Genomic DNA, 72,089 nt, shown 5'->3' on the forward strand with positions numbered 1-72,089 from the left:
ATCTTTCCTCCTTTAAATGTCTTCTTCACTGCCCCAAAGGATAAAAAAGCTACTGTTTCCTGTCACAAACACACTCCAAACTGGATCTCCTCATGCCTTCTGAGCATTTATTGTAAAGTAAGGTTTATGTAGTCTGTAATCTAGACTACATTTCCAGAATCCCATAAACCTAAGCCCTGTACACGGTTGGCATCCGTGTGACAGTATAGGTTTCGAAGACAAGCAGAGTTAGAACTCTCACAATCTAGATGTTCTTGGACAAGGTGTTCAATGTGAGATTCTTTCCTTATTGCAAAATAATTCCTACTCAGTAGAGTTAGGAGGATTAAGTGAAGCAATTAGAGCAAGACACTTATTATTGTGCTTGACAAATAGCAGAGACTCAGTAAATACTCCTTACTTTCCATGATCATAAGTATCTCTGTAACTCATACATACCCCTGACCTTTAGTACCCAGCAACATCCTTTGATTTAACATATTTTCTTTCAATATTGATTTGTGTTCCTATCCTGCCGTATTTTCTTGATCACTGACACTTGTGACACCTCCCAGTGTTGCTCAAACCTCTTAAATTCTTACTTACAACCTGTTCCTGATTTCTCCTAACTGCAAATTTCTCAATTTCCATACAGCTGACCTAGAATGTAGATTAGTGTTCAAACCTCAACTTGAGGAGTTTTTCATCCTGCTAGTCTGGCTCCAAACTAAGAATTCAGAATGAGTTTGAAAGAAATGTTTTTCCCTGGAGTTAGAACTGAGTTTAAATTAAACAATTCTTGATGAAAGTTAAGGATTAGTGAATGAGTAACCAAATTCTACCTTGTAGGGAGTGGCTATAGGGTTAAGCCTTGGACTGACCTGTGGCAGGGCCACAAACAAGTCCCAGCTTGGAGGGCAGAGCCCTCTTGGCAAAATGAAGTTTAACCTTATAGCCCTCCCTAGTTCCTTCCTAGGTAGCTAATGGCCTGTGGGAGGTGCAGCAAGTGCTGCTAAAACAAGGTGAAACTAACAAGAACATTGCAAACATGTTGACCACTACCTTTGTTTTGATCTCACTATAAAATAAAGCCTTGGCTTGCAGGTTGGATCTTTCTGTGTCCTCATCCAGGCATGGGAGATCCGCCAAGCCCCAACTATGTTCTCTTGTCTGTCTTTTCTTTAATCCTTTACCAGGCCCCTCCTCAGGCTCACCGAACCCTTGGCTGTGCTGGCATGGCACACTACCTGGATTTATTTGTGCAATTTCTTCAAAATCTATTTCTATGGGGGTTTGCTTTTTAAAAGAATTGTTCTTTCATGAATACTTCTTTAAATGTGCCTTTTAAAAATGTACTGTTCTTAAAAAATAGCTATGTTTAATATATTCAAATTATTACTGATTCAATTTCTTAGTTTGCTTAAGGAGTCAAATGTAAATAACATTAAAAAATTCACCAATGGACCAATGGGGGAGGATCCAAGATGGCAGCCAATGGGACAGCAGACTGTAAGATAGTGTGTGAGTGAGAGAGTGAAGGGAGAGTGTGTGGACATGTGGGGCGTGTCTGTATTTGTGAGTGAGAGACAGCTATATTCCACAGGACTGTTGGTGACTGGTGGACCAGGCTCCCCTGGCCAGGCAGCCTCTACTACTGCTGAAATCTCTCCCAGAGTGGCCAGCTCTGCTGCAGACACCGTGCCATCTTGAAGGGGAGAGTGGCTATGATCAGAAGCCCAGCCTTACCTTCAACCTGGGAGACCTCAGATAAATCCCCAGGGACCTCAGATACATCCCCAGGGACCAGCTGCCTCAGCTGCGAACCCATGAACACCGAGACTGCAGCCTTCCTGGCCATGGGCACCTATAAAGTTTGTCCAGGGGGAGACAAAGTGGCACCGAATATGTGGATGGGCCCTGTGCCTTCTCACAGAGCAGATAGAAGGAACAGCTAAATCAAACAACATCCACCCATAATTAGTGAATTAAACACAGCTAGTGAGGCAGTCTGTGGATAGGAAGGTCAAAGATCACCAACAACAGTGGTTCTCAACCTTGGCTGCCACATTAGAATCACCTGGGAATCTTTTTAAAATCCTGATTTCTGGGCCTCATCCTCCAGAAATTCTGTTTCTTTGTTATGGGGTGGGGCCACAACATTAGTAACAAAGAAACAGAATATCTGGAGGATGAGGCCCAGAAATCAGAATTGTAAAAAGATTCCCAGGTGATTCTAATGTGCAGCCAAGGTTGAGAACCACTGATCTAGATGGAGCTCTGCCTCCTCAGATTCATCTGGGTGTTTGTTGTTTGGGTGTTTGTTGTTGGCATTTTTTGGATTAGCTGTTGGTTTTTTGGAGTTTTCTCCCATATACATATTTTTCCCCTCTCCTTTTTTCTTCTCTTTCTTAGATTTTTCCCTTTTCTCAATGTCATTTTTCACTCTTTTCTCTCCCTTAATTCTCTTTTCTCTGGTGGTAACCTTTATTTGGGGTTATTGGTATCATGAATACATTTATGTTTGGTGCCCTGTGCATTGTGTCTTGTGTTGTATTTTGTGCCTTTAAGTCAATGCAGGAGAGAGAAAACTACATAACCAGACACCCTGAGAGGACTGAACATAGAGAGACAAAGAAACAGCTCCCATATGAAAAAAAAAAAGGAGGAATCACCAGAAAAGGAAGTAAAGAAAATGGAAGCAAGCAATATGTGAGAGGAAGATTTCAGAGCAATGGTCATAAGGACACTGAAAAGGATGGAAGACAAATTCAACAATATGTGTAAGAACCAAGAGGAAATGAAGACCCAAGAAGAGATGAAAAATGACATCACTGCAATAAAGAACACAATAGAAAGCATCAACAGTAGACTAGAAGAAGCAGAGGATTGCATCAGTAGCTAGAAGACAAGGTAGGAAAAAATACCCAAGTAGATCAGCAACTGGAAAAAAAAAAACTCTTAAAAAACAGGAGGAGAACCCTACCTGGTTTGGCTCAGTGGATAGAGCATCGGGCTGAGGACTGAAGGGTCCTGGGTTTGATTCTGGTCAAGGGCATGTACCTTGGTTGCGGGCACACCCCCAGTAGGGGGTGTGCAGGAGGCAGCTGATCGGTGTTTCTCTCTCATTGATGTTTCTAACTCTCTATACTTCTCCCTTCCTCTCTCTAAAAAATCAATAAAATATATTTTTTTAAAAAAACAGGAGGAGAGCCTAAGCTAACTTTGGAACAATACGAAATGAAACAACATCTGCATAATAGGGGTCCCAGAAGGAGAGAAAACTGAGCAAGGAATAGAAAACCTGTCTGAAGAAATAATGACAGAAAACTTCCCTGATATTGGGAAGCAGAAAGAACTCACACAAGTCTAAGAAGCTCATAGAGTCCCAAACAAGATGAACCCAAAAAGACTGACATCAAGACACATTATAATTAAATTGGCAAACACCAACGACAAAATAAAAATCTTAAAGGCTGCCAGAGAGAGACAGAAAGTTACCTACAAGGGATCTCCCATCAAACTATCAATTGATTTCTCAACAGAAATACATCAGGCCAGAAGGGAATGGAATGAAATATACGAAGTCATGCAAAGGAATGGTCTGAATCCAATACTGTACACAGCAAGGCTATCAATCAAAGTTGAGGGTGAAATCAGGAGCTTCACAGACAAAAAAGGACTAAGGGAGTTTATTACCACCAAACCAGCAATGCAAGAAATGCTAAAGGGACTGCTGTAAAAAGAAGAAATAGGAAGGAAAGAAGACATAAAGGATGAATAAAAATGGTGACAAACAGGTACCTATCAATAATAACTTTAAATGTAAATGGACTAAATGCCCCAATCAAAAGATATAGGGTAGCTGAGTGGATAAGAAAACATGACCCATATATCTGCTGTCTACAGGAGACCCACCTCAGAACAAAGGACTCACACAGACTGATGGTGAAGGGATGGGAAAAGGTTTTTCAGGCAAATGAAAATGAAACAAAAGTTGGAGTAGCAATACTTATATCTGACAAATTAGACCTCAAAGTGAAGGCCATACTAAGAGATAACGAAGGCCACTTCATAATACTAATGGGAGCAATCCAACAAGAAGATATAACTCTGATAAAAATATATGCACCCAATACAGGAGCACCCAAATACATAAAAACAAGAATAAAATAACCTGAATAGGCTGATAACTACTAATGAAATTGAAACAGTAGTCAAAAATCTTGATATGATATTATACATAGCAAACCCTAAAGACTCCATCAAAAAATTATTAGACTTAATAAATGAATTTGGCAATGTAGCAGGATACAAAATTAATGCCAAGAAATCTATGGCATTTCTATACACCAATAGTGAACTTACAGAAAGGGAGACTAAAAAAGCAATCCCATTTACCATTGCACCAAAAAAATCAAGGGAGATATTGACAGCAATACAGTCATTGTAGGGGACTTTAATAACCCACTAACACCACTAGATAAATCCAATGAACAAAAAATCAGCAAAGAAACATCAATCCTAAATGACTCACTCGATCAGATGGAATTAATTGACATCTTCAGAACATTTCACCCCAAAGCCACAGAATATACATTCTTCTCAAGGGCACATGGGTCATTTTCAAAGACAGACCACATATTGGGACACAGGCAAAGTCTCTTCAAATTCAAGAAGATAGAAATCATATCAAGCATCTTCTCAGATCACAATGTCAGAAAATTAGTAATCAACTACAATAAAAACAATGAAAAAAAATCAAACACCTGGAGGCTAAATAGCATGCTATTAAATAAAGATTAGGTTACCAAAGAGATGAAAGAAGAAATAAAAAGCATCATGGCAACAAACAAAAATGAAAACACAACAATCCAAAATTTATGGGGCACAGGGAAAGCAGTCTTAAGAGGGAAGTACATAGTTCTACAGGCCTGTTTCAAAAAGGAAGAAAAAAATGGTAATAAATTAACTAACCTTACAACTCAAAGAGTTAGAAAGAGAGCAACAAGAAAAGCCCAGCAGAAGCAGAAGGAAGGAAATAATAAAGATCAGTGTGGAAATAAATGACATAGAGACCAAAAAAAAAAAAAGAAATACAGAAGATCAGCAAAACCAACAGCTGGTTCTTTGAAAGGATAAACAAGATTGATGAACCTCTATCCAGGCTCACCAAGAAAAAAGAGAGGACCCAAATAAACAAAATTAGAAATGAAAGAGATGAAGTAACAACTGATCCCACAGAAATACAAATGATTATGAAAAAATACTATGAACAACTCTATTCCAAGGAAAAGGACAACTTAGATGAAATGGACATATTCTTAGAAAAATATAAGCTTCCAAAACTCAATCAAGAATAAAATAACCTGAATAGGCTGATAACTACTAATGAAATTGAAACAGTAATCAAAAATCTTGATATGATATTATACATAGCAAACCCTAAAGACTCCATCAAAAAATTATTAGACTTAATAAATGAATTTGGCAATGTAGCAGGATACAAAATTAATGCCAAGAAATCTATGGCATTTCTATACACCAATAGTGAACTTACAGAAAGGGAGACTAAAAAAGCAATCCCATTTACCATTGCACCAAAAAAATTAAGATACCTAGGAATAAACTTAACTAAGGAGGTAAAAGACCTATATGCAGAAAACTACAGGACACTGAAAAAAGAGATAGAGGAAGACATAAACAGATGGAAGAACATACCATGTTCATGGATTGGTAGAATCAACATCTACCCAAAGCAATCTATAGATTCAATGCACTCCCCATTAAAATACCAACGGCATATTTCACAAACCTAGAACAAACTCTCCAAAAATTCATCTAGAATTAAAAAAAGACCCTGCATAGCTGCAGCAATCCTGAGAAAGAGGAACAAAGTAGGTGGGATCTCAAAACTAGATATCAAGCTGTATTACAAAGCCACTGTTCTCAAAACTGCCTGGTACTGGCACAAGAACAGACATATAGATCAATGGAATAGAATAGATAACCCAGAAATCTACCCAAACCACTATGCTCAATTAATATTCAACAAAGGAGGCATGAACATACAATGGAGTCAAGACAGTCTCTTCAATAAATGGTATTGGAAAATTGGACAGATACATGCAAAAAATGAAACTAGACCACCAACTTACACCATTCACAAAAATAAACTCAAAATAGATAAAGGACTTAAACATAAGACGAGAAACCATAAAAGTATTAGAGGAATCCACAGGCAGCAAAATAGCAGACATATGCCGAAGCAATTTCTTCACTGATACTGCTCCTAGGGCAATGGAAACTAAAGAGAAAATAAACAAATGGGACTACATCAAAATAAAAAGCTTCTGCACAGCAAAAGAAACCATCAACAAAACGACAAGAAAGCCCACTGCATGGGAGAACATATTTGCCAATGTTATCACTGATAAGGGTTTAATCTCCAACATTTACAGGGAACTCATACAACTAAACAAAAGGAAGATAAACAACCCAATAAAAAAATGGGCAATGGACCTAAATAGAAACTTTTCAAAAGAAGACAGAAGGAAGGCCAAGAGACATATGAAAACATGCTCAAAGTCACTAATCATCCAAGAGATGCAAATCAAAACAACAGTGCGGTACCATCTCTCTCCTATCAGAATGGCTATCATCAACAAATCAACAAATGACAAGTGCTGGCTAGGATGTGGAGAAAGAGGGGAACCCTCGTGCACTGCTGGTGGGAATGCAGACTGGTGCAGCCACTGTGGAGAACAGTATGGAGTTTCCTCAGAAAACTAAAAATGGAACTCCCATTTGACACAGTGATCCCACTTCTTGGAATATATCCCAAGAAACTGGAAACACCAATCAGAAAGGATATATGCACCCGTATGTTCATAGCAGCACAATTCACCATAGCTAAGATTTGGAAACAGCCTAAGTGCCCATCAGTAGATGAGTGGATTAAAAAACTGTGGTACATCTACACAATGGAATACTATGCTGCTCTAAAAAAGAAGGAATTCTTATCATTTGCAGCAGCATGGATGGATCTGGAGAGCATTATGCTAAGTGAAATAAGCCAACTGGAGACAAATATCACATGATCTCACTCATTTATGGAATATAATGAACAACATAAACTAAGTAACAAAAACAGATCCAGAGACAGAGAAGCATCAATCAGACTGTCAAACCCAGGGAGGAAGGTAGGGAAAGGTGGGGGTGAGGGGAAAAGATCAACCAAAGGACTTTTATGCATGCATATAAGCCTAACTAATGGACACAGACAACAGGGGCGTGAGGGTATGAGTTGGGGAGGTCAGGGGGGTTATGGTGGGATAAGGACACATATGTAATACTTTAATAAAATAAAATAAATCTATGCCATGGGAAAAAAATAAAAGTAAATTTAAAAATAAATAAATACATAAATAAGTAAATTTTTAAAAAAATGTATAGTTGTTGCCAAGACTTGCTGACCAATATAAGATGTTCAATTTTGCTTTTCTTGTTGCAATACTTGCTCTTCTTTCTTTATCTTCTTTAAGAGCAAATAGTATCCCAAATGTTTATTGCATAAACCAAGAAATAAGCTATCATCAAAGTGACATCACCAAAACATTAGCATCTGTGAAGGAGACATTTTTTGTGTATTTAAATTCATTAGAGCACTAAGTATCAGGCATGTTTCTTTAATGGAATTTCTTATTTCGATAAGACAGATTTGCCTAAAACCTTATAAATAGCTGTACCTTTAATAGGCACATAAAAATGCATTATCTCAACATTTCACCCATTTCATATCTTATTTTAAAGGCGTAGTTCATAACATTATCTAATATTTCTTCCATGTCTAAATCTATGGCCCTTTGATGCTTGAGAATGAATATAACTATATACTTGAGGCAATTTACTAGGGAATAAAATACATCTCTCTTCTTTTTAATAAAAAACAAATGTATGCAATCTGAAGCTTGCTCAAGAAAAAAAATGGTTGTCTTATTTTATTTGTAATTACTCCATTCTTTTTAAAATAACCTATCATATAAATTACAGTCAAAAATCCAACTTGTACTATTACAAAAGAGGGACATATTTATGAATCCAGGAAACAAAGTTTGACACCCTCGTGTAAACACCAGGAAAGTTTGGTCTTCCGCATCCATGTCCCCAGCTAACAATGCCAGTCAAAATCCATTTTCCATCACTTTTTCTTCGACAAGACAAAGGTCCACCCGAATCTCCCTACACAAGAAGATAATGTGAGTATGAAGTACATTTGCCATTAACTTTGTCACTAATATATCTAATGGACTGTATTCCACACTCCCATTCTGACAGGTTTTTGCTGTACTAATTATTATGCAGTTTGGACAAGTGTCAAGAAATAATGTGAAATTCCCAATATCATTTTAGAATTACTTTCCTTATAATCAAAATTCTGTATTCATTACAAGAAATTTAATTCTTCAGGCCAGAAGTAACATTAGAATATTCTTGCAGGGTAAACAGCTCTCATAAACTGCCAAACAAATAATGAACCTCAATAGTAATAATGATACTAATAATAGCTAACATTTAATGTGAGCTGTGTGCTAAGCTCTGTTTTGGGTCATTTAATCTTCACAATAACCTTATGAGGCATTGTTACCTTGGAAGGTTAACCTCTACCTCTAGGCCATGTACCTTCAGTGGTTGGCTCATAGTCCCAAGGAAGAAAGTACAAGAGACCCTGTTTAGTTAGCCAGGTCTAATGAGGTAGCCCTAAGGATCACTGGCTGGCAGCTGGCAGAAACAAATCGCCCTCACTTGAGGGTCCCTTCTGATACCTCAACTCCATAAAGCAAAGACTGAAGTAATACAAAGTTTAAAATAATTCCTACAGTATTCATCATTTAAATTATAATGTCTGGATATTTATTTTCTCATTTTGGAGAATAAGAAAAACTGTAACTTACTCAGAGGCAAAGATAAAAAAAAGTAGTTCAAATTTGCTCCTGTATCCCATCCCCATAATTCTAAATCTGATTTAGGTAAATGCTGACTAGTTGAGTCAGAAAATTTTTGAAATTATTGCCACATCTGTAAACCCTGGTGGTTAGGTGGAACAGGACAATATAATTGACTAGCTGCAGTAAGCACCCAGAATACAATAGTTTTAGCATTAGTGAAATAAGGGTTCAAATCCCAGGCCAGGTATTTACTGACTAGCTATGTGACCTTGGGTAATTTATTTACCCTCTCTGTGCCTCAGTTCCCTCTTCTGTAAAATGAGGATAAAAGCTTTATTTGATTTATTCTATATCAAAGACCTAGCATAGGGCTTGCCACAAAATAGGAGCTCAGAAGATAGAAATCACTATTATGATGAGTCGTTATGGCATGGTGGCTAAGGTTGTGGAAAGATGTGGGAACAAGTCCCATTATCTTCCTCATTCTCTAAATTACCTGTTCACTTTTTGGAAATCATTTAGATAACTGCAGAGATTAGAATCTGAGGCTCAGAGCATTGTCCCCCAAAAGTTACCTCCAACCTTACCACTGTCAAGAAGTGACAGAGGCAAACAAATGAGTGTGCTCTGTCACCTCTCCCACTCCTCTTTCATTTTCCACAACCTGTGTCAAAGGAGTAAGTGAATAAAACCCTTATTTTCAGAAGGTAAATGGTTGCTGCTAAGGAAATCAGTAGCAATTCTAATAGTGTGTGCGTGTGTGTATATTGCTTTGTTTTGTAGTTTTTGGTTTTAAGAAAATCATGGCAGAATGCTAAATGCTGACCTCATTCTCTTAATATTAAAGGAAACTACAGGGGGACTAGAAAACTGAGTTTTATAGACTCAATTATTTAATCATCTTTCTGTGATGTTAGACCATCGGATTATAATTAACATCTGAATTAAGTGAAGCATTAGCTCTAGTTATGTATTTCCCAGTGTTGTGTAGACAAAATGTGAAAGCATTTATGGAAACTATAACATGTTAAGCAGGGAACGGTAAAATGACTTACTCTGCAAGCATCTCTCTTGCCGGACATGACGCCCGCACAGAGCATCCGCGAAGTAATGATCCCATAGGTGGAAACACAGAGGGTTTGGTCAATGAGCTCTACCTCTGCTTGTTGCAAAACAGGGGAGCCTTTATTGTCTGAAAAACATGTTGGAGGCAGAAATCATAGAAATGACTATACTTAATCAGGTTTTTATTAAACAATGTACTCACATTAACTCCTTTCATTCTCAATAACAATTTTTTAGGTACATTCTATTATGATCCCCACGTTCCTAATGAAGACTGGGAGGCTTAGGAGGTAAAAGGACTTGCCCAGTGGAACACAACTAGCAAGTAACAGAGCAGGATTCAAACCCACGGTCTGACTCGCTCACCTGAGCTACTGCCATACTCCTTCACCATGTCCTCCTGCTTTCAGTAGGACTGTGAGTCAGCAACCGTTATTACCAACACTTACTAGCCAAGTGGAGCAGCGTAACATATATGGGAGTTTCCTAGGAACCATAAAACATAACATTTTGGATATAGCCTTTCCACTTCCTTTTTAAACTATCTGGCTAAGAATACTCAGAAAAATACACATATACACTCATGCTTGTGCAGAAAATGTCTCCTGATAAGTTGGTTGAGTAGACTCTTTCCTCTTGTGCTTTAGGATAATGCATTAAAGTCCTGAGAGGTTAGAAGTGTTCAAGCAGTTAGCCGACTTCACCGTTGAGTCTACTGAGACCTTAGCAGGCCCAAACTGGTGGTGAACATCATAACTTCAATAAGTAAATGAAGGCAGTGAGCACTTGAGAAGCTGCCCAGTGAATCTTTAGGGAATGTCCCAGTGGTCGGCAAACTGCGGCTCGTGAGCCACATGCAACTCTTTGGCCCCTTGAGTGTGGCTCTTCCACAAAATACCGACTTCTGCACATGGGCCACGAAGTTTCAATCACACTGTACATGTGCGCCTGCACGTGGTATTTTGTGGAAAAGCCACACTCAAGGGGCCAAAGAGCCGCATGTGGCTCACGAGCCGCAGTCTACCGACCACTGTCCTAAACCCTTGGGAACGCCTGCAAAGGAATCTGAGATGGTTGGGAGCTCAAGGGCAAGTATTAGCACTAATCCTTGGAGAGGTGTTCACCATAAGTTATGGACTTTTCTCTTCACTATATTAGTATATTTAGAACCGACCATGACTCCTAGACCATGACAAACCTTGGCAGGTTAGATGTACGGCTACCCTCATATACTAACACTTTTGTGAGTAATGAAAAAGATGCCCATCCTGGGTAAAGGAAATGTAAAAAGCCATCCCCAGGCCTGAACGTGCAGTCTGGAGAGCTAAGGGCAGGCTGGATTTCAGCCCTGACTCTCAGTACCTCAACTAGATGGTCCCTGTGCAAGACATACTTATATAATCCTCCAAACAGATGTCTAGGAGTTGACACAGTAAGGTGTGTGAGTGTGTGTGTGTGTGTGTGTGTTCTTTCTTTCTCCTTTATGAAGATGAATCACTTCTTTGGATGAAAAGGGAACCTAGAAAGAAGGAGGAATTTATTCCTATTTTTAGTGGAAAACTTTGAAACCCCTCAGAGTCTAAAAGGCTATCTTTTCAATCCTGCCTTGTTTCTTTTGGGGATACATGGAAAGCATCATAAAACAGGAATAATAATACCTTCCTCCATTCTACCTCTCAGAGTTATTAGGAGGCTCAAAGGAGACCATCTACAAGAACCCCCTCTATGAACCCCTAAGCACTAGATCAGCACAAGTTATTCTTATCTGGAGGGAAGAGCATGGCCGTTCACCATACACACACCTGCTTCGTGCCTTCGCCCCCAGCCGGTCACCCAGCACTTTTCCCCACTGCGCACTTTCTGGCCAGCGGGAGGGATGCATATTGGCTGAATGAGCTGTTTCAGGGTCTCAGGCCAGGCGACACTGAGCTGTAGCAAGGCAATATCGTAGTCGAAGGTCTGGCTGTTATAGTACTCGTGGACCACAATTCTTCTTACGGGGGAGACAAACTTGGCATTCCCCTGCACATACATCCCCAGGTGAGCAGTCCATGGTGTTGGGTCTGACAGCCTGGTAGAAAAGGAACCAGGCAGGAAGTCAGTGGCTTAATGAACCAGACATGGTGAAACAAGTATTCCACAGAGAGATGAGCAAAGGGAGGTCTGACTTTCATTCCCTATCACAGTCGCTGGCTCTGTCCACAGACATGGCAAGAAGCACAACTTCTCTGAGGCTCTCTGGTCTCCCTATTAAAACCAGAGATAGAGTAAGGTGTAGTGAGGGTGGTGAATGATAGCTCCTAGTATGCACCAGCAACATCCTAAGGAAATGTTGGAAATTTTCTTGCCACTGGTATTTCATAATCCACACACAGGTAAGAATGTTAGTGACTAGAATGAATGCTATATTCTTCTGAGTGATACTAACAATAGTCTTCGATGGAGGCAGCCAGGGCCAGTAAGACAGTGGTCTGGGAATCCTTTTGCCAAATTCCAATAATATAGATAACCAGATAGATTAGAATTCAAAGTGCTATAAGCAGGGATTTAATGAAATTATTGTTTGCTGGAAGATTTAAGGATCACTGCTCTAACTGCTCAGGCATGACCATTCCCAGGGGCCCTTCCAGAACTCTAATCCTGACCCCCATGGCCTCCCACAAAATCAAGAAGGGTCTTGTCATCTCTATGGGAGGTTTTCATCTCATTTCACCAGTACAGCAGGCTTACTCTGGTGGGGTGAAGAGAATGTGGTAGCTTTGGAAGTAAAATAAGGACAGAACTCAAAGAGTGTGACCCCTAATTTGCTTAGCTGACATCTCATCGGTGGTACTGGCGACCCAGAAACCCAGAAGGGTATGAAGGTTAACATATAACTTGGAGCAGTTTCATAGCATTAAAGACTAATGGTCACATAAAAGCTGTTTTAGTCATTAACAAGAATCCTGTAATTTCTGGGAGAAGCAAACACTCTAATTGTATAACTTTGTTGAAATATCCCATCCACTTAAAAATTTTTGAATAAGAACTTAACGTAATAATACTTTTGTATCTAAGATCCAGTAGATTCCAAATAAGGTTACATTTTAAGTGAAGTTATTTTCTAAGCTTTTCTTTTGTTAGGGGCAAAAATAGAATATTGGGGACTAACTATGTTATAAGAAATATGAATCATGCTCTTTTAACCTTGTGATTGCCTTGCTCTGATTAAAGAAAGGACATTTTAACCTAGCTGGGAATTTTATGCTCCCGCTACTCCAGTCAACCTTGGACCTGGCAGTCAACCTTGGACCTGGCAGTCAACCCTAGAATTTGGTCCATTCTCATTCAAGAACTGCCTATTATCATGGAAAGATTAACAAGTTGCCCAAACAATGGAGTCCTGCCCCAGCATGCATTGCCTCCTTCCCCATGCCTGTAATCCCTACTTCCCCATGTAAACTTTGTCCTGCCCTATATAAGCAGCTGGTTTATGGGGGGGCTGCAGAGCAGATTTTTGTGGATGACTTGCTGCTCTTCCATACTGCCGTTGTTGTTGGAATAAACGCTCATATACCACGCAAACCTGTCTCTGACTTGAAAGTCCTATCCTAGTTCTTCAGTTTAGTAAAAACCTATTCATTCTTGATGTTCTTTTGTGTTGTTCTTTTTTCTAAATGTCAATAATTCCTAGAAGAAATGTTTGGCACACAATTGGTGTCAAAAACACACACAAAAAACCTCCACAAACTACCAATTATGAGTGAACGCAACCAACAGGAAGCTCTTCCCCACAACGTGAAGGCATATGCATCGTCTGTAGCCTGAATGTGCCACTTCACAGTACAGATTGAGGTGCCCTACCTGTTTCCATGGAAACAGTGGGCCGCAGAGAGAAGCCACTCCCTGGAGATGACCGAGGCTCCACAGTAGGCAGATCCAATGAAATGGAGGCTCACTTGCCAGGGCCACCCCCCTTCCAGGGTGTCGGTGCCCCCAATGATGCGGTGGAGGGTGGAGGCACTCCCACTGCAGCCTTTGGGAGAGAAAGGGTCATGTGATTTAAAGGCAGACTTGGAAACAAATTGGAATGAAGTCAGGTTTAGTGCAGAGTTTGTGACTGATTAACCAGGAAAGCAATTGAAATCTGCTTATCTAGATAGGAGGCAATGTGTGGATCTTTCTGAAACCAGCACCAACAAACCACTCCCTCCCTCCTGAGTCTCCTACAATAACGTGAGGGGAGGAGGGGACCTGTTAGTAGCAGCTGCTCTGATAGGAACAGCTGCCATGGGGCTTAGGTTGCTAGTAAAAAGGAAAAGATCTCATTCCAAATGCAACAGAATTGAGACTGTCTTTGAAGTTGTGCTGGTTTGAGAAAAGCATTTGGGAAACAATTTGAAAGTCCAAGACTAATGAAAACCTATTAAGAAACACTGGTTATCAGAGCAATTCTTTTCCCGTGTAAATAGTATTGATAAGGTCAGAGAGTTAACATGTTGCCACATAGCCAATAGAGGCCACACAAGTAACAATACCATATGGCAGGTTAGTTTTCAAACCATAGATAAAGCAAGAACCAGGGCTTAAATTTGATCTAAGGTAAAGCATAATTAGCAAAGTCATTCAGTGTGTGCCAGTATGCATTTTTTTCTCATAGGTTTTTTATTCAAGAACTTGTCCTTTGATCAGAGAGAGTTATTAGCAAGTGAAGTTCTCCTTATAAACATCTGGTACATTAGTGCTTGTTATCAAGAAAAAAGATGGAATCTATTCTAGTGTTTTTATTTTTTTTATTTTATTTTTTTTTAATTAAATCTTTATTGTTCAGATTATTACATTTGTTCCTCTTTTTTCCCCCCATAACTCCCCTCCTCCCAGTTCCCGCCCCACCATCCGCCCTCACTCCCCACCCACTGTCCTCATCCATAGGTGCACGATTTTTGTCCAGTCTCTTCCCGTGTCCAGTCTCTTCCCGCATCTCCCACACCCCTTTCCCCCCCAAGAATAGTCAGTCCATTCCCTTTCTATGTCCCTGATTCTATTATAATCACCAGTTCATTCTGTTCATCGGATTATTTATTCACTTGATTCTTAGATTCACTTGTTGATAGATGCATATTTGTTGTTCATAATTTGTATCTTTACCTTTTTCTTCCTCTTCCTCTTCTTAAAGGATACCTTTCAGCATTTCATATAATCCTGGTTTGGTGGTGATGAACTCCTTTAGCTTTTCCTTATCTGTGAAGCTCTTTATCTGACCTTCAATTCTGAATGATAGCTTTGCTGGATAAAGTAATCTTGGTTGTAGGTTCTTGGTATTCATCACTTTGAATATTTCTTGCCACTCCCTTCTGGCCTGCAAAGTTTCTGTTGAGAAATCAGCTGACAGTCGTATGGGTATTCCCTTGTAGGTAACTGAGTTTCTTTCTCTTGCTGTTTTTAAGATTCTCTCTTTATCTTTTGCTCTTGGCATTTTAATTATGATGTGTCTTGGTGTGGTCCTCTTTGGATTCCTTTTGTTTGGGGTTCTCCGCGCTTCTTGGACCTGTAAGTCCATTTCTTTCACCAGGTGGGGGAAGTTTTCTGTCATTATTTCTTCAAATAGGTTTTCAATATCTTGCTCTCTCTCATCTTCTGGCACCCCTATAATTCTGATGTTGGTACGCTTGAAGCTGTCCCAGAGGCTCCTTACACTATCCTCGCATTTTTGGATTCTTTTTTCATTTTGCTTTTCCGGTTGGGTGTTTTTTGCTTCCTCGCATTTCAAATCATTGACTTGATTCTTGCGCTCCTCTGTTCTGCTGTCGGGAGTCTGTATAATATTCTTTATTTCAGTCAGTGTATGCTTAATTTCTAGTTGGTTCCCCAATATAACATCGAGGGTCTCATTAGTTTTCTTGGAGATCTCATTAAGTTTATCAGTGGCTTCTAAACAGTTCTTGAGAGACCTTAAAAGTGTGGTTCTGAACTCTATATCTTCCATTGACAATTTTGTCCTGTTTCTTTGTCTCCGCATTTTGTTATGCTTCCTTGGTGCACCCCCTAGTGGTCTTTGTTTGTGGTCTTATAGTTAAATCTTGATTGTTGTAGCTAATTCCAGGGAGGGTTTGACCTCCAGGCCAAGTGGCTATGAGAATCAGCTGTGTCAGCAGTGAGAGAACTTCTGTCCTCTAGGGAGGTGCTAATCTGGCGTTTGCCTGAGGCTATCCGGCAAATGCCTCTGTGCAGGGCTTGGGCGGGGCAGGTCGCACAGGATCAACAGGGTGGGCCGAAGAGAGCAGTTATGGCGGCTCTCAGTCCTGTCCCCAGGGGCTCTGCCTCTCTGAGTCCCAGCACCCGCTGCAAAGCTCGGAGAGAAAGCTGCACTCGCTCTGACCGAAGCCAGGCAGTCCCGCTTCTCCCGTTTGAGTCTGGGTCCCTAAAGACTCGCCTGTATCTGGAGCTCAGAGTCTGCGACTCGCTCCCGATTGAAAATGCCAACCGAGCCCTCCACCGCCAGCCCGCTCCGCGCACTCCGCACCTCAGAATTTGACTTCAGCACTGTGCCTCCTCTGAATGTCCGTATGCGTTTCTCTTTCCTCCTAGTTGTAGGACTTCCACTCAGCCAGCGTTCCAGTGGTTTTGGGTGATGTCCGTTCCGTCTTTTAGTTTCACTTTTGAAGTAGTTGTTCAAAGCAGCAAACTCCGGCGTTAACCTATGCCGCCATCTTGGTTCCCAATCTATTCTAGTGTTTTTAAAACTGAGGAATTATTTCATATTCAGTTCACCAGTATTCTTCTCTGGGCCTGAGGCAACCTCTGCCAGGGGAATTACACCAAGAAGGGGATGAAAAGAAAAACTGAAGAGGAAATCTGAACTCTAGCTACTCACTGCAGCCTTCTTCATCGCTTCCATCTGGACAATCCACAGTCCCATCACACTTTGCATTTTGTTTCCGAAAGCAGATATCATTGCCACACTTAAAAGTTCTGTTGTTGCATGGAATGCCTAAAAATGAACAAAAGAAGACAGGAGTTTGGGGTTTTTTTTAGCCAAAAACAGATCTGAATAAATGATACTGAACTCTGCAAACGATGGCTTAAGCACAGGTTGGGTATTTGCTGCTCTGGGAAACACAGCAGAGGGAAATGAAGCAATGCCCCTCATTGACCTGCCCCTTCACCTCAGCAGAGCCATTGGAAGGCAGGCAGGTAGGCAAGCGGGCTGGCACATCTGCTGAGAATCAATCCAAGGGCCTCACCTTTCTTCCACTGCCGAAGAACTGCAAAGCAGTTGGCCATATCATTGACTTTAGGTCATGACCTCTCTGCTATTACCTTGTTCTCCAAGAAAATTTTGGAGCAAAAATCATCACCATACTCAGTCTTTTTACACGATTGGGGCAGTGGGGGTGGGGGAGAGAATGGACAGACTGAATTATAGCACATTTGTTCACAGTGTGTGTGTCTCTGCAGGGGCATGGTTTTTAACAAGTTCCCTCAGTGTCCTTCCGTCTGGAGCGGCATTAAAAGCAAGTAAGCAATGAAAATCTCCCAGTATTCACACACCCACACATAACACTCCACCCCAGTTAGTGAACAACAATCCCATTCTGTCTAAGACGGAGAGGATTCCTGGGATAGGAGATTCTCAGTATGAAAACTGAGAGAGTCATGGGAAAAGAGACAAGTTGATAAGTTGATTATCCTAATCCAACAGAGGTGTTTAGATTCTGATTTAAAAGAATTGTATAGCCCTGGCTGGGTTTCTCAGTGATTAGAGCATTGGCCTGTAGACCGAAGGGTCCCAGGTTTGAATCCTGGTCAAGGGTATGAAGCTCTGTTGCAGCCTGGATCCCCGGCCCTGGTTGGGGTGAATACAGGAGGCAACCAGTCAATATATCTCTCTCCCATTGATTTCTCTCCCTGTTTCTCTCTCTCCCCATCTCTGTTTCACGCTCTAAAAATCAATGGGAAAATATCCCTGGGTGAGGATTAAGTTTATACATGCGTTTTATAGGGAGAACAGCAGAGTGCCAGAGCCCTTACTCTGAGTGCAGTTCTGCTCGTCCTGGCCGTCCTCACAGTCCCTGAAGCCATCGCAGACCAGAGGGCCCGGCTGCCTGAAGGAGCTGGCGTTGCAGGCAGGTTTAAGAGTCACTAGAATGAGAACAGACAGAACAATCCTGAGCCTGAGACATCACCTGGACTCTGATGACGAGCAATGCCCCTCTGCCAGTAGGCTTAAAGGGTTAAGACGACTTAAATGCAATTAAAAGTGTGTTCTCCTCAAAATGGACATATTCAGGGAGAAAAGCAAATGTTTAAACTTCGGTGTAATTCCTAGCACTTTGGGTTTGTCAGATCTGAGTTCTTGCTTTTGTGTAAATGTGTTGAACTCTGGTGGGTTGTTTATTTAATTACAATTAAATGCATTGTAAGATTTTTATTTTAAGGGGAAAAAAGCATCGGGTATTATTTAAATTGAACTTATCTACCTTCCTAAACAAATTGGGAGGGTCCTGAGATTGGGGATTTTGTCTTATTCTTCTCTGTACCTCAAGCCTCTGTCCCAATAGTAGGTGCTCATTAAAGGCTTGTTATGCGCTCTGACCCAGTGGCTCGCTCAGTTGGTTGGAGTGTTGCTCCTACACCTAAAGGTTGTGGGTTTGATTCTTAGTCAGGACACACGCCCAGTTTACAGGTTTGATTCCACTGGGGCACATTTGGGAGGCAACCAATCAATGTTTCTCTCTCATGTCCATGTTTCTCTATTTCTCCCCCTTCTCTCTCTAAAATTAATAGAAACATATCCTCAGTTGAGGAATTAGAAAGGTTTGTTGAATGAATTATGAATGTGAAATCTTAGAGGATAATAGACTTGTGGTCTATATGTAAGGAAAACTCTCTTTAAAATTATTTTTTCTTGAGAGATTCATATTCTGAATTAGAAAATACCAGTGTAAATTGATCACAATTTTTTGGAGTATTTTTAAAAATTGCCTTTTTACAATTGACAGGCACAGTATATTAGCAGGCATTCTTAGAAGGTATGATTTCTTAGACATTTCTGGTTCTGTGAAAGCTATCATTTTTGTTATCTGATTGTATTTTTTTCAGAGGTACCTCTTGTGAGGGGCAGGAAAGGACATTGCTGCTCTAAAATAGTTCCTTAAGTCTCCAAGAATACCTAGTTGACGCCTAGGAAATAGCTCCCAAAATGGCATGAGGAGAAACAATGATTACCAAAATAAAACAACACACACACACACACACACACACACACACAACAAAACAACACAAACAAACAAAAAAAACACACATACACACAAAAAAACCAGTCCTTATTCTAAAATAACAATAATTACTTTGTTTTGAGCAAGGAATAATAATAATTAAAAACAAAAGCAATCTCAATTGTTATAATGATCAGTTTCCTTAGTAAATAGAAGACCCCATAGATTCAAAAGTTCAATGCACTATAAGTTTAAAAAAGTTTTATTCTGGCCCTAACTGGTGTGGCTCAGTGGATAGAGCATCAGCCTGAGGACTGAAGGGTCCCAGGTTCGATTCTGGTCAAGAGCATGTACTTTAGTTAGGGGCACATCCCCAGTGGAGGTTGTGCAGGAGGCAGCTGATCTATGTTTCTAACTATCCCTCTCCCTTCTTCTCTGTAAAAAATCAATAAAATATATTTTTTAAAAATTTTTATTCTGTTTTGTCAATTAAAAAAAGGACTGTAGAGTCTAAGGTTATTTTTATGAAAATAATTTACCACAATTAGTTATATTAACTACAATATTTCTTCAAGAATATAAATAAGATTCAATAGCTTCACCATCGCAATTATTTGAATTAAACTCTGGATCCTCAGGAGAAAGTGTTACCAATAGTGTCATGTGATCCGGTGAACTTTCATCCCCTTATTGCTCCCTGAAACTGAAGATAGATTCAGAAATGACGTGCAAAGAGTAATGGAAAACCAACAGATATTCTCCGCCCAAAATAGGAATATCCAATACCCCACCCCTTAGTCATCACCAATGTGATACTGACGCAAACTATGTAAGTAAAACATAATAACAGTTCTTTCATTCACAACGCCTGTGCTCCGTACTCACTGCAGAGTCTCTCTAGCTGAAAGAACTGTGCTTTAATACAGGATTGTTCCATATTTATTTTTTTGAGGAAACTGCATAACATTTGCCATAATGGCTGCAATATGGAACTACCATTTGGCCCAGTGATCCCACTTCTAGGAATATATCCTAAGAAATCCAAAACACCAATCAGAAAGAATATACCACTATGCACCACTATGTTCATAGCAGCATGGTTTACAATAGCTAAGATCTGGAAACAGCTCAAGTGCCTATCAGTACATGAGTGGATAAAAAAACTGTGGTACATTTACACCATGGAATATTATGCAGGAGTGAAAAAGAAGAATCTCTTACCCTTTGAGACAGCATAGAGGGACCTGGAAAGTATTATGCTAAGCTAAATAAGTCAGTCAGAGAAAGATAAGTATTATATGATCTCACTCACATATGGAATCTAATAAACAAAAAAAACAACAACAACAAAAAACGGATAAACAAAATAGATCCAGGGATATAGAAGCATGGAAGAATCTCAGAGGGAAGGTGGGGGGGGGGGGCAGAGTATGGGGGGGTGAGAAGAGATCAACCAAAGAACTTGTATGCATATATGCATAACCCATAGACACAGACAATAATGTGATGCAGGCCTGGGGTGGGGGGCAGGGGCAGGCTAGAAGGGGTCAATGCAGTGGGAGGATACATCTGTATTACTTTCAACAACAAAGATAATTTTAAATTTTTTAAAAAATAGATTGTTTAAATAAATAAATAAATAAATAAATAAATAAATAAATAAATAAAATGGAATTGTTATATTTAAGATTGTGGTTGACTAAATTATTAGCCACAGATCACCACTTCCTGTGGTATATTATGCACCCCTATCCCTTGCCATGACCCCACACTGTGCAGAATAAATCTCCCTGTCCCTTGACTATGGCCATAGCTACCTGACTTGCTTTAACTGATGGAATATGACACAAGGGATGGTGTGTCAGTTCCAAGCCCACAATTTAAGAGGGACCATGTGATGTTGCTGACTCCTTCTTTGCTCTCGTCACTGCCCTGGCTGGCACCCTAGGTCAATGAGGAAAAGAGCCATGAGGAGTAAACCTGACCCTAACCTGCAAAGAACCAAACTCAAGAGGACCCAGTGCTTGAAGCAGAGCCACCCAATGAGCCCAGCCCAGATCAGTCACATCCCAGACAACCAGAATGAGTGATTGTTGTAAATCCCTGAGTTTGGGGGTTGATTGTTATGAAGCAATAGGTAGCAGCTGCAAAGACCCAGGATATGCACCAGGAGCAACAATGGCCCTGACAAGTTATTTATTCATATGAAAGTCATAATAAAAGTTTGATTACCCACCACAGAAAAGTTCATCACTTTCATCAAAGCAGTCATTAACTCCATCACACCGCTGGGCCTGAGGGACACACAGGCCCGAGGAGCATCTAAAAGATCCAACAGGACAGGCTGCAGAAAATTAAAAAATAGAAAATATTGTGTGGGTCCCTAGAAATCACTGGAGCACATTAATAAAGAAATATGAAGTGATTAGTGATTAAGGAGTTGACAATATAACAGTAGTAATTACATAAGTTCTTCATCAAATCTAAGTTACAAGTGATAATTGAAAAACAAAAAAAGCAGAATTTATGAGAGCAAAGAAATCAAATAAATTCACCAAAACAGAGTCAACATTGCAGCCAGGTCACATGTAAGTCAAACTTCTACTTCCTCCATTCTTGCCTCAGCTCTCTGGCAAGACTCAAAGAAAGTGAAAGCTGGAGAGTACCTGAGAGAGCCCAGCATTCTTAGTGTGCAGTTTTAGACACCCCAGGGGGATATGAATGGACTCTGGGGTCTGAATCCTCTATGATCAGATGCATTCTTCTGAGTAGTCTTTAGTTATATTTTCAATTAATCTCTGTCTCAAAATATATGAGTAAGCATAGAAAGTTGGACCTAGAGTAATTAGTGACTGGCCTTGAAACTCAGGACTCCTACCTCCTCCCCAGTCCATAATTTTTTTCACTTTAATCAGATTGCAAGTTAAAGATTCCATTCCTGGTCTTGATTCATGAATCCGAGCTTATAGCTACATATAATAGAAACTAGAGGCCCAGTGCACGAATTCATACACCAGTGGGGACCCTCAGCCTGGCCTGCAGGATTGGCCTGAAACCCACTCTCTGACATTCCCCAAAGGGTCCCATATTGCAAGAGGGCAGCGGCCAGGCTGAGGGATCCCACCAGTGCACGATCGGGACAGGGGAAGGACTCGGGAGGCTGGCCAGCCAGAGAGGGACTGTGAGAGGGCTCCAGGGCATGTCCAACCCGTCTCACTCAGTCTCAATCAGCCTGACCCCAGCAGCAGGCTAACCTACCAGTCAGAGCATCTGCCCTCCTGGTGGTCAGTGCACGTCATAGCAAGCGGTTGAGCAGCTTTAGCATATAAATAGCATATTATGCTTTGATTGGTTGACCAGACACTTAGCATATTAGGCTTTTATTATATAGGATAATAAATCCTTCCTCCCTTACTATGGTCTGAATATTTGTACGCCCTCCCCAAATTCATATGTTAAAATACTAATGCCTGCCCTTACCGGTTTGGCTCAGTGGACAGAGCGTTGGCCTGCAAACTCCAGGGTCCCAGGTTCGATTCTGGTCAAGGGCATGTACCTTGGTTGCAGGCACATCCCCAGTGGGGGGTGTGCAGGAGGCAGCTGATCAATGTTTCTCTCTCATTGATGTCTCTAACTCTCTATCCCTCTCCCTTCTTCTCTGTAAAAATCAATAAAATATTTTTAAAAAATAAAATGCTAATGCCCAATATGATGGTATTAGGAGGTGGTGCCCTTGGAGGTGATTGGGTCATGAGGGCAAGAATGGGCTTAGTGCTCTTATAAATGAGGCCCCACAGAGTTCTCTAGCCCTTTCCACCATGAGAGGATACAAGGAGAAATCTGTGATGCAGAAAAGAACCCTCACCTAACCACACTAACACCCTCATCTTAGACTTCCAGTCCCAAGAAATGTGAGAAGTAAATTTCTATTCCTTACAAGCTGCCTGGTCTGCAGTATTTTGTTACAGCAGCCTGAATAGACTCGGACACTCTCTGTACAAAGGAGTTGGGGAGAGTACATGGTCAGGACCCCACTATCTCAATGGCGCACAGTGGAGAGGATGAGTTCCTGAAAAAGATGATGGCTTACTATGTACCTGTTTCCTTGCTGGAAATGCTAATATTCCCATATTCAGAAGTGGACTATTCTAAATCCAGAAATAGAGCATTAGCAAAAAAAAAAAAAAAAAGACATGCTCTATAGGAGCTTTCTCTCACATCTCATCTTCATGGAGTCTTAAGTGATTAACCCTGCCTTTCCCTCGCTTAAAACGTCAAGAATTTCCTGAGAAAGTCAGTATCTACTCCCTCCAGCTCTAAGGACTTTCCTCAAACATTGCTTTGTCTATTGACCACTTCCTGGTCACTGTTTCAGTGGTTCTCACTGTGAAGCTTGACATTCTGACCACTGATAGCTGAGCGCTCCTTGACTGACCAGCTCTCCCTGTAGATGAAGCCAAAGAGAGTCACAACTGTTGGTCTCCAATCCACCAAATGTTGGTGTACACATCATATTTACAAAGAATTCTGGCTAGCAAAAGACAAATAAAGAAATGGGCTTGGTCTATACTTTAGGAGTAATGTGAGATGTTATTTTACAAATATGTTTATAAATCAATAATAAATAATTATACTATTTGTTCATAAGTTAAACTATAGCAGTAATAAATATGTAATTTTGTGTATTATCTATTATATATTTAGTTTACATTATATATTTGTTAAATATATATTTATTTATGTAGTATTTATTATAAAAATAAAAATGTAATAGAAAACAGCAGAAATAAAGCAGTTTTCATTCCTTTAAATTCTCCAAGTTTAGAGTTAAGTATTAGCCTCCTTTTCACCAATTTCTTGAGGTTTTCTAAGGACCTGATCCCAGGCTTACGTTGACTGATGTTGTAACTGCCATATTCCACCAGAAGTGGCTTGTCCGAGAGCTTGGAACTACATTGAAGCTGAATGTGAACAAGAGGGCTGGGCACTCGGAAAATGGTCTGGTGATCCATGTAGGAGCCACAGTACCTGAGGAGACAAGAATCGAAGATACAGGGTCTGAGGTCTTTCAACTGCATTCCTATTGGCCATGAATTCATTAATGCTTTGGTCACTTGAGCTTTGTTAGCATTTCTTTTTTTTTTTTATAAGCATTTCTTAGGGTGGAGCTGATAGTTATCCTTTCTAAGCTAAGTGTTTATGATTGAGTAACGTCTGCCCCCTAGATGTTGTCCTCTGCTAAATAAAACAAGAGCAGTACCACTGCCTGTCTGTTACCTCGCCCCTTGCTTTCCTCACCAACACTTATACTCAGAAGAAATATGGGTTTCATTCTCCTGGTCCCCACTCATTTTGTTGTGTAAATCACTGCGCAATATTGCCTGCTTCTGTCTACGAACCTCTCAATAGAGCAGAGTGGAATACATGAGCTCAGATTGAAAATATACAAAGAACCCCAGCAACACTTAAAGCAAAATAGAACAATATTTTTTCAAACTAAACTGAAATCAAATGCACACTTCAGAGCTTGTCCTTGGCAAAATTTCAAAGGAGTAATGTCTACCTACAATATTTCTCTATCTCAATTTTTCTTACTTGTCATCACCTAATAGACAATGTCCCTCCTGTTAGTAATTCTTAATGCATGAGCCCTGTGGTTAGTGAAACATGAAGTCTTATTATACAGGGGCCCACGATAAGTTAGGCCTTTGCCCTGTGTAGGTAAGGCTCTTCCCAGGGTGAAACCTGCAGAGTCTCAAAAGGAAATAGAAGACACAAGGCTTGAGGGGGAATGTCCTCCACCGGAATCTGTGACTGTCAATCACTCCAGGTCCCCAAAGCACTTGGGAAGCACCGTGTGTTCCAGGACCACACACAGGTATTCACTGGGAGGGGCAGAGAGTTAACCTATGATTTCAACATTTGAATGAGGAAAGCATTCATGTGCATTTCAGAAAGAAACTTTTGCAATTGGCTGATGTTCAGGACTTGGTGGACTAACAAACCAGCTCCTGTGATAAGAGGAAGAGATAACAGCTGCCATGGCCACCTGGCCAAGTGGAAGCCAGTGTCTGAGAAGCATCTGAAAGCCAAGTGAAGCTTTTGAGGCCAGAGACTATTCTAGTTGATCATCTTGGGATTAGAATACAAACTTATACGTGGAATCTAAAGAACAAAATAAATGAACAAACAAAATAGAAATAGATCCATAGATACAGACAATAGATTAATGGTTACCAGAGAGGAAGGGTGGGCGTTGGGGGACTAGGTGAAAAAGGTGAAGGGATTAAGAAGTACAAATTGATAGTTACAAAATAATCAAAAGGATGGAAAGTACAGCATAGGGAATACAGTCAATAATATTGTAATAACCATGTGTGCTGCCAGGTGGGTACTTGAAATATCAGGGGGAACACTTGGTAAAATATATGATTGTCTAACCACTATGGTGTACACCTGAAACTAATACAGCATAATGTTAACTGTAATTTAAAAATTAAATTTTTAAAAAAGAATACAAACTGTGTTCTGAAAACATGATGATTGTTATCTGTGTCATAGTGATTTTATATATGTTCTCTATTAACATATACTAGGCTTTTCTTGCAAAGATGAGCCTCACTCAAATATTCAGAAGTCAGGAGGAAAAGTATCTTTGAATACATGCTTGGGGTGAAGTTTAGAGAGGAACAGTCAGTAATGAGTCATGTCAGTGGCTAATGAAACAAATTTTTTTAAAAAAAATAAAAGGTTGGAGCAACTCAGCAAAATTGAGTTTACATGTACAGGCATATAATGGGTAAGAAAACTGAGATGTAAGTGAAAGGGCGAGGGCTATGCCCTCCATCTTACCCTGGATCCTCCATGTTGGGGCAGAGGCCATGTGCTCAGAAGAGTGCCTTCTTCCCCGAGCCCAGGCCCCTGCTGGCCACGCCCGGGATTTCTTTGAACTAACCAATGACAAGCAAGGGATGTGCGCGCCATAGAGATGACCACATCCTGTGTAACAAGACCCGACTTGGCGCCTGGCCAATCGGCAGGGCCTACAGTCAGCTCCCCTCCCCTCACTATTAAAGCCCTGATTTTCTCATGAGTGGCACTCGGTTTCCGGTCGCTGCGTCGACTGGATGCCCGGGTCAGGTTAGCTAACTCAATAAAGGACCTTCTGCTTTTGCATCGGACAGGCTCCCTGGCGTGGTTTCTTGGGGATCTTGAATTCTGGGCATAACATAAGGAGGTGAAGTAATGAGTTAAAGTTTATATGGCAAGAGAGTGGAAGCAGGATTTAGATCAGCCGTAGGCAAACTACAGCCCGCTGGCCGGATCCGGCCCGTTTGAAATGAATAAAACTAAAAAAAAAAAAAAAAAGACCGTACCCTTTTATGTAATGATGTTTACTTTGAATTTATATTAGTTCACACAAACACTCCATCCATGCTTTTGTTCCGGCCCTCCGGTCCAGTTTAAGAACCCATTGTGGCCCTCGAGTCAAAAAGTTTGCACACCCCTGATTTAGACACAACTCTGCCTGATATTATACCCTGGCATTTTCAGCACAGCAACAGCCTTCCCCTCAGGAACTCTGCTTTTTGTAGGAGGGTCTTCCATTTTCTCAGGGTTCATCTACTGCATTCAAGCTGCCCTGAGCATGCACACCCATTTCCATTCTCTCTCAACTCAAGATCTGTAGGCTTTCTGGTGTCAGATTTACCTTTTCCTCCTTCCCATGACAAATCCAGCACCCCTAGGCTACCCTCAGCAAGCCATCAGAAATTAGTTTAATTAGAGCCTTTCCTTTGGAGATGAAAAGGACTGATAATGGGAAGAGCTGGCATTTTGAATCCCAGGGTTCAGCTGCATCAAGATAATGTGATAGGATCTTAGCCAGCCCACAGGACAAAGTGAAGAGCTGGCCCTTCAGGGAAAGTACTTAGGCCAGAAGGCTTTCCTAGTAATGTCTCCCCTCATACTTTAACAGCAACATATTTGGGTTAGGCCAACCTTTCCTCTGGGTAAGGCCTTCCATTGGATTCCACACATATGGAAATTGGGGTGGTAGGAATTGCTACTTGGTTGGGGGGAGTATCTCATTTTCAAAACGGCTCTATTTTAGGAATACAACTTTACAAGAGATATCTATCTACAGATTTGTTTTATAGACATCAATTAGAATACTAAAATGCAGTATCCTTAAAGCCTTGGAACACATTCTATAATATTTGTCCATTCAATGTCATTTCAAACACAATCTTATGAATCATAAAAATAGCTAATTTTTTTTGGTGTGTAATATGCATTATTTCATTGAATGTTTACCCCCCAAAACACCTTATTAACTAGGAATTATTATCTCATTTTATAAACTGAAGGTCAAAGAGGTTAAATAACATGTCCTAGTTAATCACCCTACTAAAAGACAGAGCTGGAATTTGAACCCAGGTCTTCTGCTTGTGCTATAATAGACCCTCAATTCAAAGACACTCCCAAAGGAGTACAAAGCACATCTTAATAATGGAGCCAAGAATGCTTTAAATCAGGTAGAACCTGTTCCAATGATGACAGGACGAATGACTATTTAACAAGAAATCTAAAAGTCTCAAGAAAGTAAAAGTGGTTGTTCAGGAAAATCCTTATGAAAGGAAAGGTTTTGCCCTGGTTGTTGTGGCTCATTGGTTGGATTTCTGGTTCAATTCCTGGTCAGGGCACATGCCTGCTTTGCTAGCTTGGTCCCGAGTAGGGGGTGTGCAGGAGGCAGCCGATCAATGTTCCACTCTCATGTCAATGTTTCTCTTTCTCCCTCTCCCTTCCTCTCTCTCTAAAAGTCAGTAATATATATTATATATATCTATATATATAATATATATATAGATATATATAATATAGATAATATAGATAATATATAGATAGATAGATAGATAGATAGATAGATAGATAGATTCGTTCATGGAATAAAAATGAACAAAGAATTAGCAAGAAAAATCCCATAGGCTACCTTCAAAAGGATAAAAGGATTCTTATCACAAATAAACAGAGAAGCCATTCTGCTGCCAAGACAGGGCATCCTACAGTTTAAAATACAAGACCTATTATAACTTTGGGAGCAAATAAATAATAACAACAAGGAAAGGACAAACTAAGAATGAGAATGAGGACCTACTATGTTGGTTTGGGATGCGCAGGCACCTAGATTTCTCTCAGCCTTTCTCTGATCAACCTCAACCCATGTCCCAGACTCAGGATATAACCAGGCCAATTAGGCCTCTTGTACTGCACAGAATTGGCTAAGGGTTTCTAACTTTTATACCACCAGGACCCCTATTTATTATTTTCCTCCATGACTCCATAGTTTGAAAGACTTTATCTGCCAAACTATTTTTGTAAAGTGCAGTGTGCACATTCACAGCCCAGCAGCATAGAGCAAGGACTGAGGAGCCATAAAGCATGGATTTGAATCCTGTCTTAATCACTTAAGAGCTGAGTGGCCTTGAGCAAGTATTAACTCCTGCATTCCTCAGTTTCCCTATCAGTAAATAGTAAAGTGTACTCTTTGAGGACAAGAAAGCCAAGGCTTTGAACCTCTGAGCAGGGCCCTTCATCGGACTCCTCACACATGGGAACCACTTACATGTGCTCATTAATTTCCCACCATCCGTGGTCACAGCCTTTCACACTCTTCTTGGTTATTGAATAGTTATGGAATTTCAGTGCTATGCCAAGAGTTGATACAGGAGTCTGTGAAAAACAAGCATAGGTAAAAAAATATATATATTATTCAATTAAGGACATATTTCAGGTAGATTGTCTTACTCAGAACCCATTTCCTTGGCTTGCTGTTTTAAGGCCATTTTATTCTTTGTGCCCTGTGGCCTGTGGTGGGGTAGACCACTAACTCTGAGCAAACTCTGATGAGGAGAACACGATGGAGAGGAAAGTGGGCAGCCCAGTGCTCAGGGAGCAGCTAGTAGGTCCCACTCTGAGTGAGCTAAGTGATATTAGATCATATGTAGGTTTCAGTTTCCTCCCACTAAATGAGCATAGCTTTGAAAACACCCACTTATTAATGAGTGTAGACATTGTCCTCTTTCAGTGATAAAAATGACATAGTTTATGTAAAGCACGACTCAGACTCTTTAGATAAAGGAGAAGTGAGTCAGCATCCTCTTCACATGAAACCTGGTTATTCCTAAAGGCAGTTACTGAGTCACCCCTAGACCTTCACAGAAGAGACTACACCAGAGAGGGAGCTGCCTATATAGAACGAGCACATATGAGTGTGTATGCATGTGCGCGCACACACACACACACACATACAACTGACTTTTTATGGCATTGTGTAACATGTATATACATTATGCCTAATATGCCACAATTTTAGTTTTAATTTTCATTTGAACCAAGAATTATTTGCGACTTCTTTCATTTGCAGGGAGTAGAATTTTGGTTTATCCATTTTCAAGTTCTCTAATTCTATCTTAATTACATAAAAGATTATTTATTGCCTATACTTCTTTTAATTTTTTAATTTATTAAGAATTGTTGTGATCATATTTATGAATGCTCCAAGATCATTTTAAAAAGAAGGTAATTTTTCTCTCTCTCTGTTCACGTGTGTTTGTGTGTATAATATCCTCATTATTTCTATGGTTTAATACCTTTCTTAACCTAATTTTTTATTTCCCACTATCTGTTATGAACCAAGAGAAAGAAATTAACATCTCTTATTTAAGCATTGTTTCTTCTTCTTCATATGTCCTATAGATTTTGATCTATAAGTATTCATGCTATATCCTTGGTGTATAAACAATTGTCATAATTATATCTTCACTGTGGACTGCCCTCTTTGTAATTATAGGTTGCCTTCCTTTTTTCACTGAAGGTTGTTGCCCTGATTTCATCATTGGCTAGCACTAAGGTTGTGTTCCATGCTTTCTTTCTGTTTACATTTGCCTAATATGATATTGCTCAACATTTATTTTCAGCTTTATTAAATCACTTTTTATTCACTTTGTCTTTTGAAAACAACATATTGTACAATTAAGTTTGTAGTAATACTTTGTGATTCAATCCTAGTCTATCTTTTTTGTTGTTGTTGTATTGAGATATATTGACATAAACATTATATGAGTTTCAGGTGTACAACAGAATGATTTGATATTTGCGTATATTGCAAATGCTGACCATAGTAAGTCTAGTCAAAAATCCATCACCATATAGTTAAAATTATTTTATTTTAATAAGAACTTTTAAGGTCTATTCTCTTAGCAACTTGCAAATATACAATACAGTATGATTAACTATATTATTTTTACCTATAGTCATGCTGTACATTACATCCCTATGAATTATTTATTTTATAACTGGAAGTTTGTGCATTTTGACCGCCTCCACTCATTTTGCCGAACTCCCACCTCTAGCAACCACCGATCTCTTGTCTATATCTGTGAGTTCAGTTTATTTTTTTAGATTCTGAACATAAGTAAGATCATAATATATTTGTCCTTCTGCCTTTCCCTTTTCCTTTTCCATCCGCTCCTTTCATCTTCTCTTGTCCTCATTCTCTCCCCAACCTTCAGACTTGATAGTCATCTGAGGCTCTAAGATTCTGCAGCCCTGAGGCCTTAAGACTCTGGCAGTGAGCAAGAGTCCAGCATCTTAATGTTTTAATTATTTTGTAAATGTTCGAGATGACAATAAAAATAATTTAAGGATGCATGCCATCAGGAAATTACCACTAAGTACAGATGTAAGTATGATAAAAGTATACATTTTATAAATATTACTAAATTATAAATTTAATAAATATTTAACTGACTTGCACAAATAATATGCAGCCAGCATGCTCCTGCCTCAGGGCCTTTGCCTCAGCTGTTCCCTTTGCCTGCAGCACTCTTTGCCTAGGTATGCACAAGGTTAGTTCCGCATGTCTTTCAGATATTATTTCTGTGCAAATGTTCCCTTGTCAGTGAGGTTTGCCCTGACTATCTTACTTAAGATAGCTAATTCTTTTTTAAAAAATATATTTTATTGATTTTTTACAGAGAGGAAGTGAGAGGGATAGAGAGTTAGAAACATCGATGAGAGAAACATCGATCAGCTGCCTCCTGCACTCCCCCTACTGGGGATGTGCTCGCAACCAAGGTACATGCCCTTGACTGGAATCGAACCTGGGACCCTTGAGTCGGCAGGCCGACGCTCTATCCACTGAGCCAAACCGGTCAGGGCAAGATAGCTAATTCTTGACTTCCTCCCCCAGCTAACCACCACTCTCTCAGCTACAGCCCCCTTCCCTGCTTTAATGTTCTCCATAGCACTGTACATCCATATAACATACTGTATACGTATTTCAAATGCTCATTTGTTGCCTATCTCCCCTACTGTATGGTAAACTCCATGAGAGCAGAGTTTGTGTGTGTGTGTGTGTGTGTGTGTGTACTTTTATGGATCCCAGTGTTTAGCATACTGCCTAACATGTAGTTGGCCTTTAGCAATGACATATTGAATGAATGCAAAATGTATATTGCTTGCTGCTTACATCTAATTGCTATGTCACACTATAATGATTTTATACGTATATACTGAAAGAGCAAAGATGACATCTTGCCCTATCTCCCTCCACATGATATTACAGTTGGAGAAAGAAAAATAGTTTACAGACTAAGATTAAAAAAAAAAAAGCAGGAACACCCTGTCTAACACCAATAGGAGATGTACATCTATACTAATAAAAGGGTAATATGCTAATTAGACCGGATATACCGGACGTCTTCCAGACGTTATTCCAGACATCGTTTCTGACAAAGCCAGGGGCATGGCTGGCCTGAAAACCACCTGCGGCCCCTCACCCAGGCTGGCCCCGCTGCCCATTTGGGATCCCCCAACCCCGATCCAGGGCCCCCTTCAGTGCAGGCCATCTGGCCCCCACCTGTACACCAGGCCTCTATCTTATGTAATAAAAGAGTAATATGCAAATTGACCCTAACAGCAGAACGACCAGAACAACTGCTGGACCAGTCACTATGTCAAGCACCGATCACCCGATGGCGAATGGGGAACTGGGGGTGGGTGGCGGCAGGGGGTGGAGCTGGCTGTGGGCAGCTGGGGAAGATGGCCCTGATCGCAGGCCAGGCCTAGGGACCATAACCACACACAAATTTCGTGCACTGGGCCTCTAGGATTCTATAAATTTACATTATGGTTTGCTTATACAACTGAAATATATATTGCCTAATTCAATTTATTATTTATTTATTATTCCTATTATTATTCCAATGGTGAAGTAATTAAAAATTAACAAATGAGCTCTGTCATAATAAAAGAGTAAATTCTTTGATCCCATAATAATGTCTTTGCATTTTTAATACAAACAGACAAAATAATAAATGGGAAAATAAGCCCCAGCCTGCAAAGGGCAGTTAATTTGTAGGCAGAGGTTTGAAGTTGCAAAAACTTTCATGTTCTAGAATTTCAAAAATATTTATGTGTTATAAAACTAATACTTCTTTGTAATTAAATTTTATATTAGAGGCAATTTAATTCAAAAATAAATTGCTACTAAAAGTACTATAACAATATTTTTTAAGGTAGTGGTAAAACTAGGCTACCTGAAATTTCCAGGTACACTTGCATTTCGGAGGATAGTAGCTTGGGTAATACGGACTTGAAATTTTCCCTTCAAAGCCAGTGATTTCTTTGACCAACACTGTGTTTTCACACTCTGGAAAAAAAAATTCAGTAACACACAATGATTTGCAGTTGTGACATTATGGGACTGACACTACATATACTTCTTTCACTATAAATGCACAGTTTCTTCATCAACAAGCATGTATATATTAATTTAAACTAAGTTTTTACAAAAGAAATAGTACCCTGCCCTAACCAGTTTGGCTGAGTGAATAGAGCATCAGCCTGCAGACTGAAGTGTTCCAGGTTCGATTCCGGTCAAGGGCATGCACCTTGGTTGCGGGGGCACATCCCCAGTAGGGGGTGTGCAGGAGGCAGCTGATCGATGTTTCTCTCTCATTGATGTTTCTAACTCTCTATCCCTCTCCCTTCCTCTCTGTAAAGAAAATCAATAAAATATATTAAAGAAAAGAAATAGTACCCTACATAGGTATAGCTAAACTGTTTGTTCAAATTCTATATTTGTTTTCAAATAATGTATTTTGGTTACACATTTGCAGGATGCTATTACTTCATAAAAAAATACAGTTAAGCCTGGCCAGCATGGTTTAGTGGTTGAGCATAGACCTATGAACCAGGAGGTCACAGTTCGATTCCCCGTCAGGTATGGTCTGGGCACATGCCAGGGTTGCAGGCTTGATCCCCAGTGAGGGGTGTGCAGGATGCATCCAATCAATGATTTTTTCTCATTATTGAATTCTCTCTCTCTCTCCCCCTTTCTCTCTGAAATTAATAAAAATATATATTTTTTAAAAAACTCACAGTTTAAATTTTTAAAAGCTCTGAACTTCTTTTGTTCAACTAAGTGCATCCTTGTTGTTGAAATATACCTAGTTTACGTAACATGTTCTGTTTAAGACAATCTAAATGTCTATTCTTGCTGATATGGTAACCCTTCTCCTAGAATGTAAGCTTCTTGAGAGTATTGATTTACCTCTATTTTGTTTACTGCTATTTCCCTAACACCTATAGCCATTCCTGGCATATAAAGATATAACTAATTGTTGTTATAACTATTTGTTGAGTGAATAGACAAAGTCCATTACAATGTTTCTGAGATAATTACATTCTTAACCTTTGAAGTTAGAGATAATTTTCAACCCAATAATATCTCAAATATCCAGTCCAATAAATCCATTTTACATTTAGTTTTGTAATAATTTGAAGCAGAAAAACTACCAAAATAAGCCAAAGCCTTAAAACGTAGATGAAACTACAGCTATCACTATCTATGTAAGCCAAATCCTCTTCCCTCCTCCCCCTTATCTCCCATTCTGACCCCTTTGGCTTTACTGATGCTCATAATGAAGTTACCAAGGAGAAGAGGGGGAACATCTGTAATACTTTCAACAATAAAGATAAATTACTTTAAAAAGTTACCAAGACATGACCTATAAGATCCGATCAGTTGCAACACATATCACAAAGAGACTAGAGTTTCTTATTGTTTTGCTTTACTTCATTAACCCAAGTCCAAAAGAGAAGAATGAGGGGGGTCATTTTTGCTCACTGTTGCCTAGTAAAACCCACTAAATCTTCAAGGTTTTTGCTTCACGGGCACTTTCTGGGATGGCATTCACAAGTATGACTATAAATGAGACATCACAAGAGACAGACTAGTGTGCTAGTTACTTGCCTACCAGCTCCAAACGGACCCTTCTCTGTTCTGCAGTGCCAGGCTGGGACTCTGCAAACCATGTACTTTCTTTACTACCTGGCTCCCTGATAGGCTCTGCCAATGGGGGTGCCAACTGGAAACTAGAAGGCTGGAGGAGGAAGAATCAGACTTCCCCCTCTTATTCCTGGGAGGGTCACCCGAAGAACACTTCTTCGCCCCCGCAGGTAACACTTCGTTCCTGTACAGAGCTGAATCCTGTTAGCAGTTTCTCCACCGTCCACTTTATTGAATCTCCTGCAAAGATACCAGCCTCCGCTGTCTGGCACCCCCTCCTTAGAGGTCTGGGTTCCAGGTCCATGAATATCTGCCTCTGAACTCAGAAACACCAGCACCAGCTGAGCAGCCACCCTTCCCCAGAGTTTCATTTCACAAATCCCTCCTCCAAGCTCTATTCCCCCAGTTGCTTCTTACATGTGTTGCTTTCTACATGATACAAAGAAAACCCAGTTTTCTTTTTGCCTTTTGAGTTACCTAGTTAACACCTTTCTATTGAGTTACCAGTTCTTTAAGTTAAATTTTCTCTACTAGAATAACTGATACGATATTTATGTTCTAACTGGACCCTGAGTCAGGGTCCCTGACCTACACAACTGGTGTTATAATACAGCCTCAGGAGAGATCAGACAGGAGCATCGTAACAAATATTTCTACAGGTGACTTCGGGGGGCGGGAGACTTACTTTGTTCTGGAATGACTTCAAAATATGCCCGGATTCCTGATAGCCTCCGTATCTGAGGAGATTTAAATGTCACCAACATGAGATTATTTGTAGAAACAAATGACATTAATGTTCTTGTAGGTTCACACATTCTGAAACCAGATAACAAAACAATACGTGAACAGCAGGTTACTGAGGAGTGGGCCTACATCCAACACTAATTCCACACATCGTCTGGGCCAGCCACACAGTTCTTGTGCATCAAACTCCACCAGCCAGGTCCACTACCTCGAATGGAAGGAGTAATAATGGTTTACTCCTCACAGCACTGTGGTGGCTTAAATAAGAAAATAACTAGATATGTCTGGATGAAAAAAACTCAACAGCAATGATCGAGGAGTGAGAGCCAGCGACAATTTTACTGTTCCCTGCATATCTCTATATACTGTATGGACTTTTGACACACACATGCATCCCAGAAATACAAAAAAATAAGTACATACAGAAAACACTGTTGCATAGATAGATTAATACTATTCAAAGTAAAATAATTCATGTACATTTTTAGCACAGTGAAGCACAAATAATAATGCTGACTAAAGGCCAACTGACATTAGGTTAACAAAATACTAAGCACTCATAAAGTAAAAAATATATATGTGTGTAAATGAAAAGATTTATGCAAAAATACAACAGATATTTGTTCTGGGTAATAGGCACTTGTGAAATAGTTGACATTGTTTTCTCTGACCTCACTTTCACAATGAACATTGTATTATTTTAAAATAAGGAACAACATTTGCTTGTTTTATTGATGTTATACAATCATCACAGAATACTTATTCTCACACTTTACTGAAACAGTGTACTTCACTATGATTGCAATCAAAGTAAAAAATTTTTAAAAATCTGGTAGATTTCAGAAATATTGGCGGAAGGTCCTGCTATACTGATTTCGACTCTCTTATGCTACAAAAGAAAAATAAACGTTGTATCTGAGAGGCTAATTCAGTGCATGGGTCAGTCATTGACCTGATATATGCAGAAGTGGCTCACAAAAAAACCAAGGGGAACCCAGGTGCTACGAAAGAGAGAAATTGTACAAAAAGCTTTTCACCCACAACCAGAGTGCTTGCCTGATACCTGTACAGGACGGTGCTCCGGATGGGCAAGAGGGAGTCGTAAATGGTCAGGGAGTCGGTGACGCAGTTGTCGGCTTCGATCTGGACGGACTCTATCGACAGGCGAATCAGGTAGCCCACGATGGCCACCAGCTTGAAGTGGCACATGAGCCTCCCGGAGGTTGCAGAAATCTCCAGAGGGTAGCGAACGGACAGATGATCTGCATACAAGTACTGAGAGCAGCCTTTCTCTGTGGAGACAGCGCTCTTGTGTTTTTAGGAATGACTTTTCTAGAAATCTTGTTAGAAGAGTAAAGAGCAGAAGAGGTCCCATGGAGGCCATCTGCTGCCTTTGCCAGTCTGAAGTCCACTCCCCTCTCTCCTGATCACAGCACCTGGACTTCACTTTGAGAAACTGTCCTTATCATGTCTATATGGTTTGGTTGGGGTTAATCTCACCCCTAGGTGCAGAGGTGGGCACGTGACTCAGACTGACCAATCAGAGTCAGATAAGCTGGGTCAGGAGTGGGCATGTCAGCCAACCAGAGATAATGAGACCCAGTCCCAGCACTTCTGCAGGGACTATCAGGAAATCTATGCGGGTTTATTTCCCACCATGGTTACTAAACTGATAAATTATAAGCCTGGATCTGCAGGTGGCCATTTATGCCACCACATTGGACAAATACATTTGATGGGGCCTCAACAGAGGAGAGCAGAGATTCAGAGTGCCGGAGACCAATTCCAGCATGACAGCAGGGCTGATCTGGGAATGGCTGAAGGCATTTCCCCAAACCTGAATAGGATACATTAAATTGATTTCTTGTCTGCCAGACAGCTAAAAGGCATCTTAATCTACATGTTATTGCCTCCTACTGGCCAAACACCTGAACAGCTGTAGGCTAATTCCCCCATTCTGACAATGGACTCTGTACCAAACCCTGACCCTTTGAAGTGTATATCTCTGCCTTGCCTCAGGACAAGTTGTGTTAATAAAAAGTATGGGGTCCTGGGGATGAGGAGAACCTAAGGCCTTAGACTTAAGACCTTAGAACTTAGCTCCTTTAGCTAAGCTCCTCTGACCCCCAAATGCCTTACAAAATTATATCTCGTCTCCAGACTCTTTATTAGTCTCTGGACTGTTATTTAACATCTACCCACAACCTTCTCCCGATTCCTGAACCCTTCTTGATGCTGGGACAAGAGCACCAACAGCAGAGTCCTGATGATATGTTGTCTTAGAACCTGGTCCAACCGAACCTGAAGCCTCCTCCCACCCCCACCCCCACCCCCACCCCAGGGGAGCCCCATTCATATGAGTCAATCAAATTTCTTTACGCGTAAACCAGTTTGAGTATATTTCTGTCACTTGTAACTGAGAGAGCACTCACAAACACCATCAATTGAAAAGGAAAACTACAGCCCAAAAGATACCGATTTGGAGGCAGTGGGGAGTAGAGGATAGGGTAGAGGGAGGGAAGAAACCACATGACATAACTTACCAGGTCCTATGGTTGAAGAGTAATCTGACCGAAGCCCAGCTGCATTGAAAAACAAACAAACACACATAGAAAAAAAGACCATCAATCTTGTCATTTCATCCTGTTAGAATTTTGCCTAGAAAAAAATATTTTCAGTCCTTTAAAAGCAATCCAACATATCTGGGGTTTGTTTTAAAATAATCCAGTGAGGGGAAGGGAGGTTGTTTAGGTATTTACAGATCAAATCGGACAGATGTGAGCTGATGGTTTTTGGAACTGAGTAAAGGTAAGGGTATACTAGAGTTCATTTTTCTATTCTCTTTCCTTTTGTATGCTTGAAGTCATCCATGGTAACAAGCTTTAAACATTTTTAAAGGTAAAAAAGGAAACAACAAATATAATAATAATTAGTCATATTAATTATATCTGAAATAGTATTATGTGGTGCAGAATTTTCATTCATTTAACAAATGTGTATCAGCTTCCTACTATCTGCCTAGCATATATATATAATTGAAATCAAAAGAAAAAGCTGAATAAATTTTGTGTTATGCAAAAATTAAACCATTATACTGTCAAGACAAATGATGGAATTTACATTTGACAAGGCTATGGGACAGGCCGTTTGGAGCACTGGGCAGCACTACATAACACAGGTTCAGTTCTGTCTGGATGAGGAAAGAGACAAGACAAAGCTCAGAAAAATTTTCCTTCTGCAGGACTTTGTGCCTTGGAGCCTCAGTTTGAATAAACCAAATCAAGTATAGGGAGGGGTGCATTTTAATAAATTCAATTTCATATATATTTTCTCCCCAGTTCAATTGTCCAATCAATGTATGTAAACTTCAGTAACTTCCTTTATCAACATCGCTCCCATATCTTCAACTAATCCTGCTCCACTGGGTCTGCCGAGAGAATACTTCATTACCATGGTGCCTGCAATACTGACAGTATCAGGGGTGCTGCGGGAAGGAATGCTTAAAGGAGAATTACCCAACAATCACCATTTAGGACCACGGAGTCCATGTCCACAGCCAGACCCTGCAAGCTTCCCACAGAGGTCCGGTTTATGATGCTCGTCTGGATGGAGTCCTTCAGGATGGCGGCCACACAGTCCTCACAGAAGATATGGCCCTTGGCATGTGGCATGACAAACACAATCCAAAAGTGGACCAGGAGGCCACCTTTGTTGTTACTGCTGTAGAGAACGGAGAAAGATGTTCAGAGATACCTCTTAGGAAGGAGACTTTTACAGGAAGCCAGTGGCCCAACTGGTACTTTCAAGGTAAGGCCTGTGAGCACAACTTTCAACTGAGCATGACTTCCTTCTTTAGGAATTCATCACCTCCTAGTAGAGGGACTGGAAAGGGACAGCATCATGCTATGGGTATTCTTGTGTTGGGTTCAGATCTAGAACCATTAGTGAGAACACACTATTTCTGTGGCTGTCAATCAGTATTCACTGCTAATGCAAATAGCAAGTTACAGTTTTTCATACCTCATGGTGTCCATACACAGTGCTAAATCTGCTTTATCCCATTTAATTATATTAGAAAGGTTGGTTATTATTCCAGTTTTACAGATGAGAAAATTAAAACCAACTACAACTCAAAACCACACAGCTAGGAAGTAGCAAAACCAGGAATCCACCTCATTTTGGTTTCAGCCTGACCCTGGAGAAGGCACTGCTAACTGCTTAAATATTATCATGACTTATGGGGGGGGGGGGGGAAGCCACACAAGATAATGTTCTGTAGTACATAATTTGGGTAATAAAAGTGAAGGAAAGTAAACAAATTGCTTTATTCTAAGACTTTAATACCGAAATGGATTGTGAATCTGTAGATGCATTGGGGGTGGGGGAAGGTGGGATACAGTACAGGGCACGTGATTTTTCCTAAAAATGATTTGGCCATGGAATACTTTTTTTTCTCAAGAGACCTCCAGTGATCAGTTTTTACTGAACATATTTTGAGAAATACTGGTCTGTGTTTTGTTTTTGCCCCGACCCACTATAGCAGCCATGTTAATGGCCATTTTGCCCACTGGCATTAGTACAGGGTCCTGGATCCCAGCTATGGGGAGAAGGCAGGCTTTGGTAGATAAAAAGAAAAACTCAGCAAGAGAGCATAGCAAAGACTTGGGTCACTATTGTGCTAGAAGGGAATTAATCCACAACCGCCCCTAAGAAGTTACTAGAGAATGGTGATACCTTGGCCTTTTCAGGGCTTTGAGAGGAATTTACAGCAGTGAACACAGAAATCCCAAAGCAAGGGACCCCCAATACCTGACATCTGCAATGACAGACTGCTTGTAAAATTTGGAGAAGGCGGATGTTGTGTAAACCAGGTTTACCTGAAAAAGAAAAACCGAGGTTTCTGAAGTCTTTCACTCTGGCTTCCTCTCACAGTACCAAGCTCTGATTAGCTCCCAAGGAGATAAACAAGACTCAAATGAAGGCCTCTAACTCCAAACCCAGACATTTTTCCTTGCATTTCTTTTTTTTTTGGGGGGGGGGGGAGTGGGGGGAGAGGGTAGTTAATCCTCACCAGAGGATTTTTTCCCATTTATTTATTTACTTATTTTTTAGAGAGAGTAGAAGGGAGGCAGGGAGGGAGGGTAGGGGTGGGGGGGCATGGAGAAACATTGGTATGAGAGAGACACATCAATTGGTTGCCTCCTGCATGTGCTCCAGCCAGGCCAGGGATAAAATCTGCAATCCAGGTACATGTCCTTGACCGGGAATCAAACCCAAGACCCTTTGGTGTGCAGGCTGATGCTCTAACCACTCAACAATACAGGCCAGGGCTATTCCTTGAATTCAAATAAATTTTTACTTCCTGTAGCAGTCTTGGGTTTTTTAACCTTCATTCTGCTTTCTCTGAAGAATAATTTGTTACCTTCATTTATTTCTGTCTTTATTCACCTTAATCAAACTTAACTTCTGTGTTCTGCCTAAATTTAATTTGCTCCACAATTAATAAATCAAATGCCTTTAAGCACATTTTAAAAGTGCTTGACCCAACCTCTTTTCTATTAATTAAATGGCATAGAAAAATTAAATTCTTAAGGACATGTTGCTATATTAGCCACTAGGGGGCGAGTGGTGCCCACAACCAGGACAACCACCCCTTTTCCAACTCACCAGTCTCTAGGGAAACACCCAGCCCTTTTAAAACTCCATTAATTGCATCTCAAAAGAGAGACATTTCAATCAATTTATCCTTTTTCTCCCTACTTAGCATTTCTAAAACCAAACTGACTCATTTGTCACATCTTCTCTTGAATTCCCCTTTCTACACAGTAGCAACAATTTACCCACCTAATTGCCCAGAAGGGGGAGTGGGCTGGGGAATCACCTTAGAAATAATATAGTAGAGTGGGGGGGGGAGTGGGCTGGGAATCACCTTAGAAATAATATAGTAGAGTGGGGGGGGGAGTGGGCTGGGAATCACCTTAGAAATAATATAGTAGAGTGGCGGGGGAGTGGGCTGGGGAATCACCTTAGAAATAATATAGTAGAGTGGGGGGGGGAGTGGGCTGGGGAATCACCTTAGGAATAATATAGTAGAGTGGGGGGGGGGGAGTGGGCTGGGGAATCACCTTAGAAATAATATAGTAGAGTGGGGGGGGAGTGGGCTGGGGAATCACCTTAGGAATAATATAGTAGAGTGGGGGGGGAGTGGGCGGGGAATCACCTTAGAAACAATATAGTAGAGTGGGGGGGGAGTGGGCGGGGAATCACCTTAGGAACAATATAGTAGAGTGGGGGGGAGTGGGCGGGGAATCACCTTAGGAACAATATAGTAGAGTGGGGGGGGAGTGGGCTGGGGATCACCTTAGGAACAATATAGTAGAGTGGGGGGGGGGAGTGGGCGGGGAATCACCTTAGGAACAATATAGTAGAGTGGGGGGGGAGTGGGCGGGGAATCACCTTAGGAAAAATATAGTAGAGTGGGGGGGAGTGGGCTGGGAATCACCTTAGAAACAATATAGTAGAGTGGGGGGGGAGTGGGCTGGGGATCACCTTAGGAACAATATAGTAGAGTGGGGGGGGGAGTGGGCTGGGGATCACCTCAGGAACAATATAGTAGAGTGGGGGGGGAGTGGGCTGGGAATCACCTTAGGAACAATATAGTAGAGTGGGGGGGAGTGGGCTGGGAATCACCTTAGGAATAATATAGTAGAGTGGGGCGGGGGGGGAGTGGGCGGGGAATCACCTTAGGAACAATATAGTAGAGGGGGGGGAGTGGGCTGGGAATCACCTTAGGAACAATATAGTAGAGTGGGGGGGGGGAGTGGGCTGGGGATCACCTCAGGAACAATATAGTAGAGTGGGGGGGGAGTGGGCTGGGAATCACCTTAGGAACAATATAGTAGAGTGGGGGGGAGTGGGCTGGGAATCACCTTAGAAACAATATAGTAGAGGGGGGGAGTGGGCGGGGAATCACCTTAGGAATAATATAGTAGAGGGGGGGGAGTGGGCTGGGAATCACCTTAGGAACAATATAGTAGAGTGGGGGGGAGTGGGCTGGGGATCACCTTAGGAACAATATAGTAGAGTGGGGGGGGGGGAGTGGGCTGGGAATCACCTTAGGAACAATATAGTAGAGTGGGGGGGAGTGGGCTGGGAATCACCTTAGGAATAATATAGTAGAGTGGGGGGGGGGGGAGTGGGCGGGGAATCACCTTAGGAACAATATAGTAGAGGGGGGGGAGTGGGCTGGGAATCACCTTAGGAACAATATAGTAGAGTGGGGGGGGGAGTGGGCTGGGAATCACCTTAGGAATAATATAGTAGAGGGGGGGGAGTGGGCGGGGAATCACCTTAGAAACAATATAGTAGAGGGGGGGGAGTGGGCGGGGAATCACCTTAGGAATAATATAGTAGAGGGGGGGGAGTGGGCTGGGGATCACCTTAGGAACAATATAGTAGAGTGGGGGGGAGTGGGCTGGGGAATCACCTCAGGAACAATATAGTAGAGGGGGGGGAGTGGGCTGGGAATCACCTTAGGAACAATATAGTAGAGGGGGGGGAGTGGGCTGGGAATCACCTTAGGAACAATATAGTAGAGTGGGGGGGAGTGGGCTGGGGAATCACCTTAGGAATAATATAGTAGAGGGGGGGGAGTGGGCTGGGAATCACCTTAGGAACAATATAGTAGAGTGGGGGGGAGTGGGCTGGGGAATCACCTCAGGAACAATATAGTAGAGGGGGGGGAGTGGGCGGGGAATCACCTCAGGAACAATATAGTAGAGTGGGGGGGGAGTGGGCTGGGAATCACCTCAGGAACAATATAGTAGAGTGGGGGGGGGAGTGGGCGGGGAATCACCTCAGGAACAATATAGTAGAGTGGGGGGGGAGTGGGCTGGGGAATCACCTTAGGAACAATATAGTAGAGTGGGGGGGGGGGAGTGGGCTGGGGAATCACCTTAGGAACAATATAGTACAGTGGGGGGGGGGGGGGAGAATATGAGCTGTGACGTTTAAATTCGCTACGCAGCACAGAACGCGTTACCTATACCTGCTGAGCCTCCACTGTGCTTCTCTGTCCCACCTCTCCTTTTCTCCTTCCTTTCTTTTTTTCTTTCTTCCAGTCTGTAAAATGGTTGTCAAAATGCCTACCTCTTTGGGATAATTGGAGGAATAATTGATAAATATTAAAAATAAAGGCCGGCGTGGCTCATTGGTTGAGTATCGACCTATGAACCTGAGATCACGGTTAATTTCCGGTCAAGGGCACATGCCCAGGCTGCAGGCTCTATCCCCAGTGTGGGGAATGCAGGAGACAGCCAATCAATGATTCTCTCTCATCATTGATATTTCTATCTTTCTCTCTCTCTCCCTTCCTTTCCGAAATCAATAAAAGAATATATATTAAAAAATAAAGTGTTTAGCACATAGCCAGTATATAGAAAGCCCTCAATAAACAAGAGCCACTGCGCCTATTCTTGGTTTTTTCTTGCTCACTCTCGCAGCTCTTCCTCAGTCTACAGTGTATGTAGACTAGTCTACACCAAAGTGTAGTGGAGTCACCACTGTGCAGGCCCCCATTGCCATTAATATGCAGACACAATTTGGCAGAAACTTTCTAGTTAATACTATGTACCAAGATTGATGAATCAATATTTTTCTATTTAACCAGTAATAATTTTAGAAAATCACCCAAGGAAGTAATTAGAGATACAGACAAGTAATGTAAATAATTTATTGTAGCATTATCAATAGTGGCAAAAGCTGGAAACAACGTAAATACCCAATAAAAAGGAATTTTCTAACTTTGTAGTATTAAAACTTATTTACTTTTGTTCTTTTAAAAATATATCTTTTATTAATTTCAGAGAGGAAGGAAGAGAGAGAATGAGAGAGAGAGAGAGAGAAAGAGAGAGAGAGAGAGAGAGAGAGAAACATTGATGAGAGAATCATTGATCGGCTGCCTGGGCACATGCCCTTGACCAGAACTGAACTCAGGACCCTTCAGTCTGCAGGCAGATGCTCTATCTACTGAGAAAAACTGGCTAGGGTCAAAACTTATTTTTTAAAGAACATTTACCTGCCTAGAAAAATACAATCTAATGGTAAAAGTTAAAGATCAGATTATAAGACTGAATATCTATTAACAACTTAATATTGAGCTATCCCCTATGTCTGTGTGGTCCAGAATAAAACAGGGCTCTATCTTTGATGATGTTAAATAAGATTTTAAAGTATTTTTATACTTTTATGGGTTTTACACTTTACATATTTTATTTATACTTTTTAAATTTATGCTTTACACTTTTAGATACTTATTTTATACCTCTTTTACATTTTTGGACTTTTCTAAATTGTTATAATAAATATATATTAGTTCTTTAATGAGAACGTTCTTTTTAAGTGAAGAAATGTCAGTGCATGGAAGTTGAAATAAATGTATGCTGATCACAGAGTCAATCAGCACACATGTCACGTCAGTACAAAAAGATGTTTTAAAGATCACCTGGTTCAATCCCTTTATTTCACAGATGAGAAGAACTGAAACTGAAGCTCATAGAGCCATTTCTTTTACTTTCAGCAGAAAGAAGGAAGCAATTCTATCAAATAAGCAATTCTATCTTACAGCTGACGTGAGCTAAATCCCATGTTTCCTGACTATTTCCTCTGCCAATCCCGCACACTGTGACCCTTCCACTCTACCTTTCACCCCATGACCCCGCCATGCCCAGCCTCTCACCCCCTCCCCCGCACCCCCCATCACCTCACCACTTGTTGTACAGTCCGTGTCACTGACAGAAATTCCCTGGACTCCTTCTGTCGGTATTCAGGAAGAAACTCAATGTTGGTGATGCGAAACATTCCAACAAAGTAAAAAGCATCTTTGCTTTCTGTCTTGCCTGTAAGATAAGAGAAAGGGCAGGTAGGGGGCTTTCCCATATGTGTGGTAATGAGGCATTGCCTGATCTATGCCAGTATCAGGCTCCTGAAATTATTTAATTCTAGGCAACTATGTATTCTACTGGTTCGGCAGCTTGGGGAGTTCTAAATGTAGTTAATAACATCTCTTCCATCAGCAGTAAATCACCATATCCCTTAGGATATTCTAGTCTCTCTATCAGCTTCTGACAAGTACTTAAGAACAAGATTAAAAGGTAAAAGATATACCTCTTAGACAATCTACATGTCATAGAGTCACTAAGGGGCCAAAGAGAACATATACAATGTTTATGGACCCCAAGTCTGTAGAAGGTAAGGAGGTAAGAAATGTATACAGTCAAGCTCTGAGGAGAAGTGAGCGTAGCGGGAGAAGAGGGGATGGCCCCCCAGTGGTCCTTCACTGAGCCCCTGGCCTCTCATCTTCTGTCTGACTTTGGCTGATGCTCAGGGTGCTGGCCCGTCTTCAGTTCTGTGCGGTGCAGGGAGAACTCATCCTTCTGATAAGCCACTGTGGTCCTCATCCCAGTGTCAGATCACTTTTTCTCAAATGCTTTGCCTGTGAGGTCCATGGCTTTGGGCATCAGGCCTGCCCAGAAACGGGCAAAGATACAACTGTGTCTGAGTTGTCTTCAGACAACAGGTGAAGACACTGCTGTTGTTTGAGAAGAGCTTGGGGCAATGAGGGCTTTCTTTCTGCCTTTTCTTTTCTTTCAAGCCCTAATAGAGAGTAGCCAGTGCCTGACTTAGCTTTGGAGCTCAATAAATATTTGTGGGAAGGAAGGGAAAGAAGAAGGGGGCTAGAGGAAGAGCACAAGGAAATGCTAAATAACTCATAGTTATTAAAAAGATGGTGCATGAATATTATGTGAACTGAAATAAATTAGGTGAAAAAAAGAACAAGAACCATATGATTTTAGTTATATGTGTGACATAAAACAAAAACAACAACAAATAACCAAACAAGCACACTCATAGACAGAGAACAGTATGGTGGTTACCAGAAGAGAATGGTGTGGAAGAAGGTTGAAAAGAGTAAAGAGGGTCAATTATATGGTGATGGAAGGGGGCCAGACCTTGGATGGAACACTTAGTGGAATATGGAGGTGATATAGGATTGTATATTTGAAACTTATACAATGTTATTAACATGTGTTTCTCCATTAAATTTAATTTTTTAAAAAGAAGGCCCAGGAGAAACCAAGATGGCGGCATAGGTAAACACCGGAGATTGCTGCCTCGCACAACCACTTCAAAAATACAACTAAAAGACGGAATGGACATCACCCAGAACCACAATAAGGCTGGCTGAGTGGAAATTCCACAACTAGAAGGAAAGAGAAAAGCATACCGAGACTCAGAGGAGGCGCAGTGCGGAAGTGAAATACTAAGGTGAGGAGGTGCGCGCGGAGCGGGCTGGCGGCTGAGGGCGCGGTTGTCTGTTTCAATCGGGAGGGAGTCTCAGGCTCTGAGCTCCAGTTCTGGGTGAGTCTCTAGGGACCCAGATTCAAATAGGAGAAGCAGGACTATCTGGCATCGGTCAGAACTCGAGGGCAGTTTTCTCTCCGAGGTTTGAAGCGGTTGCTGGGACACTGAGAGGCATAGCCTCTGGGGACAGGACTGAGAGCAGCCATAACTGCTCACTCGGCCTGCCCTGTTGATCCCCTGGGATCCGCCGCCCCCCAAGCCCTGCACCGAGGCATTTGCGGGATAGCCTCAGGCAAAGGCTAGATTAGCACCTCCCTAGAGGACAGAAGTTCTCCCACTGCAGACACAGCTGATTCTCACAGCCAGTTGGCCTGGAGGTCAAATCCCTCCCTGTGTTACCTACAACAATCAAGGCTTAGCTACAATAAGATTGCGCACAAAGACCACAAGGGGGTGCACCAAGAGTGTCTACCTCAGGTAATTGGGACACTTAGCACAGAAAGGCACTCTATCAACACAGCGAAGCATAAAAAATGCGGAGACAAAGAAACAGGACACAAATGATAGAACTGGAGGAAAGCAGGCTGCTGGATATAGAATTCAAAACCACACTTTTGAGGTCTTTCAAGAGTCTTCTAGAGACTGCCGATAAACTTAATGAGATGTACAAAAAATCTAATGAGACCCTTGATGTTGTGATAAAGGACCAACTAGAAATTAAGCATACACGGACTGAAATAAAGAATAGTATACAGACACCCAACAGCAGACCAGAGGAGCACAAGAATCAAGTCAAAGATTTGAAATGTGAAGAAGCAAAAAACACCCAACCGGAAAAGCAAAATGAAAAAAGAATCCGAAAATACGAAGATAGTGTAAGGAGCCTCTGGGACAGCTTCAAGCATACCAACATCAGAATTATAGGGTGCCAGAAGATGAGAGAGAGCAAGATATTGAAAACCTATTTGAAGAAATAATGACAGAAAACTTCCTCTACCTGGTGAAAGAAATAGACTTACAAGTCCAGGAAGCGCAGAGAATCCCAAACAAAAGGAATCCAGCCGAAACCGGTTTGGCTCAGTGGATAGAGCATCGGCCTGCGGACTGAAAGGTCCCAGGTTCGATTCTGGTCAAGGGCATGTACCTGGGTTGCGGGCACATCCCCAGTAGGAGATGTGCAGGAGGCAGCTGATCGATGTTTCTAACTCTCTATCTCTCTTCCTTCCCCTCTGTAAAAAATCAATAAAAAATATATTTTAAAAATAAAAGGAATCCAAAGAGGACCACACCAAGACACATCATAATTAAAATGCCAAGAGCAAAACACAAAGAGAGAATCTTAAAAGCAGCAAGAGAAAGAAACTCAGTTACCTACAAGGGAATACCCATACGACTGTCAGCTGATTTCTCAACAGAAACTTTGCAGGCCAGAAGAGAGTGGCAAGAAATATTCAAAGTGATGAATGCCAAGAACCTACAACCAAGATTACTTTATCCAGCAAAGCTATCATTCAGAACTGAAGGTCAGATAAAGAGCTTCACAGATAAGGAGAAGCTAAAGGAGTTCATCACCACCAAACCAGTATTATATGAAATGCTGAAAGGTATCCTTTAAGAAGAGGAAGAAGAAGGAAAAGGTGAAGATACAAATTATGAACAACAAATACGCATCTATCAACAAGTGAATCTAAGAATCAAGTGAATAAATAATCTGATGAAAAGAGTGAACTGGTGATTATAATCGAATCAGGGACATAGAAAGGGAATGGACTGACTATTCTTGGGGGGGAAAGAGGTGTGAGAGATGCGGAAGAGACTGGACAAAAATCGTGCACCTATGGCTGAGGACAGTGGGTGGGGAGTGAGGGCGGAGGGTGGGGTGGGAACTGGGAGGTGGGGAGTTACAGGGGGGCGGGGGAAGAAGAACAAATGTAATAATCTGAACAATAAAGATTTAATTAAAAAAAAAAAAGAAGGCACAACTTGGCTGAGTGATAAGAAGCACCCTCTGTTGTATAGCCAACCCAGGGTCCCACTAGTTCCAAATGGTGTAGTGAGGCTGTGGGGCGGGGAGGGGTGCACAGAGTAGGCGGCAGGAGGCCTGAGCTTTGGTCTTAGATTTGTTCTTTCAAGTTAAGTGACTTTGGAATGATCAATTTGCCTCACTAAGCCTCTTATATAAAACAAAGGTTTGTTTTCTTGCTGTTTTACCAGGTAAGTGATTCTGTGACTTTTTTTTGGCCCCTTGCAGACTTTTTAAAATTTGAATGAGAGCTGTGACTTCTATCTAGAAGTTCACATATCCTCTGGCATCAGTAAGTACTCAAGAGGAAGAATAACAACAATGTAAGGGAGATCAATTAGGCCTTGAATTGATTACAGTGACCAAACTCTTTAGTACAGCCCAACACACAAGACCCTGGTTGGTCTCCTGATGAGTTGTCCACTTCATTTCTCAAGGCCATTTGCCACACCCAAATTTCATGTATTGAAACTAACCTCTGTTATTTGTTGAATAGTTCTCGCTATCCATACCATTTTCCCTTTGCTCCTACTGGTCTGTCTTCTTGAAAGGATCTTCTCTGACTTTAACACAGCCAGCAAACTACTTCTACACAACGATCTTCCAAAACTTCATACAAAAATGCTAGGGCAATGAGAAGTCTCAGTTGAGGGCCAGAAGAGAACTGATGGGGAAGAAGTTGGTTTGTTCTGGGTTGGGGTTGTGTGTCTTTTGTGTTTGACTTAATTGCCCATTGACTTGACTTCTTTCACTGGTATATAAAGACAGACATTCTTCCTGTCTACCACTCTGTCCCCAAGTCTATCACAGAGCCCAGCTCATTGTGGCTACTCTAAGATGTGTCAAATGAATTTTCAGAAGCCAGTTCTTGAAACTTTCTCTGAATTCTATCCTTGGGCCGGTTGGCTGCCTCTCTTCTGTAATTATAAAGTGATTGATTAAACAAAACAAAAATAAACTCACCCTCCCTTTCAGCACTAAACTGTTTTTTGAAAGTACAAAATCTATATGTGAGCTTTTTGAAGGTAGGAGATGTATCGTGGCATGCCTGATGTCTTGCATTATGCCACACAAATTATAGGTGACCTGAACTGTTCAAGATAATATTTGTTAATTCTTTGCCTATAAGGCTCACTTTCCAACCACATTTTAATATCCTTGATAGAACACATATCTTGTATTAAACATATTAAGATGTATAGTGTGGGAAGATGAGCATAAGTCAACAAAGGCTATACAATTGCTGCACTGCATTGGGTTAGTCTTCTCTAAGGAAGAACTTAGTTATGACTCCTGTCCAATCAATCAGATCGACAAAAACATAAAAACAGAGGAGAGAAAGGCTCATGAGTACAAAGAAGCTCAGAGAGCTGGAATATCAGGTTGCCTAGAAACAGGCAGTGGGTGGAATGAGGAAATGAAACAGTTTAGCATTCCATTCATTTTTAAAGCTCAAAATGGACTAAATGGATTACATTGCTGAACTAGTCAACATTTGCTCCTGAGCATCCTCCTCCGCTCTCCCTATCCCCCATCTCTGCTCCTCTTGCTCACCTGTGGGAAGAGAGCAGTAGTAGGAAAAGGAGAAAGGGGAAAGCAATTCTGGTGTCTTCCTCCAAAAACCTCAACAGTTTCAGAAATGGTTATTAGTCCAAGAAATAAGAAAAATCTATCAGAAACACCCAGGGGCAGATTGGGCCTGCATTTCTCCTGCTGATTTCACTGGGTAAGCCCTAACTCCAAAGGAAAGTAGGTTTTAACTCACTGATGTAGAGCCACAGAAGGGTCCAGGCTATGACTGCCAGGATGAACAAAAACACTGTGAAGAGAATGATTTTATTCTGGACATTCCAAAAGGGAGCTTTCTTCTTGGGCTGCTTCTTGAGTTGGGCTTTGTTGATGGGTTTTCTTGGTGGCCGTCTCCCTGGTCTCCCTGGTCTCCCTGGTCTCCCTGGTCTCCCTGGCAGCTTCCCGGGGGCACTCACCACCTGAACTGAGATATTAGATATCTAAAAATAAAAGATGTGTTATCAATTAGCAGGAGTCTGGAGCAAACATTTCAAACTCACGGCCCACGGGCCGCATGCAGCCCACAATGAATATTTTTGTGGCCCAGCCAATATAATGGTATGTAAGACACATTTTAATAAAAAATTTCATAACTTAATTTTTACAATATCCTGTTAAACATAATCTATCTATATAAAACCCTAATTTGCAAATCGACCAAACGGCAGTACGACCAGCAGAACAACTGGTCGCTATGATGCACACTGACCACCAGAGGGCAGACACTCAATGCAGGAGCTGCCCCCAGCCCACAAGCCCTGACCAGCGGTGGCAGCAGGGGGTGAGGCCAGCACAGAAGGTGGGTGTGAGCAGGGGCCACCAATCGCCCTGCTAGTTGCCTCACAGATCAGCCCTGATCACCAGCCAGGCCTAGGGACCCTACCCATGCATGAATTTCATGCACTGGGTCTCTAGTTATTAATAACAAACTACAATGTTCACTAATGACTGATTACTATAATCGTGTTGCATTCATTTTCCTTACTCGCCTTACCTGCAGGTGCACCATTTCTCTCCACTAATACTAGGAGTGAATATTTTAGTAGCTGATTGCCACATCATTACTCTTGGACTGACTTTTTTGGTGTGTGCAACAGGAAATATTTTGCTTTCAGAGAACAAGAAAAATAGGTTTATTTGCATTACGCTTATTAATTTGTGCGGTTATTCAGTGTCTGGTAAGTTAATGTTCAAGAAAAAATATTAATTTTATTAAAATGTTCTATTATTTTATGTTAATGATTACTCATTTATTTCAGCCCTTTGTATTCAGCATGTCTCTATCGAAATAAACCTACATTTCTATGAAAATTGAAGCTTTTGTTATTTTGTGGCCCACATAAACTTAAACCTTGCTTATTTGGCCCGTGTTAGCTTTGGAGTTTGACATGCTTGGTCTAGCGCTTAAATGCTATCTCTCAGCAAAGAGAATTTGGTGCTAAAATGCCTAAATGTGTCAGTCAAATGATTTACATAAGCATAATAAATTGACTTGCATTTGAATCGCACAATTAAAATCAGAAAAAAAAATAGACATTATGTAAACTCCAGTGAAATGGTTCCCAGGTCCTCTCCTCAACTCCCCCTTTTGGCTAATAGATGCTGCAGAGGATAGGCCTGAATTTCATGGAGTGTAGACTAGAGGACTGGAATGTCAGTAGTCGATTCCTGTGTACACGGCTGTGAGGATATGTGTTTGTGTTTAAATGTTTGTATTATATAGCTTTTCTCCCATGACCAATTTCTTCTGGGCTGAAACAGGATTAAAATAAAAATATAAGTTCCTTAGAGAAACAATTGTGGCTTCAGGACTGAGTGGTAGGAGAAAGGCATGAAGGATGATGTTTGTGGGGGGCTGTATGTAGGAAAGGACCAAAGTGCTGGTTTCACCGTTGCCTCACACGTATGCACTTTTATGCCAGCCGCTGCCCTGATCCATTTCCCAATCACAGACAAAAGAATGATTTAAAAATAAAGAATGAAATAGAGGACTCAGAGAGGATATTGGTTTTATTGTATTTGTGTGCAAAGTGTTATATGCTGGAGGAAAAATACATTATTTAACTATTTCCCTTCCTTTTTTTTCCTCCTCTATCCTCTGCCATTTGATCCTGTGAATTCTTTAATAATGTATGTGAGAGTTTAGCTTCTTTGAAGGAGAGATTTATACATGTCAGGGTAACTAAACTCCAGTGATGAAATGACTTTTAACCACACATTCTCTTGAAGGCAACCATCTAGAACACCAACTCCAAAGAAATAATCTCTCTTCTGGGCTCCCCTAAGAGTTCTTTCATTCTGTTACTCTCCCTTATTCTTCCCTTCAAAGCACCTGTCTTCCCGTTTTTAATCCTACCAATTCATGGGATAATATGTGGCCAAGGACATTCTCAATTATTCATGGCTCCCTCATTCTTTTTTGCCAAACACCCTTGTCAACTCCTGGAGTGAAATGTAGCTTATATTCCTCCTGGTGAAATTGAACTAGACCAGACCTCATTTCATGTGATGTCCTGCAGGTTTTAGGATGATGTTTCTAAAGAGAAAAACATTCCATGAGCTGATTATAGTGTCACGCTATTTTCAAATATTCCCCCAAAGAAGTGAAAAAGAAAAACACACAGAAATGCTAGTGCATGTAGCACTGACAAGGCCAGGGTTGGGTCTTTGAGCGCAGGAACACATTATAGGCAGTCTCAGTTAGCACTGATTAAATTTTAAAATGGAATTTGTGCAGAGATCAGTACAATTTCCCTGGAGTTTTACAAAAACAGCTGCAAATCAATTGCCAAGTACAGCACTTCAAAACAAGCCCACATTTGTAAAATCCATTAAGTACCAGAGGAGGATAAAGTATTTCATTTTTATTCCCTTTATTTTTATAAAGTAGCAATGGTCTCATTTTACTAGCAAGGTCAACAATAAGTGGCACTCAAGCAACAGAGAAAGCTTCCCACGCTGTACTTACATTCACATCAGCAGGTTTGGATGAAACATCGCTGTTTTCTTTGTCCATTTTTCAGTGTTCCACATGTGAACATCCAAAGATGCCTCAAAGCTAGTTTTCAGCCCCTTACATTCTCTCTTGAGAAGAACTGGTGGCCGCATTCAAGCTAGCTTTCAGAGGAAAGGAATCAATTTACCTTCCCCGGGTCCAGTTCAGAAACTGAAGCTGCCTCATTGCTATATAGCGAATGTTAAAGGGACCTAGCAGTCAGCGTTGCACCCCAAACTAAAGCTTTCTTCTTGTAACTCTAATATGAGTCAGGCCCCCCCGGACTGAGCCTCCGGGCAAGGTTGCCTCCCATGGATACAGTCCAACAGCCTTCAAATATTTACAAATCATTTAAATTTTTGCCAGCCTCTACTAAAGCATATTAAAATATCTCATGTATAACCTTCGGCTCCACAACTTACAATTCTCCATATCCCATTGCTCTTGCTTCGGAAGCTTCACTCTCCAACTTAGCTCTCAATTTTCCAGCTACCCTCTCTGAAAAGCCCTTGCTAAGAGGTTTGTTTGTTTGTTTGTTTTCCTTTTTCTTCCCCTCCTCTGGCAATACTCAGTAAACCCAGGCTCTTTCTGATAACAGTCTCCTGTTCCCATCTCTCCCATTCTTCCCAAGTCAACCTGAGTTAGGTTCAAGCTGAGGAGAGGAAGGAAGTGGTGAGGGGCATTGTCAGAATTTTCCTTGGGAGGCAGGGAAGGAAGAGGCAGGGAATGCTCATATGTTACACACCTTGTCCTTGTGACAAGAACATGCTTCCCTGGGGGCACTGGGTGTCAATGGAAAACTAATCAATTGCCCTTTTTTAAAAAAAAAAAAGTTTTTATTGATTTTAGAGAAAGAGGAAGGGAGAGGGATAGAGTGATACATGAGAGATACATCATTGATCTGCTGTCTCCTACACGCCCCCTACTGGGGATTGAGCTCGAAATCTGGGCATGTTACCTGACTGAGTACCAAACCAGAGACCTCTTGGTTCACGGGTTGATGTTCTACCACTGAGTACACTGGCCACCCACCCCCCACCCCTTTTTTAATCCTTATCCAAGGATATGTTTTTATTGATTTTACAGAAGGAGAGGGAGGGAGAGGGAGAGACATCGATGTGAGACCAAATTTGAAACCTGGGTGTGTACCCTGACTGGGAATCAAACCCATGTCCCTTTGGTGCAGGAGAGGACACTCCAACAAACTGGCCAGAGCTAACCAATTGCCCTTTAAAGAAGAAACACTACTCTGCTGACCTAGACACAAAGGGCTGGTCCTAAGAAAGCAAGTGAGAAACTGCCTGCTGCAAACGGCAAAAGATTAGAGTGTAAACCAGATTGGCAAAAAAAGTATATCACGTTGTACACATTCGCTTCCGGGCTTTTTTTGTTTATTAATAGCACTGGTGAAATGACTAATAATGCTTTAGGCTTGCTAATTATAAGACTGGAATATTTGAAAATGAAGTCCTCTTTAATTGCCCATTCTTTCTGCATTATTTTTCTTATTTCTAGACCTGCTTATTTCACCAATATAAGTTAACTATATGGCCCTGGGCAGTGGCCACTGACACAGACTCTCCTTACGTTCAAACATTAGGCAGGCTCCTCTGAGCCCTCTCTTTGAATGGGTCTCATCCTTGGGCCTTGTCCTCCCCTGCCTAGCCCAGTTGTAGCAAGAACCATGATGTCAGTTTAGTGAGCATCTCCATCTTGATATTTGATCAAGTTCCTCATCCCCCAAGTTGATGTATAAATCCTTGGCCTGACTTTATCGAGGATCTCCCTACCCTCGAGATCTCCCCTTAGTAGGTTTCCATCCACTGGCCCCTCTATCATGAAGTCTCTTTCCTGTATTGCACGAGCAGTGAGTAAAACCTGTCTTTCCTGCCTCTTGCTAGTGTCTTGCTGTTTTTGTTTGACATCACCAAGAATAAGATAGGACAGCAAATCCTAGGAGGCTGCACTATACGTACAGAATTTAAACTCAATCATAGCCTTAGCCTGTTTGGCTCATTGCATAGAACATCAGCTGGTGGACTGAAGGGGCTCGGGTTTGATTCTGGTCAAGGGCACTTACCTCAGTTGCAGGCTCAATCCCTGGCATGTGCAGGAGACAACCAATCAATGTGATGTTTCTCTCTCTCTCTCTCTCTCTCTCTCTCTCTCTCTTTCTCCCCACCCCCCTTCCAATCTCTATAAAAAAAAATATCCTCAGGTGAAGATTAATAAATAAATAAATACATACATACATACACAAATGCAATCATAAAACCTGCCTGCTACAGGCTTTTTATTTTTCCCAGAAATCTATAATAATAAAAGCACAATATGCTAATTAGAGCAGATGTTCTTCCAGATGAACTTCTGAAAGAAGCCAGGGCTGCGAGGGAAGCCCAGGTCCTGGGTGCCAGAGGGAAGCTGGTGCCTGCAGCCAGGGGAAGGGAGTCCTACTCTTGCACAAATTTCGTGCATCAGGGCTCTAGTTATAAATAATGCCAGTGATAAAATACTCCCCTCTGAAAAAAAATCTCTGACTGATTTAAGTTTTAAACAATTGTTGCTATTACAACCAAGTTTTAATAATATATGTAAGCTTCAAATAACCATATTTTTATTACTCATTTTAAAATAAGTAATAAATGTCATGTAGATGTATACAAAGCTTGAACTATAATGTATGGTGTGACATTTTTATATGTAATATTTTGTATGCAATATTTTGTTAATTTGTTTTTACTAATGTAGTTATACAAAGTTGAGTAAATAGTTTACCATGTTTTTCTAGCCATTATTATAATTTATTTTATTTTATAATTATTACTGAAAATGTTTTCATTGTATAGGCACAAGGGTTATTAAAAATGATTGACTCTAGATGGACAAATATATAATAAAGCATGTATAGCAAATGTTAATGGTAGACTTTAGGTGTGGGTATATGCATTTGCACTATGGAATTCTTTCAATTATATGTTTGAAACTTTTATTTTTTAAAGTTTTTCTTTAAAATTGATTTGAGAAAGAGAGGAAGGGAAAGAGAGAAAAACATCGATGTGAGAGAAAAACATCCATCGGTTGCCTCCTATATGTATTCCAACTGGGTATATGCCATGGTTAGGAATCAAACCCACAACCTTTCAGTGTACGGTCGATGCTCCAATCGACTGAGCCACACTGGCCAGGGCGAAACTTTTCTTATAAAGTACTGGGGGGGCGCGGGGGATGATCACCTCCAGGGGTCAAATATTCCAGAGAAGCCACTGGTTTTGAGCAGCAGTAACAGCTGAGGTACCAGACAGAGTCTTGGTAAGTGCGCATGCCTCCATCCACGTGTTGCTTCCTCTCACATGAACGTTCTGACACAAGCCTCCTTCAATCCCAAAACATGACAAAGAGTCAACAATAGTCAGATGTGGGGCAGTGCTTCCCTTCATAAAGGTTTGAAAGACAGTGAAGAGGTTTGTATTCCTTTTCCAGGAACAAAGGCTCCCGTGCTGAGGGGAGCAGCGAAGGTGTCTACGTGCTGGCCAGCCAAGCAGATGGCGTGCAGTGACCTGCACTGGAGGAGAAACACTTCACCATTGCATTCGGCCGTGGTCACTGGGAGTCCATCACTTATCCGATAAATCAATTCAACACATAAACACTCTAAATATTTCAACCTTCTGCCCCAAAGGCAAGCCCAGTGCATCTGAAGGCCCAGAGGTAAGGTCAAGACATCAATCCAACCTGAGCCCCTGGAATAGAAGGCTGTTAGCAGTGGGGGTGACATCTCCATCCTTGTCTAACCAGAGGAGAGGCCAGCTCTCCCATAACTGATAAAGTTTGTTTCCACTACTTAGGACCCACTTCTCTCTATTATGATAAATGGCCACTGGAGGCGTCATCCTATCTCCAGTCACCACCCAGCTTTCTGCAGAGGGGGAATGAGTCCTCAGGAATCACAAGGGAAGCCAGCCAGCCATTTAACACTCTCACCCTCAGTGTCCTGCAATGAAACGACATGGCAGTGATCATGACTTCCCTTTCCCTGCTGACTCACAGGGAGCATCCTTCTAATCCTCTGGGTCACATCCCATGGGTCTTTTTGAAAAAATGAAATGAAAAAAGAAAAAAAAAAGAAAAAATGAAATGATAGGAGGGCTTCTTAGAGAACCTTTAGATCAGGACTATTGTAATATCCTCCTCTAGGCTCATCTCTCACAGGTGCATATGACCACTGGCCAAATCTTCCTGAAATAACAGTCCAATCTCCTTTTGCTCAGTCCCCCTCGCCTGACATTCAAGATCTTCCTCAGTGTGACACCAGGCTACCTTCCTCTGTCTTCCTGTCATATCTACTAAATTTGCTCTTCCAAATTATGCATTTTCGATCTTTATTCATCCATGGTTATACAACTATTTGCTCAACATTTATTGCATGCCTACTATGTAACAGATGCCAAATATTTTTTAAATAAGTTAAATATATCACTACCTTTAAAACAGCTCTCAATCTAGGAAGCAGTCATGCAAACTACTGATGACAATATTATGTGAGAAGTGCTCTCAAAGAGGTGTCGACAAGATGCCACAGAATTGTGGAGGCCAATATTAGCAGCCCTCTCCTCGGAATCATGTGCCCCTAACACTGTCACCACCGTATCTGCAGCTCTCCTGCAAGCTTTTCCACCCCAGCCAGCAGCACTCTCTTCCTTACTTAAAAGTTTTATTGTAGCCGAAGCTGGTTTGGCTTGGTGGATGGAGTGTCGGCCTGCGGACTGAAGGGTCCCGGGTTCGATTCTGGTCGGGAGCATCTGCCTGGGTTGCGGGCACATCCCCAGTGGGAGATGTGCGGGAGGCGGCTGATCGATGTTTCTCTCTCATTGATGTTTCTAACCCTCTATCTCTCTCCCTTCCTCTCTGTAAAAGTTCAATAAAATATATTTTTTTTAAAAAAGTTTTATTGTATATACCAGTACATGAGAATTAAATGTTATAATAATTAATCAAATACCACTTTGTGACATCCCTCATGTTGCCTTGGTTATTTAGTTTTGTCATGTGTATAGCCTATCTCCAAAAGCCTTGCAGACCAGGTCCCTCCTGTACTAGCCTCTTTGATGTAATAGCCTCAAGGGGCTGGGGGTGAGAGTCCCTTCAGGAATTGGTTGTGTCTGGGACTGGCACCACCTTATTTTAAGCTAATAAGTTAGCCTGGTACATGGATGGTGGTAGAAGACACAAGACTGATGGCTCAGCAAACAGCATAAGTGTGCAAGTTTGCATTGGTTCCCTATTTCCCTTACGTTCCACAGGGGTGACACAATTTGGTTTAGATGGTTGCAGTTTAGATCATGGCTGAGGAATGCTGAGCTTGGGGAATCTACCATTTTTATAGCAAGCTATAAATAAGCCTGACCATTGACTGAGATATTCACTCATCCTTTAAGTTGCTCCCTGAAAACATACCCGGAAAAAATAGCTGAGATAGCCATCAGAACATTACATTCTCGGCATACATAGCACATCGTGTCCTGAGGCTGCCATAACAAAGTACCACAAGTGTGGGGTTTAAAATGACAAAAATTGATTGTCTCACAGTTCTGGAGGCTAGAAGGCCATGTGTGAAATCGGTAGGGAAGAATCCTGCCTTGCCTCTTCTTAGCTTCTGGTGGTAGCTGGTGCTGCTTGGAGCTCCTTGGCTTTAAGCTATCACACTTCAGTCTCTACCTCTCTTCAGTTGTACATAGGATCCTCCACTCATGTGTCTCTGTCTTTTCTCTCCTTATAAGGACACCAGCCCTATTGGATTAAAGGCCCACCCTACTCTGGTATGGCTTCATCTTAACCAATTATATTTGCAATGACCCTATTTCCAATTAAGGTCATATTCTGAGGTAGTGGGAGTTAGGACATCAACATGTATTTTGGGGGACATAGTTAAGTCCATAGCAACCTGCAAGGTCTATAAGAGTGGGAAAGACTATTAAAGAATTGTCTCTTTCAACAGAGTAAACTTGCTTCTAAGAGCACTGCAGAAATTCTATAGCCTGGTAAGTCTGGGGCAGCTGCAGGTGGCATTCTAAACATATTGGCTAGCTGTTATCCTAAACCCCACTATATTCTTCTGACTCTTTTTCCCTTCATAGGGAGGAGCGGGGAGGATGGCGCAGTATGACTGAGTCATGGTCCAGGAGGAGACATTAGTACATCACCGTGGTCAGCCATGTCAATACCAAGGGCGAATGGTCAGAGATTATCCTTCACTAGACCAGTAAATGTGGAAACAAGAGGGTCATTGCTTATGCCTCTTTTCTTTCTGGTTCAGTGAACACTTAAAAAGACCTCTTTCCCCTATGTAGGTGCCTGGTGAAAAGACTGCACAATTCAATATAAATATATGGTTGAGCTAAGGGGCACTTGGGAGAACTAGATCAGAAGACATTCTACAATACATCCCTAACCAAAGAAACCCTAGAGGCCCAGCACTCACACAGAAAACTATCAACATATTGAGTTTGCAAAGCATCTGGCTCACTGTAGGAGATGAGTCAGCTCAATGTTTGATGAAGGAATGAATCTGCTGTACTAAAAAGCATTGACTTTGGAAATTATGTGAAGGTCACTGCATAACAAAGGGATGCTTTTTAAAACCAGCTGAACATCAGATTAATCAGATGGAAAGGGTAGGATTGGGGAAATGGCTGAATAATGAAGGATGAGAATAATAATGATAGAATAAAATAAAATAGATAAATCAAATGAACTTGGCATAGGGAGGCATGAAGAAAAAGCAGAAATAAAAACAAGAAGAGGAGAAAACAAAGGGACAGGAGCAATTGAGTCATGTTAAATGTGCACCCCAGTGCTTACATGGTCCTGGAGAGCACCTCACTTCTTAGCAGAGTCCAGTCTTGCCCTGCACTGCAGAGTTAGCTTCTCTACCCATGTCATCTCTGTCATGCTGCTCCATGCTCCAAGCTTCTTCGGAGTTTAGCACCTTGTTATACCAACTTTCCCATAGGCTATGTGCATATTCTGGAAACTGAAATACATACCATTCAACTATTTGCTCATCATCCCAACTCAGTCCCAATTAGAGATCCCAGTGGCCTTGATGTAATTTACAAATGGCAAAGGAGAAATGCCTCAGTAGCCTGGCTGGTGTGACTCAGTGGTTGAACACTGACCCATGAACCAAGAGGCCACTGGTTTGATTCCCTGTCAGGTCACATGCCCAGGTTTCAAGCATGCAGGAGGCAGCTGATCAATGCTTCTCTTTCATCATTGATGTTTTTTTTCTCTCTCTCCCTTTCCCTTCTTCTCTTTCTAAACAATTAATAAAAACATATTTTAAAAAAAGAAATGCCTCAATATTGGTCATTTCTGTTAAAGGTGAAACGTTTGGGAGCACAGCTAACATCCAAATAAAAGCAAAAATTCTTCCCTTCTCTAGCCCCACCTCACCCCCAGAAGAAAAAAAACTATCTCAGAATTAAATTAGACCCTTTCTCTCAAGAGTTGTTTGGATCTCCAACATTTCCTCCCCTACTTGAGGGAAGTTATATGGTAATGAAGCAGGGTTTTAATTTTCCTGTGTGTGTGTTGTTGCTTTTTTCAATTACAAACCAACTGTAGGTTCAACTTTTGTCCCAGGCAATACATACTATGTCTGTGTGATTTATGTAGCATTAGCAACTAATTTATTTTTTATTCGTTCCTACCAGCACCTCTCTTTGATCAAAGCTTCCCCAAAATCTTAGGGTATCTGAGATGGGTGTTTATTTGCCAGGTCTCCTGGTTGTCATGTTGTTATTGATCTCTTTGGGGAATTCTAAACCATGGTTAGGAAGGCTCATGGGCCTACTGCCAGGATGCAGGGACCTCCAGTGGAATCTTACTGCCTTTCCCCAACAAGCTAAGTGCATCTGGCTTACTGAGGGTGTTTGCTGCCATCGTCTCACTTTCTCGTCAAGCATGAAGGATATATGAGCGGATGTCTCTGCTAAGTGATCCTTCAGTGCATCAATTTGCTCCAGTGGGCTGGAAAGAGTTTTATCTTAAATGGTACTTTTGCACTTCTTTCACAAGTTGAATGTCACTAGAAGTCCTTGATAGCACCAACTCACAGTTACCCACAGCTGCCAAATCCCCTTTCTCAAGATTCAGGCCCTTCAGCCTCACTGATAAAATGCAGTGGTGTCTCAGCTAGCTAGCAAGGGATAGAATCTGCCCACTGGGCTGATATCAGACTGGGAGGGTCATTGTTCTCCACAGTAATCTGGAGCCATGAGGCAGGACTGCACAGGTAGGGGCTCTGGTTCCTGACTTCTCTTCTGATAAGTCCACATTAGCTGAGGGAATTTGTTCCTTACCAAACCCCTGAGGGCAGTATGGGGCCTGGCATATAGCAAGTGCTCAGTAAATCTTGGCTAATGTACTAATTAAGTACCTATTAATAGCATCTACTAATTTCTATGAATTAATGGATACAGCACTGCTAAAGACCTAGCTTATCCATCCTTATTACTTTTACAGAAGAGAGTATTGCAGATTATTTTTCTTCTCAAAATTAAATTTCGTGCTCAAGGAGAGTGCCTCGCTCATTTTATCCAGATCCTGGGCCCAATGAAAGGATTCCAAATAAAAAGAAAGATTGGCACAACACTGACACGGTTTTGCAGGAATATTTCAGGTCAGGGATTAAAAGTAAAACAAGCTACCTTAAGTATTGCTACTTACATGCACAGGGTGCTCTGAACTCAGAAAGGAATTAAACACATCACTTGAGCTGCATCCAGAAAATCATTCCTGTCTGTGCTTGACCTGAATTTAGACAGCTCTTCCCTGTGTGCTCCTGCTGGGGAAAGATTTAGTGCTCCTTGAGGGCAGGGACCCCTTCTTCCCCTGGGCATCCCCTAAAGCAGTGGTTCTCAACCATCCCAATGCCATGACCCTTTAATACAGTTAGTCATGTTGTGGTGACCCCCAACCATAAAATTATTTTCGTTGCTAATTCATAACTGTAATTTTGCTACTGTTATGAATCATAATGTAAATATCTGATATGCAGGATGTATTTTCATTGTTACAAATTGAACATAATTAAAGCATAGTGATTAATCACAAAAACAATATGTAATTATATATGTGTTTTCTGATGGTCTTAGGCGACCCCTGTGAAAGGGTTGTTCGACCCCCAAAGGGGTCACGACCCACAGGTTGAGAACCGCTGCCCTAGAGCCTAATACTGAGTTTAGGATCTAGAAGGCAGTGTTGCATAGTGGAATTCATAAAACTTTGGAATCATAATGTTTAGAGTTCAAACTCCAGTTCACCTTCTTACTAACTGTGCAAGCTTGGGCAATTCTTTAATCCTCACTTTCCTCATCTGGAAAACTTTGTAAATACTTTGCAAGATTATTATAAGCATTAGAGGAGATGTATATAGCACCTGATACTTAGTAGGTGTTTATCTTGCAAGTGAAATTCTCTTAGGTCATTATTTTTTCCCTTCAATTGTTCTGAAGCAAGATCTCTTCTCAGGCAGGGTGTCTCATTTTGTAATCTATGTGAGCCAAGCTCCTCCCACCTTAAGACTGATGCAATGCTGTCCCAAAGAACTATTAACCCAAGAATGTGGAACCAGAATGGATCTTTCACTTTAGCCAATAGAAGGCCATTATGTGTGTTTCATTAAAATAAAGGTCAGTAGGGTAATATTTACCCTAAATTCATTTGAACCATGGTGAGATTTATCCTTGCCCTTCAAAATAGCTTTACATTTTTAGCTTAGGTCCATAAAAGTTGACATATTTATTTTGAAAATATATAATAGGCTTATAGCCACATCAAATTTTTTATTTAGCTGAGTGGCACATCAATTAACCACATTTTGCTGTAGTTGTCTTGTCTAAGACATTCAAGTTAAATTCTGGAACTAATAATTTATGTTTTGGTCCCATATTTTATGATATGATTTTTACCAGTTGACCCTTTTGTCCACCAATCCTGTGTGCTTTGCAGAGTCACTAACAAGCATGAGCAGTTCATGGATTTAGTGTGCTCTTTGGCAGAAATGAAAAATTCTAAGATTTTGGGCAAGAACCCAGCAATCATAAAATTCCTTTGCAGCTGCCCAGGAAGAACACCACGTTCCACCAGCACCCTACTATGCAAATGATGTCCTTCAAAATATTCACATAGCTTTAAATTGATGCGAGTGTAGAGAAATGGTCACACTTCATCTTTGCAGGTAAGACTGTAAACTGGTGCTGTGGATGGTAATTTTGCGACTATTATTCAAAAATGGATGTTTGGTCTCTAGGAAATTATCCTAAGAAAAATATTGTAAAGCTATATGTACAAGAATGTTTCTGAGTATTAATTTTAATGGTGAAATTTGGAAAACTCTAAAATTCAACAATAAATGATGAATCAGATGAAACATGATACATCCATTCAATGAATTTTCAAGGGGGGGGAAATCAGTCTTTTTGATGTAGAAGAGCTTTTTAGGTAGAAAGGACCAGCTTCCTCTTTTCACTTTGTTGAGGCATCCCTGTGGGTCACATCCTCCTGGGATAAGCTGCTCTTCCTCTTTCTAAGAAGCTTCAGTGGTGGACAGGGGGTAGCAAAGAGAACCTAGGTTACGGCCAAGGGATAATAGAGATGTAAACTTTCTACACATGCATTGTAGGATTCTACAATCATAGGCACTAAACTGTGGGCAGTAGGATCCTAAAGGGTCTTTCGTGTTCCCTGAACTGCCTGAATATTTTACAACATTTTATGGGCGGGCGGGGGTGGGAGGTGGGGGGGGGGGGGTTGGGGGGGGGGCGGCGCGCGGAATCTGTTTTGAAATATAAAAGAAAAAGCTACCAAGCCCACCCAATGCACAACTACCTTGAAGCTAGAGTAACAGTTAATACATTAAGCATGCTAAACATAAAAACCCATGTTATTAACAAAGCAGTAGCAAGATAATAACATAGCTACAAACCAACATCTGAGTCACTGAGTGCTTCCAAGGAGCGTGGTTTCAGATGCTCATCTACTATGGATTATGTCATAGCAGTCACTGGCAATTCAAGGCAATTTTGACTTAATCATGTATTGCAGAAAGTATAAATGTTAAAAAAGATTCTGTTCTCTTCCTATTGTTTGCTACGTGCACATGATGGCAAAGAAGGACTGTTCTGATGTGAAAATTGCCATTTCTATAATTTACAGCATGTCAATATCACACAGAGAAAAGCTAAGTGCCAGATGCCTAGAAGAATGCTGCTAGTCGCCCCCAAGCCAGTTCTAAAGGCCCAGTGGTGTCCCTGACTCACAGGGTTTGAATAATGACTATGCCAGCCTTCATTCTCTCTCAATCACCTCTGCTTGTAATTAAAAAGAATACAGAGCATGCTCAGTAGATCTGTAATTTAAGAGAAGAAAAAGGTTGGGGTGTGTGTGTGTGTGTATGTTTATTTTAAGGACTTTGCTCTGGATGTATTCAACCATTAGATTATTTTATGAAGCTGAAATGGGTAAATAAATTATCAAGGACTGGCACCTACCATGTGATGTAGTTCTTTTTTTCCCTTCACCACTTACCCCCCCAGACCCTCTTCCTCCTCCACCACCGCCTCTCCCTCACCAGAGCAATCACCACACTGTTTGTTGTTCATGTCAATGATGAAGTGGTTCTGAAACAATGCTTGGGAGCAGAGAATCTTATCTTACTCAGGGGATATAGTGGCCTTAAGCTTATTCATTATCTGCACAACTGAGGACATTACCAAGGCCAAGGCCATGTGAAAGATGGCCTTGAATCCACATCATTCAAGAAGCTGACCGTGGCCTATTTAAGTGAGGAAATTTAGCCTTCAAAACGTCCAAGGGAACTAAGCACGCAAAACAACTTGCAAGAATGACGTGCTCTTTTCTGCCAATAATGCTATCGTAATTTAAAATTTTACCTTTGTGCTTGACGGTTATCATCACTGTGAAAGATTCATAGTCAACAGGATTATTTCAATTTCAATGGCTGGCAAAAGGAGCAGTTTTGGCAATTACATTTACTATCAACAGCCGTGCTGCCATCTATGCATGATGTCATTAGGGCTTTCTGTAAATGCCTGAAATGGCAGCATGCCTGGAAATAAAAAATAAGACCTTTTAAAACAGTGAGCTTTGTGTTTCCATTGACATAAGACCCAGCTTTAGTCCCAGTGTTTGGGGGGAAGAGTGATATGGAAAGTAGAGAACTCTGGCCTGCTCTGACTGGAGTCACATTTTCTTAAATCATCTTCTGTCTTTGACATATTGGAGAACCAAAGAACGGAACATGCATTCCCACTGCAGATGGCACTGGCCATTAGCACACACTTTTGTCCCTGTGACCAGCGCGAGCCTTGACCTTGGCTCTTGGGCTGAGGCGACAGATGTGTGGAGCTGAGACCTGCAGCCATCCCATGGAATAATTTGTACCTTTCACATCAAGGCGAGCTCTAACTAAGCTGATGGAATTTGGCCTTTTAAAATGTAACTTGAAAACAAATAAATTTCATGACTTTAAGGTCCTGACTTTCAACCCTGCTCCTTAGCGGTCCAAGATGGGACAAGACTCCCCAGCATGGGAGCGTAGGTATTTATTGTTCCAATCACTACAGCCCTTGCTCAAGTCCACCCAGGAAGCAGCTGTCTTAAAATCCAGGCCTCTTCTTCATTGTTTTCAGTCTATTGGGGCAAGTGGTAGAAGCCCACAATGCATTCCCAGGTTGGCACAAAGCAGAAGTTCCCAAGCAAGCATTTGTCTAGCAACGGTCTCGTCTAGCAAGCATTCCCGGCTATCCCAGGCCAGAGAACTTCCTTCAGAGGATCCAGGTGAACTCTGCTCTCTTTTGGCCCCTACACTTAAATAACCAACTAAAGATACAAGGAATGGTAGGTTACATTCTGTTCGCTCAAATAAACTACAAATTCATTCAATTAAGAGCCATGTCCGTATTTCTTTGTATCTCCTAGTGCAGGGATGGCGAACCTTTTGAGCTCGGCGTGTCAGCATTTTGAAAAACCCTAACTTAACTCTGGTGCCGTGTCACATATAGAAATTTTTTGATATTTGCAACCATAGTAAAACAAAGATCTATATTTTGATATTTATTTTATACATTTAAATGCCATTTAACAAAGAAAAATCAACCAAAAAAATGAGTTCGCGTGTCAGAGGTGTCATAGGTTCGCCATCACTGTCCTAGTACCTAACACAATTCCTTAAATATACAGGGTGTCCCCCCAAAAAATGTATACACATTTTGAATAATTATTAATTTCAATGGGTTAAATCTGAAAAGAAAGAAACATCAATTGAGTTACCAGCTGTTAGTGTGTATACATTTTTTTGGGACACCCTATATTAAGGACTCAATAAACTCTGCTGACTGATTGATTGACAGAGATGGTTTTCTATTCATTTTCATACCTTCAGCACATAGATGGCTTTTGCTGATTACCAGGATAGGACAGTTTTGAATAAATAAATGAAAAAAGGATGCTACTTTAAGACATTAGTTAATAATGTCTTAGGACAAGTCACTAAGAGAGAATTAGCAGAAAATCTGTTAAAAATCTTCTGCTGAGTCTTAGTGTATAAAATAGGTAAGATCAGTGGTGCCTGACTGAAGAAGGACTGAGGACCCAGGATCCTATCTCCTCAGCAGCTCTGCCCTCCCCTGCCATGTGGATCCCATAGAAATCTCTATGGAAGCTTAGAACTGCAAAGAACTCAGTCTGAAAAACCACCACCTAAACAGAGTTTAGTAATGTTTATAATTTCATTTATTTTTTACTTTTACCTTTTTTTATTTATTAACAATTCAGTATGTGGATAAAAGACCTTACTTATTTTCTTACTTAAATGCATTGCTTTACTTCCTCCTCCCCCCGCACCCTCATTTCTACTGGTAGCAAAAATGAGATGACTTGGTGGTCCCCAGACTAATTTGCCTTCTTAATTTTTCTGTGGAGGAGTGAATCTTTAAATCCTATCCCATCCATGCTAGATCTGTCTTAGGCAGTAGTTTAGGGGCTTAGACCCTATAACTAGAAACAAGCAATTTGCATTGCCTATCACTCCTGGCTGATGAAAAAAACTGTATAGCTGTCATCATCAGACCCAGGGCCTGGCCTGCAGGGAAAAGATTATTGCTAGAGAAGTGAAAACTGCTCACTCCTTCAGCTGCTCATCACCCATTCATTTGATAAAACCACCCACCCGTCAGACACTTCCTGGGCACCTATAGAGAGTGCCGTGAGAACTGGGGTTTGGGCTTGCTCATTCCCCACAGAGTCTCTAGAATAATAAGAACAAGGTAGGTACTCAAAAAATATGTGGGGGGTCAAAGACCTTATTCTTGAACTCATGACATTGGGCTCTCAGAGTGGGCAAAACTCTCAATTGTCTACTGCAATTTCAGAGATAAACATTACAACCTTATAAGAGCTTCCTCAAAGCTAAGCTCTATTTCCACGGTTACAACTACAGCTTAATCCTATCCTAGTGTCCACTTGAGTGAAATAGGAATCAGTCCTACCTGCAAAATCCCTAAGGCAAAAAAAAATGAACATTACACTTTAAGACATAAGACTAATTTGTTTATTTGGTGTATTCTGTAAGTGGAGAAGAGAAAATTTGGGGAAATAAATAAATAAATAATCAGACAAACGGAGACTTGAGGGCAAAGAAGGAGCTGAGGGGAGGAAGCGGAGTCTTTGCATAGTTCTAAATGAACAGGAGGTGGCAGCAGTAGGCAACGCGGGTTCTCAGCAGAAATGCAGCACTTGCAAAAACCAGGGACAGGAGGCTTTGAGAAAGGTCAGAAGGTGACTAACTATTTCTTTGTCATAGAGACCCGTGGTGTGGAACATCCGTCCTCTCTACTGGGGGCGGATGCAGCGTCTCACAGGATCTGCCTGGGCATCCCGTACCCCGTCATGCCCGCCTGGGAGGCGCCCTTGTTGCTGCCCATCTGCAGGCCTATCACATTCTGTCCTTGGCGAAGCTGCTCCTCTGAAAATCCTCTCCGATTCTGCTGGGCTTTCCTGGGCAGAGGGAGGGAGATGGAATAATGTCATTCTGACGGTTTTCAAACCCTTCCCAAGATAGGTAGTTAGACAAGCTTTGGTGGGGGCGGTCACAAGATAGAAGAGCAGGCCCTATCCTAGGCTACAGTCTGGCCATGAACTATGGCCCTACCCTGGACTATGACCCTTCCCTGAGCTATGGTTCTATCCTAAGCTATAGTTTTACCCTGAGCTATGGCCCTACCCTGAGCAATGGTTCTACCACACGCAAGCCCTGCTGTAATGCATGAGCTCTTACTCCTTGGAAGCCCAGATGTTTTTCTAGAATTTCCAGCCAAGATCAGTAGCTGCCCCTCTGGGGACTTCACTCTTGGATAACTTTTCTGTCACCCTCTTTCTCACAGTTACTTCAAACCCTTATGAAAATTAAAACCAACTCTTCTTACAAAGCATGTCATTAATCCCAGTCCACCCTTCCCTGTAAAGGCCAAGGGTTAAAGTTCCATTTTAGAGCTGAAAGACCAAGAAGTTATAAAGGGGAAATTTCTTACTCTAGATAAGAAGTCAGCAAACTTCAGCAAAGGGCCAGATAGTAACTAATTTTGGCTGTGGGGGCCTTAGAGACCATGACAGGTCATTAATAAAACTAGGACTGAAACCAGAATTTCAACTGGCCAATATCTAGGTGATTTTTTAGACCAAGTTCTTTTGAAATAACACAGACTTGCACCTTTTTTTAACCATCAAAAAGAAGAAAAGGGGGGTTAGGGAAATGAAGAGTCAGTTAACTGGTACAACACGTTCTTTTCGCTTCATCTCCCACTGAATTATTGGGTTGAGTTTCAGCTCTCTACTACCCCCAACTCCTGAAAAACAACAACAAAACAAAACTCCTTAGGAAAAGGCCCTTTACTGACATGACTGTATAATTTATTATTCAATTCAGACCAGGCCACTTCTGAGAGTACTATTAATAAATACACCAGGACAACAAGTATTAACCACTGTCTCAGGCAAATAGGACATATTTTCCCTTCATTTAGTAGATGATAGATAGATAGATAGATAGATAGATAGATAGATAGATAGATAGATATGGAGAGAGAGAGAGATGAGAGAGAGAGAAAGAGAGAGAGAGAAATAGATATTAGTTTGATTCAGGCTACTTGGGTCATAATAAAACCAAGTTCAGACATCAAGCCACCTCTGAGAAAAGCAATTTAGTCCTGCTCAATCTCAGAAGGAACAGAACCTGGAAGCAATGGTAGCAAAGGCCTGACCATTTCTGCCCCAGGGGGATGATGGCCTGAACATCAACATCTTCCCTTGCTCTGGGAGACTCAGTTGTGGGGACAGGAGTGCTTGTCCCTAGGGACTTTGTGTTGAAATAGCCTCCGGGAACTACAAGGCTTCAGATGCTCCCTTTCATTCAAGTCAACCTCTGCTCCCGCAGGGCCGAGAAAGGCTTTTACCTGTGAAACCAGGATGGCTCTCCCCGGTAGCAGCCGTCATCCTTGGTGACTGCAACGCTGCCTAGAGCCATCAGGGTCCTCTGCACAGCTGCCATGTCCTTCCCTGGAAACCAATGAAGAGATTCAAGCCAAGGAATCTGGAAAGAGGGGGCTGGGCCTTCGGGAAGGGAATTCTGATAAGGGGCTGCAGGCAATCACATTCTGGGGACAGGGATAGGAAATACTTCTCAAAGTGGCCTGCAGACAAGCAGAGCCCAACCTCTCAGAAAGAAAGAAACAAACAAACAAATCACCGGGCTCATTCTTTTCTATATGAGGCATACCAGAGATGCCAGTTTCTAACCCGTTCAGAGTTGCTGTATGAATCGGACACTCCAAACACTTAGCAGCTCGGATCTAGGTATGTCCCCACTCTGAGCAGAGGCCCTGGCCCGGGTGGGTCCTGCTGGCAGTGGTGCGGAGAAGTCCTGTGGGCAGACTGGTGGTGGATTACGGAAGAGGATTTTCCTCAGGACGGGAAAGAGAAAAGGAGACTGGAAAGAAACCGGCTGGATGGATTAACTGCACCAAACCCCAGGTGGCTTCTCCCTTTCACTTTATCTGGGTTAAAAGGATCTAAAATCACCCATGTGCATCAAATTGAGTATTCACATGGCTGTTTGGGCTGGAGGCCTGGCAAATGAGGAAAAACAAAGCAACACAGAAGCACTCAAGTGACACAGATGACAGACCCTTTATTCTGTGCTGCTTGAAGGAGTTAATGGAGACAATAAATAAGTGGTAGGCAGGCATGCATAAGAGAGAGAGAGAGAGAGAGAGAGAGAGAGAGAGAGAGAGAGAGAGAGAGAGAGAGAGAGAGAGATGGGAGGGGAAGCACTGTTAGCTGAGGGGACCAGGGACCAGGCCAGGGACCCTTAACCCATGGAGAAGGCAATTAGACCCTCCAGGTCAGCCTGCTCCTCCCATCTTTTCTCCCTTCCTCCCTTCCAGTTGACTAACATGTCCTGGACTGAGAAAGATGCTGCTATGTGATTAGCCCTGCAATTTAGAACCAGATCCAAGGTCCATACGAACCAGTTTGGAATGCAAAAGCTAAAGGCACAGGGTTAGAAAGGAAGGCAGCATTCAGCCTGCTGGGGAGTGGGGGAAGTTAAAGGACAAAGATTAAAAGGCTCCCTTCAGGCTGAGTGAGCCATCTGTCGGCTCTCCAGCCCAGCCGCTGCCGCACAGTCACGGGGAAATACAGGGTTCTGGGGGAAAGGCAGACGGGAAGTGAGAATGGAGTACAACTCTAATAAAATAAGCAATTAAGGCCTACAGAGGAAGTCCAGTTCAGGATGTCCATTTATTCAAAGATGAGAGAGACAGCAGATCCTTCTCTCCTCGCCTCTCTCCTCCGTCCCATTAACCAGGGGTGGTTTCCTGGATCCTGAGGCCTTGTGGGACTGGTTAATGGCTACAGGGATAAAATGCTCTTAATGTAGAGTCCCCAAGACGCAAGGGACAGCTGGGATAGTGGAGAATGGAGAACCTGGGCAGCAGAGGAAGGAAGAGAGCACAAGTAACACTGAGAATTAAGAAAGAGGAAAGACAGATGTGGTTAGTAGCATGATTTTTCTCTTCTGCAGATGAAAAACGTTTCTGTAATTGTCGCTGAATAGCAGGATACTTGGATATTTAAAAAAAAAAAAATAGAACTGCAGTGATGCTGCTCTGAAGGACCACGCTGGGAAGTAGTGAGTCACTAAAGAGAACCTAGAGAAACGATTAAGCACAGGGAGGCTCGGGAGGGTTAGGGTGGATCACGCATCTCCACTCTGTGCAATGAGCGCACTAGGGATGTTTCCGATGGTTGGTATGTCCAGGTTCTGGGAATCTGTGGAGCTTGACAGCCAGCAACTCAGTCACAGACACTCTCCTGGAGCCATGGGTGCCGAAGCAAGTTCTGTTAACCGTAGACCCAAGCCCCCTTCGTGTAGCTGGCTAAAGTATATACTACATGAGCCCAGAAAGGATGGAGGGAACTAAGTTGGGGGTAAAAGGAAGATACCTAGAACTATAAAGACCACCCCACCTTCATCCCAGAGAATGGAAAAGGAAGCAACTACACGATTGGGACAAAAGAAGCTAGGGAAGGAGGCATTAGATAGGAACAACATAGAAAGGTTTTCCTTAAGAGAGTTTCCAAGACAAAAGATTTGATGTAAATTATAGGCCAAACACTTTACCATACGCGACATTGACCCCATAGAATTGGTGTTATTCCTCCCAATGTATTGATAGAAAAACGAATCTGGAGATATTCACTAACTTGATTCACCCAC

General features: G+C 41.5%; 2 protein-coding genes across 5 annotated transcripts in view; both read right to left on the reverse strand.

Moving 5' to 3' along the window:
• Positions 1-7,649: 7,649 nt before the first annotated feature.
• TMPRSS7 (transmembrane serine protease 7) lies at positions 7,650-45,158 on the reverse strand. Its single transcript, XM_081087320.1, has 16 exons — positions 45,051-45,158; positions 40,095-40,162; positions 38,812-39,005; positions 37,829-37,867; positions 36,349-36,577; positions 35,227-35,357; positions 32,788-32,900; positions 28,812-28,918; positions 24,078-24,214; positions 21,423-21,530; positions 18,000-18,110; positions 16,843-16,959; positions 13,833-14,004; positions 11,792-12,060; positions 9,980-10,116; positions 7,650-8,217 (listed from the first exon to the last, which is right to left on the reverse strand). Exons 1-16 carry the CDS (start codon positions 45,141-45,143, stop codon positions 8,050-8,052), a joined length of 2,193 nt encoding a protein of 730 aa, XP_080943446.1. The 5' UTR covers positions 45,144-45,158; the 3' UTR covers positions 7,650-8,049.
• Positions 45,159-67,851: 22,693 nt separating this feature from the next.
• TAGLN3 (transgelin 3) overlaps positions 67,852-72,089 on the reverse strand; it is a 14,240-nt gene continuing 10,002 nt past the window's right edge. For all 4 annotated transcript variants that reach the window (XM_081086405.1, XM_081086403.1, XM_081086404.1 and 1 more), the window contains 2 exons: positions 69,766-69,868; positions 67,852-68,311 (listed from right to left, as the gene is read on the reverse strand). In XM_081086405.1, the coding sequence (XP_080942531.1) occupies positions 68,170-68,311; positions 69,766-69,868 (245 nt within the window). In that variant the 3' untranslated portion in view covers positions 67,852-68,169. The remainder of the gene's footprint in view (positions 68,312-69,765; positions 69,869-72,089) is intronic.

The sequence above is a fragment of the Myotis nattereri genome (assembly GCF_964212035.1).
Source record: "Myotis nattereri genome assembly, chromosome: 3".
NCBI lineage: Eukaryota > Metazoa > Chordata > Mammalia > Chiroptera > Vespertilionidae > Myotis > Myotis nattereri.

Excerpts from the sequence above, each read along its gene's own strand:
- TMPRSS7 (XM_081087320.1), bottom strand. The coding sequence starts at position 45,143 with ATGTTTCGCATCACCAACATTGAGTTTCTTCCTGAATACCGACAGAAG. Across the intron at positions 40,163-45,050 it reads CACGGACTGTACAACAAGTG|GTAAACCTGGTTTACACAAC; the intron begins GTGAGGTGATGG and ends TTTCTTTTTCAG. Across the intron at positions 8,218-9,979 it reads GCAAGAGAGATGCTTGCAGA|GGAGATTCGGGTGGACCTTT; the intron begins GTAAGTCATTTT and ends CTTCTTGTGTAG.